The 72,089-nt window shown below is 34.6% G+C and overlaps 1 protein-coding gene across 1 annotated transcript; it reads right to left on the reverse strand.

The window, feature by feature from the left end:
- Window positions 1-14,359: 14,359 nt before the first annotated feature.
- Window positions 14,360-43,626, reverse strand: LOC131064952 (disease resistance protein RUN1-like). The gene is made up of 7 exons (XM_059221966.1): window positions 42,926-43,626; window positions 42,701-42,835; window positions 42,077-42,384; window positions 41,784-41,983; window positions 15,438-16,465; window positions 15,077-15,343; window positions 14,360-14,971 (listed from the first exon to the last, which is right to left on the reverse strand). The coding sequence occupies exons 1-7, from the start codon at window positions 43,250-43,252 to the stop codon at window positions 14,360-14,362; spliced, it is 2,877 nt and encodes a 958-aa protein (XP_059077949.1). The 5' UTR covers window positions 43,253-43,626.
- Between the last annotated feature and the right edge of the window lie 28,463 nt (window positions 43,627-72,089).

The following is a 72,089-nucleotide window of genomic DNA, read 5'->3' on the forward strand; positions in this document are numbered from 1 at the left end:
TCATTAACCGTGTTCTTGTTCTTGTTCCAAAATTTTGGTTTGTCCTTTCCTTTGAAGTCTTCTTTGTTTTCTTTGAATAGCTTGATAACTCCTTGTTCAATTAAGACCTTTTCTGTTGCTAAGCCCTTTTCAATGACATCCTTGAATGTAGACAAACAAGCTTTCCTGAGATCATAGCCAATAGCTTTATTAACGTTTTGTGTAAACATATCCACCATTTGTTTCTGCGGGATTTCACAAGAGCATCTGCTAGCTAGGTTTCTCCATCTCTGTAAAAATGTTGCGAAAGATTCTCCTTCCTTTTGTTTCGTATTGCACAAGGTAGTAACTGAGACATCTGTTTCAATGTTGTAAGAGAAATGTTGAATGAATGCCTCTGCCAAGTCGCCCCATGACTTAATACCGGGAGGTAATTGAGAAAACCATTCCATAGCTTGATCTCCTAAGCTCTGTGGGAACAACCTCATTAAGTATGTTTCTTCTGCCGCCACCTTAATGCAAGCTGTGAAGAATTGTCTTATGTGTGCCTTGGGGTCTCCTCTCCCTCTATATTTGTCGAATTTTGGTGTCACAAAATGTGGAGGAAATGGAGGCATTGGAATGCTCTTATCGAAGGGATAAGGGCATATATCTCTCATAGTGTATGTAGGTTTTGATGTACTCATGTCCTCCACTTTCTTTTGTAGATCTCTAATTTGTTGCTCCAAATTATTCTTGGGAGGAGATGGATTTCTTGTAGCATACCCCATGTTTGAAACACCATTTGAGGAGGGACTTGTTGCATATATGGATGATACTGATCGTAGACATGTCCATATGGAGGTCTATATTGTTGCGACATATATGGAGCACTTGGCATAACTTCTTGTTGAGGGACCCCATATCTGTTTTGTGCATATAAACCATATTCAATAGGCCTTTCATTTTCCATTGTGTTGCCCCCAATTTTGACATGAGGTCTCCTTGTGTCAAAATTTTGAGGATGTCCTTGAGTATCCACTTGTCTTGATGTATCCATATCTTGAGCATGTGTTTGAGCATAAGGCCTCCATGATGGTCTTTGAGTGTAAGTATCATATGTTTGAGCTTGTGTATGTGGGATTGCTGGTTTCTGAAGCAAAGCTGATGGTGACTCCGGCATCATATTATTTTGTCCTCTATTTCCTCCACTATTTGGTCTCCTTTGATCCATGTTAGGTTGAGTTTGTTGTGAGGGTCGACTTTCCATAAGTTGAGATAAGTCAAAATCATGCGGTATTTTGGCTCCACTTTGTGCCATCATGTTTAAAAAGTATTGACGATCTCTCCTCATTATCTCTTCAACCAATCTATTGAATTGAGGATCCATTATGGATTCTTGTATGTCTGCTGATAGTATTGAAGAATTGTCCACGGTGTCATTGTGTGTAGCATTGTTTATAGTGTTTGCGCTTTCCACCTCTGGATTGTGTCTATAAACATTCATGTCTGGCAATGTAGTGTGCTCAGGATTGTAGAATAGATCATTGTCATACCCATAAGAACTCATGTTTACAGATTCTTGAGCTTCTTTAGCTATTCTCCTAGATTTTTGAAGGCGGGTTTCAACCATGAACTAGGTGTTTAACAATATGTGAGAGACTAGACGAAAATGACAAGAGTATGGAAGACCAAGAGTTGTATGGATTGTAAATGAATCTTGAGGTGTACTTGCAATGTCCAAAGTGTAAGACCAAGTATGTAAGTAGTAGAGTAGGTGTGACTTCCAAAGAGAGGATAGTTTCTCTTGATGAGGTAAGCTGACCTTGACTCTAAGTAAGACCAAATGAGACCCAAAGGTAAGAAACCTTGATGAGGGACCACTTAGAAAAGTGTAGTAGTATGTAGTGTGTTGACAAAGTATGATGAGGACAAGCAAGTGACCTTTTTGACTCAAGTTTAGACAATTGTGAATGTAAAATGAGGTATGAAGCAATGATGGACTATATGAAACCTTAGAACAGGTTGAATGCTAGATGAAACCTGAAGAGACAACCTAGGAAGCTCAAGTATGCCGAAACTGATTTTCTTTGTTTGGTTGACTGTTAAAGTTTTTAAATCCTGACACAGACGCCTCTGTATACTTCACAAACGCAGTTCCAAGACACAGACGCTTCTCTGTTTGACGCAGACGCTGACAAAAACACAGACGCTATTCTGTACTTCACAGACGCGCTTATCCGACACAGACACGGTTTGAACAGACACAGACGCATTTCTGTAACCTTAGTGCAATTTTTCCTATCTGTGAAGTTGTTTTGTTGTGACCAAATCTGATTGTTCGACTGTTTTTCGTGACAAGAGGACACAATGTTGATGACTCAATGTTTGCAGACTGTTTAGACTCCAAAAGTGTGTTGTTTGATGTAAAAAGTTTTTGCATACACTTGAAGACACAAAAGACACAATGTTTTGCTGTTTTGTTTTGAATGTTTGAGTGTTTAGCATAAGACAAGCACAAATCTTAGGGCTGGCCAAGACAATAGTTGTTGATCCCACATAGGGTTTTACCCCCGAGGCTACGCTATTCAGAGCGGATACTTAGATGCTTGACCTCACTGGCTCCACCCTCGGCACTCACTTCTCGGGTCAGCCAAGCATCAGTCCCCATGAAAACTCCCCATGGCAAACTTTGTATCTCTACTAAGAACCGTATGTGTGTGGGCCACTACCAGAGGTCCGACCTCCTGCCTCAACAACTAGAAGGATTTGGGCATTTAAAACAAAGAGGTGCTAGTAAGGGCATCCGCTCGTGTGGCCATACATGCGGCACTTTCAGCTCTGTAAATACAGAAGGCTCCCAGCCGGTAGGGGTTACGCCCTACAAATGATCAAATAAATTTGATCAAACGGGTTTATGGGGAGACATAGTGTCGGTATGAACTAATCAGCACACGTTATTCATAGTTTTCACCATGAATACATTTGATTATAGTGGTTTGGATGAGGTGGGTTTTCCTCGCTACCACTTGGGTCGTTCTCTTCTCACTAGTAGTCCTAATGACCACACGGGAAGACAGACCCTCTAAAAATTAAACAAAAAGAGCCTATTGCTCAAGACACAAAAGACAATGATTCAATTTTAGTGCACCAATTGAAGTGTTTGCTAAGCTATGAAAACAAGGCACACAACAAAATTACAAAACCCTAGCTAAGGTCCTGCAACAAAATTGTTAGTAGTTTGGGTTGTTTCAAATGATAACCCCTTCCTGCAAGCACACAAGTTAGGTAAATTTTAGAAAACCCAAAAAGACTTTGTGAAAAGGGGCCTTCAACAAAAACATTTTTGCCTCCAAAGCAAGCTGCACAAAACCAGGTTAGCTAGATCTGCAATAGTTAGCCGAAGATAAACCAGATCTGAAACCTTAAGTACAAAATCCGAAAACCCGAATCAAAGAAAATTGAAAAATTTACAAAACAGAATGCACAGACGCCTCTATACCAGACACAGACGCGTCTGTACGACACAGACGCGGTTCTGTAGTTCACAGACGCGATCAGAGGTCACAGACGCGACTTTCGAATGCAGACGCGATAATATCAGGCACAGATGCGGTTCGGAATCACAGACGTGCCTTTCAGAAACCTGCAAAAATAAAGATTGACAGAAACACAGACGCGATTCCCGATATCGCAGACGCTTCTGAAACATAAAAACGCGATCCGAACACTTGCAGACGCGGAAAAACCTAAAATGTTGTCTAAAACTGTCCGATCTGCAACTTCAAAAATGCAAAATCTGCAACAAAAATGTTAAATGCAAAGGGACAAGTGTCCCACCGGGCGTGCCAAAATGTTTATGGTGAAAATGGATAACAATAACAACAATATTGAAAGGCTAAAATGAATCCAACCACTAAACCCTAGCCTAACAATGAACAAAGATCCACCATAACATATGAAGATTACCTAAGACAATGCAAATAACTCAAATTCACAAAGATTATACCATCACATGTCCAATAGGGTTTTGATCTCCATTCTTCCTATCTCCATTGATCTTGCTTGATATATTTGCTCTCAGATTTTTATATGCACAAGAGCTCAATAAAGAACGGAATGTGGTTGCAAGTAGGATCTTAGTGTAGCCAAGTACTCCAAAATCAGTCATTAGGATGTGTCATTAGGGTTTGACAATGAAGAAAGCATCTCCTTAAATAGAAGACAAAATAGGAAATGGAGGGTTAAGATTGAGAGGTGTAAAAAGAGAGGTCGGCTAGGATTAGAGGGTAGGTAAAAGAAATAGCAAAATAATGAAAGAGGTAGGTAGTGTATGAATTAAGAGATGAATGACATGTGTCATGTGTAGAAAAAGATAATGAATTAATTAAATAAATAAAGATTTATTTAATTAATAGAAGAAATAGGACAATTAAATAAATAAAATATTTATTTAATTTAGGAAAGGGATAATTTAAATAAATAAATGTATTTATTTAAATGAGAAATAAGGCTAGAAGAGGATAAATGAATTAATTAAATAAATAAAAATTTATTTAATTAATAGAAGAATTAGGCTTAGATAATTAAATAAATAAAATATTTATGTAATTAGACATGACAATTTTGAGTGTCTACAGATATATTAGACAAGTAATGATTAGCAAAGAAAATGATATCTCTATTTTTGTTTTAAAAGAAAGATTGTATTCTCAATGAAATTTGTGTTTGAGGGAACCAAGCTAGGGTTAAGCTTGAGTTAGAAAATTACCTTTTGGGATGGGTGCCGAATGTGGATGATTTTAGCGAGAATAGTTGCTTTTTCCAACTATTATTTTGATGTGCATGGCATATACTTGGTCAAGTTATTGTTTGAATTATCCATAGAAAATGATGGAAATTCCTTATTTATGCTCTCTACCACATCCTAGTATGATAGCGAATGCTTGTTTCTTAGAATGAAGTAGAAAAATGAAAATGCATATATTATCTAGGCATGCACCAGATTCCCTCTTGCTTTCGAATTCTTTGGTTAAACCAATTCGTGCAGGGTTGGGTATTCTTGATTGACCAAGAATTCCAGGGAAGCGTAAGCTTCAAGGTTGGGCGGAAAAAGTGCCTGATTCTTGTTCTCATCTGCGTTCAAAGGATAGAAGGAAGCAACTCAGACTAAAGATCGACGGATGCATCTTCTTGTATATTCTTAAGGCAATTTGGAAGCCTAAGTAGGAAATAATAACTTCTAAGTATGAAATTGTATTAGTCATTCGCATTATAATGATATATCTATGAATTTTTTTATATCCATATTCAATGTTTGCTTATATCTTGTATAAAATATGCTTAGAGATTGAAATTTAAGTTTATTTATGAATAAAGAGTAGTTTAGGTTTAGATCCTAGATTGACGTCTTTACATTAGAGGAGGTCTACATGTGTCTTTGAATGATAATCCACATCAATTTCTAGGAGATCTTGGATTGTCATCCTCAATAGTGTGGCTGAGAATGCCTAATTGGAGTTGACAACTTTTAGCATCAACATGGACACACTTGAACATACTTCAAAGACATCACATTTCATCCATCTTTCCTCATCCTTCTATATGGAATGGGAATATGTCTTGCATCCTATCTTGGTTTTGTTTCTTTCTAAGGGTAGGAATATTTTTCAGTACCATTGGATCATCGTCAACATTTAGTGTCGAGCATCTACCCTCATTGCAAGAGACTCTACAATGGGGTTGATAGTGAGGGGTTGATGTATGACCTCTTTTCTTATTCTCTATTATTGGGGGACACTTTGCTCACATAAGGTTTTGTCCATCTCATTCTTCTTTGACAACATTTTATTTTCATCTCACTTTTAGGGAGGAGTTTTGTCCCATTAGGTATTCTACTTTTTTCCATTTATGTCAGATTGCATTATTTGTACATGGGTACCTAACATGGCCTAGTAGCCAAGACCCATTTAGCATCTTGCACTATTTATATTGTGTATATTCTCCCTAAGTTGTGCTTACGAGGGGTGTTAGTGTGAAAGGGGTATATTATACCTAGTGTTGCACCTAGAAAGTTCGACACCTAGAACCTAATCACACATGTTACTTGAGTATACGTAGGGAACACATAGAAAACTTCCCACTTTTGCTAGATACTAGTCACTTTTCCACCTTAAATGGATGATAACTTATCACTTGATGCTTCAAGTCATAATATGTCATAATTTTATGCCATCCTAACTTCACCATAGCCTAAATAACCAAGGGGCCCCCTTTGTAACATAATTCCATAGCAATTTATCATTTGCGTCCTTGATAGAATAACATTATCTTTCATTGTTGATCTCTCCTGTGCTTTCTTGGAGTGCCTAGATCTTGGGTAGATATAATAATCATTCAATATTGCATTGTGTAGTGTATTCTATACCAACTCTAACAACTATTACTACCATTAGATCCATAGTTCTTTCTACTTCAAATTTTTACTATTTGTCTTCTTTTTTTCAAATTTGTCAATGAAAGCTTTTCCTTTCATAGACTTTGGAGTGTTAACCTTCCTACTCACCTCTTTTTTATTGATATGTTGTATTAATGTCTTTATAAAATTAATAAAAAATAAAGTAATTTATAAAATAATAAGTTAAAGTTTTCAAACGATACTTATTTTGTCATTAAGTCAAAGTAGGTGGTTCAAAATGTAGTTATAATTTGAGGTCATTAATTGACAAATAGTTGTTTTAAATATGGATAATACAACTTGTAGATGTTATGCCAATTTTTACTATTTCTATAAGAATACAACATCCCTCATTACAAACTTAGGACAGTGATATAAATCTATTTGTGTGATAAGAATTCCAAGAAGGAATGGCTTTTACTTATATTCTTTATTTTAGTTCACAATAGTTGAGCATGGTATTAAATAAAGAATACAATGAGAAAAAGTATTAATGTTTTTTGAGTTTCATACAAAAGAATAGAGCTCCATACTAGATGGGTTTTTGTTGAACTTGTGAAAATCTATTAATATCATCCTTTCTAATGGTTGAACATAATATTTCGCGACCTACACATGTAAAAGTTTGTGAAATAATAGTGTTGGTAGATAAGACATTAGATTATTGACAATGACCATGAAAGACTTGTGTTATTATAAGTCCTAATAAAATTAGAGAAATCTAAAAGATAATTGAAATCCAAAAAAAATTGTGAAACTATAAATAAATAAATAATAGTTTGAACATAAATGAATCAAAGAGGATAAATATCCTTGAAGGAGTGTACATCAAAATCATTAAGTGATTTTTTTAAATGTGCATAGTTGAAGAGGAAAAATGTATATTAAATGTAGAATAAAAATGTATAGTTTCACTAGCACCCTTGCATATGTCACAAGTAATTTTTATTCAATTACGTATAACGTATCAAAGAATGCATATTATATTAAAAAAATGCCTGTCACTTTGGTGTAGGAGCATATGGTGCAGGAGCATATCATTGGTTTTCTTTCCAAAGTTTTAGTTTGTTTTGGTTTTTGTTTGGCAGTTGTGTCTAGTCTATGTTTGCCTAGGGAGAGAGAGTTGAGAGAGGCCCTAAATGTAAAAAATTGTTATGGTTTTGGTCTTGTGTCATTATCATCTGAATTTGTTAGTGGAGAGTTTTTGCATATTTATTGGTTTTGTGTTTGAGTTTGTAAGTTGCAGCAGATGGATGTTTTCCTGTCTTGCATCAGCATACCTAGGGAGGATTAAATAATTATATAGGTTATAACACCAAAAGGCGTTAACTACTTTATCCACCCCTAAATGATACAAAGGGCCCTACCTATATAGGCTTCTTTACTTACAAGTCTCATGGAACATAAATTGAAATGAGTTATATAATGAATACAAATACATAGATTCAATTATTGGAATGTGAAATCCAAATTGGATTTCCATCTTGCAGTGGTTTGAGTCATCTTGGATTCCCTTCTTGTAGTGGTTGAGACATCATGGCCTTCTTAGCTAGTAAGTTTCTGAGACTTACTATAAATAAAAAGTCTTGTTAGGAAACATACTATAAATAGTAATTTCAACATGTGTTTTACATGTAGTTGTGCGAGTCATATTTATTATATTTAGTAAGTTGTCTTCAAGTAGGACTCTGCAACTCGGTTGTTTTAGGCTACTTGAAGTCATGTTTTGATGTACAATTTTTGAAGATTGTAGTAACTCTATAATTCTTGAGAATCAATACGAAAGATAATTTTCCTGTGGTTTTTTACTGGTATATTTTTACCAGATTTTTCCACATATATCTATGTGTTATGCGCTATTGTTCTTCTCTGCAATTTTTTGCACTTGTTATTTTTCTCACAACTAAGCATAGGTAATTTGTGTAGAATTTGTTTATTTTGAGAAGTGAGCAATGGATGGAAATAGTATTACCAGATTTGAGGTGCATACGTTTGATGGTTCGAATTTTGCTCTATAGAAACTTAAGATTCAAGCTTTGCTAACGAAGGATGGATGTGATAGAGCTCTTAAAGTAGCATCAAAACCTAAAAATATGAGCACGTAAGATTAGAATACCATGGATACCGTGGACAGAGCAACAATCCAGTTATCTCTATCAAATTTAGTTCTGTTCAATGTAGCAAAGAAGAAATCTTCTCATGACTTGTGGAATAAGCTTACAAAGTTGTATGAGACAAAGTCATTGGCGAACAAAATTCTACCATGAAGATAGTTGTATAATTTGAGGATGTGTGCAATTTATCTGTCACAAATCATCTCAACGATTTCAACACACTGACAAGCAAGTTGGCTTTAGTGGGTGTGAAAATTGATGAAGAAGGTAAGGCAACAATATTACTATGCTCCTTGCCAAATAGTTAAGATCAATTGGTTATGTCCCTCAGTACTTTTGCACTGAGTGGGAACCTAGTCTTTGAAGATGTGGCGGTTTCTTTAATCTCTAAAGATTCAAGGTGAAAGACATCTCAACGATCTTCTTCCAATGAAGCCCTTGTTGCAAGAGGCAAAACTTGGGAAAGAGAAAATACTAAGCATGGACAAACTAGGTTCAAATCCAAGGGGTATAAAAGGGTGAAATGATAGAACTGTGGCAAGAATAAACATGCCAAGAAGGATTGCAGGTTGCCAAAAACAACCAAGGAGAATCCTAGTACACATGCATATGAGGCTAACACTATAGAAGTACAAACACCGTTGGAAGATGGAGAGGTATTAACTGCAAATCTGAGGGGCTCTCTACTTCATGTTTGGATTCTTGATTTTGATTCTTCCTTTCATATGATACCACACAAAAACTGATTTGATACTTATTGGTCTTGTGATTGAGGTATGGTTTACATGGGAAATGACAACCCATCTGAGGTTGTTGGTTAAGGAGAGGTAAGAATCATGATGTTTGATGGAGTAATTAGAACTATTCAGCATGTTAGGCATGTATCCAGTTTAAAGAAAATTTTACTTTCACTTGGAGTGTTTGATGAAGAAGGTTATCAATTCAGTGGTGAAAATAGTTTTCGCAAGGTAACAAAGGGAGTTTTGGTTGTACTAGAGGGAGAAAAAGTTGGCAATCTCTATAGGTTGGCTGGACAAGCTAATATTGGAGAGGCTAATATGGTATCTGATGCAGAGACAGACTCACTGTCAACCTAACATCAAAGGTTAGGCCAAATGAGTGAACAAGTTCTGAAGGTACTACTAGATAGAAATCTTCTTCCAAGTCCAAAATCTAAAGATTTGAGTTTTTGTGAACATAGATTTTTTGGGAAAAAAAATAGATTGATTTTTTCTAGAAGTAATAACAAAAGCAAATATGCATTAGATTTAGTTCATTCAAATACTTGAGAAGCTCCTGTAACATCTATTGGAGGTTCATCATATTTTGTTTCATTTATAGATGATTATTCCCATAAGGTGTGGATTTATCTTCTCAAAAAGAAATCCGAAATGTTTTCTTGTTTTAAGAGGTTTAGGGATCTAATAAAAAATTAGAAAGGTACTTGACAATAAAATGTCTAAGAACTAAAAACAGAGTTGAGTTTTGTTCAGTAAAATTTAACCAGTTTTGTAGTGAGCATGGCATTGCAAAGCAATTGACGGTTGCGAGGACACCACAACAAAATGGTATTGTTGAACACATGAATAGTATAATTATGGAGTGATCTATATGCATGTTGAGAACGATTGGTTTGGAGCAGAAATTTTGGGGCGAGGATATAAATACAACTTGTTTCTCAATCAATAGATCTCCCACTACTACTCTTGATAATAAAATTCTTGAAGAGATATGGAAAGCTAAACTAGTGGATTATTCATTTCTCTTTGTTTTTGGTTCTGATGCTTATGTACATATTCCTAAAAAGAATATAAATAAGCTAGACAAGAAGTCCACAAAATGTATTTTTCTTGGCTATGTAGAAGGTACAAAGGGGTACAGATTGTGGGATATTGTTGCCCACAAGATTATTGTTAACTTTGAGATGTTTATTTTAATGAAAAATCAATGCAAAGATATGAAGAACAACAAGGTATGAAAGTTATTCCAATAGAGATAGAAAAACGTGATGATCATCTAGATGTGTTTGATTAAAAGCAACCAAATGAAGAGCAACTAAGTGATGATCAACTAGAAGAACAACCAGCTGAGCCACATCATGAATTATCACTTGTTTTAAGGAGATCCAATAGAGTAATCAAACCACCTGTAAGGTATTCTCTTACTTGTAATTCTACTTATGCATTACTTACTGATGTTGGTGAACCTAGTTCATATTAGGAGGCTTGTGGAGTTGAATGTGCAAGCAAATGGAGAGTTTCTATGGAAGAGGAGATGGAAGCTTTGCATAAGAACAAGATATGGGAGCTTGTGTCATTTCCTAAGAGGAGAAAATCTATTGGGAACAAGTGGGTCTTGAATTTCAAGAGGGATATAAATGATAATTTGGAGAGATATAAAGCTTGGTTAGTGGCCAAGGGGTATGCACAAAAAAATTTGGTATTTGATTTTGATGAAATTTTTTCACTTGTTTTATGGTTGAGTAAAGTTAGAGTTGTTTTAGCTTTTGTTGCTAGTCTTGAATTGGAGTTAGAATAGTTAGATGTTAAAATAGCCTTCCTACATGGTGATCTTGTTTGTAGGCTTAAAAAAATAGTATGGTTTGAAATAGGTGCCAAGATGTTGGTACAAGTGGTTTGATTCCTTCATGATGAGTTTGGGTTTTAATAGATGTGAGGTTGAGCATTATGCCTATGTTCAAAGGTATGATGATGGAAGTTCTATTATTCTACTACTATATGTTGATGATATATTGGTAGCAAGTCCTAGCATGTATAAAATCATCCATTTGAAAACTTAGCTTGCTAGGGAGTTTTATGTGAAAGACTTAGGCAGTGCAAATCAAATTCTTGGAATTAGGATACATAGAGATAGAAATAATAGGAAATTATAGTTGCACAAAAAAATTATGTGGAGAATGTTCTACAATGCTTAGATATGCAAAATGCATGACTAGTTAGTACTCCATCTCCTATTCATATTAAATTATCTATGAAACAATGCCCAAGCATAGAAGCAGAGAAGACACAGATGTCTCATGTACCATACTCATCAGCAATAGGACGTATTATGTTCACCATGGTGTGCACCAGACTAGACATTGCATAAGCAGTGGGAGTTGTCAGTAGGTACATGGTAAATCCTGGCACTAATTATTGGACAATTGTGAAGTGGATTCTCAAATATTTGAGGACTTTAGATGTTTCTATCTGTTAGTGGGAGTAGTCTTCAAATTAATGGGTATGTGGATGTAGATTTTGGTGGAGATAGAGATAAAAGAAAGTCTACAACAATTGGGTGTCAAAGTTGCAGATAGTGGTGGAATTGTATACTACTAAGGTAGCAACATAGGCTAGCAAGGAGGCAATCTAGCTTCATAGACTTTTGGGTGAATTGCAAGTGAATCAAGATAACATGGTACTGATTTGTGATAGTCAAAGTGCTTTACACTTAGCATGGAACTCAGCTTACCATTCTAGAACAAAGCATATCGATATTCAATATCACTTTGTTTGTAAAGTGGTGGAAGGAGGATAGATCTCTTTAGCCAAGATTCACACTGATGTAAATCCTACATATATTATGACAAAACCTTTAAGTAGAGAGAAGTTCATTTGGTGCAAAACTTCTCTTGGTCTGTAGATTATGTGATGATAGGCAACTCTTTTAGTAGAGGAATTATTCATGAGTTTTGAATTCGACTTCAAGTGGGAGAATGTTGGAATGTGAGGTCCAAGTTGGATTCTCATCTTGCAGCGGTTGAGTCATCTTGGATTCCCATCTTGCAGTGGTTTAGTCATCATGGATTCTCATCTAGCAGTGGTTGAATCATCATCAACAACACCCATATGTATGTCACACTAAGGTTTTAACAACAACACCTATGTGTATGTCACATTGATGTTTTATCAATCTAATATGGAAGAATATATATTATTTTCAAAAGAATGCGTATCACAAAGGATTAAATTCTTGCACAATGAGGATAATTTCCTTCTATAAATGATTTGGAGGATATATTGATAATTTTATTTGAAGTAAAATTATATTGAATATAAATGATCTACTCTTAAATCATCCTTTTGAAATTAACGTATTTAATGTTCTTTGCCAATTGATAAGGTATCAAGTTCATTAAGATCTTGATTTTAAACTCTTGTTACTAAAATAAGTGATTGATGATTGGCGGAAAGAAAATTAAATATTAGTAAAGATTTTCTAAAACTAATTAAATTATGTGGTATCATTCCTAACATCTTGATATGTATCCTTGGTATAAGATTGAGACAAGTTACTTCTTTCTCAAGAACAAACATGACCAAAATTGAGATAGACAACACTATTATTTTAATCCTTAAGTTTGAGCCATAGATCTTAAGGGTATACCCTAATCCCTAACTTAACTATTATATAAAAAAACATGTTTGTTAGATCAAGTTCATATAATTTAAACATCTCTTAACATTGATTGACAATGCTAATACTTATGTATATATTATTGATAGCTATAGTTAAAATCACAGATAATATGGACGAACAAATTATTTATTTATAATTTCCCTATTCAAGATCTAACAAATTAGTACTTTTATAATCAAAGATATGAAATTATAGTAATTGTTTATTTATCAAAATTTTAACTTAGAAATGAAAAATAATAGATTTTTTAATAAATTTATATTAATTTGAATTTTTTTTCAATATGGTGTCGTTAATGTAATAGCTCATATTTTTTTGTTTGAATTAGCTCATAATGTTATCATCCCTTAATCTTATTAGTATTGATTTTTAAATAAGACCTTATTTTAAAAATGTATCAAATATGCTATAATACAACAATGATCTATATCACCTTTGCAAAATTAAAGACCTAGCCCACATGAATTCAAATCTCATCTTAGACCCAAAATGAGTTATTGCGCAATTTTTTAAGAAACCACTAAGAAATCATTCTAGGCATTCACAAGAGAACGCAAAAAACAAATTATAATAGCATTCTACTAATGTCATCAAATTATTATATTATCTTAAGTTTATTGCATAATGTTTATTTTTCAAATGTTATAAATATCTTTTAATTCAGTTTTCATAAAAATTATATACTTACATTTAATGTATTTAATTTTGACATTTAATTTTTATAATATCCATAGTCAATTATAATTCCTCTCATATTGTAACCATATACATAAAAATCAAAACATAGTCAAACACATATTTTAAAATCTATAGCTATAAAAAATATGATAGGTATAATTTAAAATTAAAATAAAATGAACACATGCATTATTTTGTCAAAATAAAAAATAAATATCTATCTCATAAATTAAATAGTATTATTTATTTTTTAAATATATAAGTATCATTTAAAAAATATATATATTATCTAGATGAAAAACATATTAAAATATAGTATATTGATATACAATATTAAATTCACTTTTTTAAAAATAAAAGTAAAATTACATATAAATTGAAATAATTCTTCAAATAAAAATAAATTAAATTTTTTAATTGGAAAATGAACATTTGTTTTTCTATATATAAAATAAATAAAATAATTTTAAAATAAAGTGAAATATATAGTTAGATACTTTTTCATTATAATTATTATAATTTAATAATTATAAATACATATTTTTCATATAATCTAAAACAAATTTGATGTAAAATATTTTTTTCTTTAAGATAAATTAAAAAATCATCTTTTATCTTAAACTGTCTTTATATCAAATTGAAAAATACTAATCAAAAAATTAGTTTAGATATATTTTCTATATTTTTGTTAAAAATATTGCTTAAGAATAGCATCAAACATTTTACATTCATATTATAATAACTTCAATTTTTTGTGTTCATGACAATTGTCACAGTTATGCTCACTTTTCTTTACTATTTTGATGTTGTCATCTTTCTGACAAATATCTGATTCTAAATTATCACAATTCAATAAAAGTAGATATTCAAGAGATTTGAGATTGCTAAAAGTGAAAGGCAATTCTTTCAAACTTCCACACCATCTTAACTCCAATCTTCTTAGAGTTGTAAGCTGGCCAAATGATTCTGGCAGATACTCCAATTCATCACAGTCCTCAATTCTGAGTGTAGTCAACAGCGGTAACCTACACACTTGCTCTGGAAACTCACATAAAAACCCGCAATTTATCAAACACAAATGCTTCAACTTATTTAGACTCTTATTATGAAGAAATTTGTTAAATGCATTTATGCTCTTATTATGCTTTTCATTGAAGGACTCTCGTTCTTTATTAGAGGAATCTATTTCTTCATCACAGGACTCTCCTCCTGAACTTGGCATTAACTCCTGCGTTTCACCTCTCTTGAAATGTAGACATAGTTCTTCCAAGGAGGAATTTGGCACTATTTTTGATAAGTGCTGCGCTTCAATCTCGGCATATATGAACATCAAATTTTCAGGTAACTGCAGAGTTACTATTTCGTTGTCAGAACTTGAACTGAGTAAAACAATTGAAAACATAAGTTAAAATAGAATAGAAAAATGTATGTTATTGTATTGAGGACTTGCCTTCAGATGATCCCCCTCTTTAATGGAAAGCTCGAAAAGTCCCAAAAAACGCAATTTTTTAAGTGTTTCTACATTCAGCCCACAAATATCAGAATTTGCTGTAATACATCTCAACTCTGGCAATGCCACTGCGTCTGTCGCGTGAACATCTATACTACCCTTCCACATCAGAATTCTTAATGTATCCTTCATCGAACGAAGGTGTCTCTTCTCAAGCCTGCAATCTTTATTTTCAACCCAGATTCCTTTAATTCCTTTCATCTTGGCCTGCGAGACTCTAGTGTCAGCAAGTATTATTTAATTATTTAGCAAGTATCAGTTAATTTATCCATCTAATAACACAACAAGATGTGAAATATACCTCATCCTTTTCAGCTTCAAACCACGAATCGTCATCCGTAATTCTACTCGACTTTGACATAGTGCACCCTATTGATCGAATAATATCGTGAATAGACAACTTCTCCTCCACCATGTACTCATCCATCACTGTGGTGATCAATGCTGCATCGACAAGGAATGCGACTTCCTCAGCCCCCACTATGTACTCTACCCATCGACGAGGCCAATCATCGCGAAAGAAACAGCAGATGTCTAAGAATGCCTCTTGAGTAGACTCCTCCAACTTGCTATATACAAAGTCAAACAAACAGTTGCTGAGGTCCTTTTCTTTGATTTTTTGTCCTGTATGTAAAGCTTCAAGTATCTGTGTACAACGATCTGCTTTATATTCCTGCTTGCGCAAATGTGCACCAACAATTTTCAGAACCAACGGAATCCCGTTGCAGAGCTTGACAATCCTTTCTAGATCATCTTCCATACCATCACGGATTGCAGTGTCATTGCACAGAATTGTGAGCGCATGATCGTGAGAGAGAGTTTTGACAGGATAGTCTTTGCGTTGAAGACCACGTTCCTGAAGCACATCTGTTTCCTTGAGGATTCTGGTCGTAACAAGAATTCTGCTATTCTGGGGAAGACCTCGCAAGTTTTCCGGCAGAATTTTCTCCAAGTGTTCTATGTGCAGAGCATTATCAATATATAAAAACACAGGCTTTTCTGCTCCACTTTTAAAAGCCTGAGTTAAGTGCTCTCTACCATCTTCATCATCTCTCAAATCTATTTTGCTTCCCTCCTCATAGCTTGGAAAGGCATCCTTCAAAATTTGTTGCTGCATTTCTTTATAGTTATTTTTTCCAGAATCCAAATCTAATTCAATTCTGGCATAATTGTAACGGTTTCTGTCTACAGTGGAGACAACAGCTTTCGCAAGTGTTGTCTTTCCAATGCCACCCAAACCCCAAATAACAACAGCAATTGATGAGCAATCTTCCATATTTTCCATGTCGAGGAGCTCATTTACTGCTTTCACTTGACCTTCGATTCCAACTGTAAACAAGTAAAAGAAAAAAAGTAAACAATCATATCAATCGAAAGCAGGCTAAGCTTTTGTTTTATAACTGTTTGGAAGTTCTCAAATAAACAGGAATCTATCAAATACATATCAATCGAAAGTACGCTAAGTTATTGTTTTATAGCTGTTTGGAAGATTTCAAATAAACAGGAATCTATAAAATAGATAATTTAAAAAATAAATGGTATAAAATCAGAAATTAGTTCTTTAAATGTTAGTATAGAAAGTGCCGATGATTATATGGTAAACCAAATAGTCACTTCTAACTGCATTCCAATGTATTCATGAATCGGTAATTATTATGTTTAAGAGAGAATTTAACTTCGACTCCAGAGAAAGTTTCTTAAAGAGTATAACTGTACGATTACATTTGTGAATTTAAAAATTGTGGGAAAAAGAGTATGTTAAACATAGATATTTAATGAAATATATTTAATTCTAAGTATATTATATTTCAATTACTTAGTTTTAAATTTAAGTCAACTGTGAATGTAGTTTTAGTACGATTTCGAAAGATATTTATAGAAATAGAGAGGATGTTTTTTAGTGTGTTCAATTTTTTTCATATTATATTTCTTTTTCTTTTTTTATTGGTAAATTTGGTGAAGGGGTCAATCTTATAAATTTTTATATAAATAACATGATTTGGATTGCTCCATAATAAAAGGCCATTGAAAGATAAGTGGACCAACCAATAAAAACGAGGATGTATAAGGATCCTAAATTTCACTATCACTAAATAATCTGACCTAATTTGGAGATGTTACCACTATTTTTAGAGTGTCAATGCACGTGCATATTATGGAAAGCATTAATGCCGTTGTTGGAAATTGTGTTTTTTCTTTTTTACAACTCTCTATGCATCATTGCAATCTTCTTCAATTTAATGGGTAAGCATAGATGTTATAAGGATTGTAGACAATTCATTGTGCTTCTCATGAAAAGCCAATGCTCATTTTGAATTACAAATGTTGCCATTTCTTTGGATTTTTTCTTGCCTTGAGATAAAACTTGTAGATCCAAACTATTGTCCAAGACAAGTTGAGACCCCTATAAACTCTCTTGTTCTCCCATTGAGCCTGCAACCAAGTAAAGATGAGAAGCAACATCCACTTTGATAGATTTTTTTTGTCATGATTTAATTTCTATTGTTTATAATTTTCTCCCAAATCTCAGGCCCAAGGAAAGTATCTGAAGCATCCAATGGGCTCTCAACAATATAGTGGTGAGGGGCATTGTCTTTCCACCATAGTGCTAAATTATTTTCTTTGGACTTGGAGTTATGGCAATAAGCAACAAGGTGGCTTGTGTTCTAGCATCTTTGACAACAAAAATAGTAATCCTTTTGCAATCCACTTTAAGGATTATTTTTGTCGAGAGATCTTTTTAAGCACCTAAATCTACCAAAATGTGTGCATAGGTCATGTGCATGAAATTTGAAGATTTCTTGTCTATAGCCTAATGGTTTCCCAATGCATCACCAATCACTTTGAAATAGGAGTCACTCCAATAATAACAATGAAAAATTAGAGAGATGAACCCAAATAGACTTGACACTAAAGAATTTTGGGAAGGGTTGAAAGTGGAGTACCACGATTCGATAAAAAAAGATGTTTTCAAGCCCATAAATTACAAAAGACGATATTTTGATCCTCCACACAATGAAATATTGTTAGTGGTGGATAGAGACTAATAGATTCAAACAAATTCAAATATATACACAATCACACATAACCACAAACAAATACCTTAAATGCTACAACACATCCTCTATTTATTGACCAATCCGATTACAAATCATTACAGCTTAAATGCTACAATTCATATTTTCTTGATCACTGGATCAGCTACACACTCAAATAATAAAATCATGACAGTTGCCTCTTTAAATAGAGGGGATGGGAGAAATTCCACATCCTAACAAATATCATAACAAAGTAACCACCAGAACTAGATAAATTTTGAGCCTTTCTTTTTGCAATCCATTGATGTAATTTATGGAGACAAGACCCTAAACAACTAAACCTACAAGTTAACCTGTGTTTTGTAAAGAAATTTCTACTTTCAGCTACTTCTTTCTTTACATCATCAAGGGAGCCCCTCAAGGTTTACATGTGACAAAACTTGTTCATTACATAGCATAAATACACATTATTAAGAAGATATTTCTTTGAAGAAACAAATATTGAACCAAGTGGAACTCCATCAAGTTGTCTTGTGACCCTCAAAAAGGTGTAGCTCTGAGCTAAGTTCTTGAGTTCTGAAACTACCCTTTTGTTGAACTCTCAAATCATAAATTCTTAAATTACTGGATGAGAATCAATATTGAGTTGTACTCATAAAGATCCATCAAATTGTCTCACAACCCCTAAAAGGGTGTAAATATCAATCACATAGTCATGAACTCATAGGTCATTAGTCTATATTGTTTCCACCAATTTCTCACCTATCTTCAAAAAAAGATTCACATTATATGCATCTTTAAAATATATCAGCATAAAAAGGAAACAAAGAATGCTTCTCATTCAAAACACCGTCTCAAAATAAGAAGATGGCTTGAGATGATGGAAATCACTCCATCCTCTAGTGTCACTAGCTTTCAATTACCTTGTTACACTTTATCCATTCAATGTCACATTGATCTCTTTGATACTGTAAGCATGTGATTCTTGGAATGCCTCGACATGTATAACAAAGATGACCTTAAAAATACAAGAAATGTTTGACATATGTGTGTCATGTTCAAGTGTTAAAAATAGTTATGTCAATTTCAATCAATGATGGATCCATTTACACTAGTTATCTTTATACTTCAAATATAAAATCATCAAAAATAATTATTAAAGGCGCAATCATGTTTTGAATTCCTTCACTTAAACATCCATCAATTTCAGCAACTCACCAATGCATTATGTTTGGATATTCTCCACAAATATTATTATTAAATTACTGCAAAAATAAATAACCCTATACACAATAAAAGCTATACATTACCAAAGTCATTTTACTCCTTTTCACATTCAATTGACCTTTCCTTCTAGGGAAAACTTTTCAACACCTTTCAATGAATGTAGTAGGCCATTTTGAATGGAAATGATGACATTATATTAAATTTTGTTATGGATTGACAATAAGGGAACTGAATCCTTCAAAAAATATTCCACTTTCTCCTCTATATACCCATGCTAAAATAAACATATACCTTCAAATACAAATAGTAAATATGTATCCAACCACAACCCGTATAACAATATAGTGATCTTAAAAATAAATGTAGTCATGTCTTCCTTCATGATCATGAAACCTTTATACACTCAATCTCAAAAATACCTATATATTTATATGACTTTATACAACAAGGGAACTTTTGGTCATATGCATGAAAATCATAGAAAATTATATCTATTGCATGGAGTAATGCCTTTCATGGGTGCTTGTATTAGTTCCTTCATCCTTTAACACCTCCCAAATACCTTCTATAAGATTGGATGGATGCCTATCCAATGATAAGCTCTCAAAAAAATGGAAGATTTGATGTCCAGAACACTGTGTTGGTCATTAAAAAAATGTTGGATGCATTCCTCATGAGAATGAAATATATTATAGATTGAATAAAAACATAATATCCTAATTATTCTTGCATCTATACTAAGGGCAAGAATAGCCTTCAAATACTTATCCTTTATTAGGATCCACTTTCCCTTTGTTGAGTTATATCTCTTATAACGATTTTATTTTCTTGCATAGAATTTTTTGTTCTTCATAAGGATCTTATCCTTTCTTGGAGGTGTGTTCCCTTTATTAAAAGCTCTTCCTTTCTTCAAAGCATATAATTTTTAAATGATCTCTTCTTGGTGTTGAAAGTGTGTAATCCTTCATCAAGAATCTCCTCTCCTAGCAATTGTGAAGGTATGAATTCTTGATCTCGTTCTCCTTTTAGTGTCGAAGATGCCATCTTTGTTTAAAGATCTCCTTTCTATATGGAGGTAGACATATTTAGACAAAGATCTCTTCCTCCTCTTTGATAGTCGTGTATTCTTAATTAGGATCCCTTTACGCTTGTTGAAAAATATCTCCTTTACAAATATCTCTTCCTTCTCAAAAAATTGCATCCTTTATAAAAATATTCCTCCTAACTTAGAACACATGCATTTTTGTTGAGGATATCTCCTTGGTGTTAAAGGTGTTTTATCCTTATTGTGGATCTCTATCTTCCTTAAGGTATCAACAAGACAATATTTTGACATATTAAGTGGAGGCATATGAGGCCTCCTCATAGCTTGTAGTCATTCATTGGTGTGCTCTCATAGCGGCGACATTCTGTTACATAACCCCCTATAAGGCACGATTATCAATATATTTGTAGCAACTTGCATAGCATTTAACCTTTGTTTTGGTCATCTAGCATAATGCGGCTTACTACATTGATCCCTTGAAAACCATATTATATGCTTTCTTATATATTTCTAAACTAGAATAGCATGGCACACTAGTTTGAATGTTGTTATCACTTTTTTCTCCTTGAGAATTAGCTAACTAAAATAACATAAAGTGTTAGCATGATCATTGCCATTGTTTACACTTGAATCAACATTTTGCACCAAATCTTCACTTTATAACACTTATAACAACTAAACCATTAAGAATTTGAAGATGAAGTAATCTACTAATTTGTGAGAATTTTATTGCAAGTTTTAAATATATTTAAAAAAAATAGAAATGAATTGTGCATGTCTTATGTAACTATTATTAACTTAATTTTTACAATAATCAACATTTCTTAGATTTGACATTTATTTTGTAATGCATAACATTTTTCTAGAAAGAATAAAATTATAATTTTTAAATCATAGATTCGTCATATCAATATCTCTAGTGTATGCATATTTTTTTGTAATATTTTGTTGCATATATTCTTTTTAGTTAATTTTTTAAGTCAAAGTAATTGTAATTTGGAGGGAGGTCTATTTATTAATGCATATTTTTTTTGTGTACATTTAACTTCTTTTTGTGTTGAAATGAGGATATTGATAGGTGCAAAGGAGACTGCACTGTAGATGTGGTTTAAGAGTAGAGAGGTTCTACCAAACAGAGTTTGATCTAAGAGGATTTGATCTAACCCTCTTCAATTAGTTCCTTCAAATGGGACCTCTCAAGGATTAAATCGTTATATTTTCTAAAGAATGTGTGATTTTAGCAAAAAACAAGATGTACCAAAATGTGTAACCTAGCATTGACTACCTAGTATACATGGAACCTTTTTTTCTCTTAAAATTACTAAAGTCTTATTCTTTGTATGTGTATATTTTAATATTTTGTGTGGATTTATAGGATCCTAATCTTGGGGACTTTATCATTTCTCATCTTAGCGTCATCCTATCCCTAGCTTGTCTTGCTCTTAGCTGCTCTATTTCTACATCTCTACATTATTGTGAGTGTGAGTGTCATTTGATACTCCCACTAAAGTGGGGATAAACTTATTCTCATAAATTGTAACCCCTATACAATTTGACACTCCTTTTGGGTACTTTATTTAGGGATCCTCCTCATCAATCATTTCAAATTTTTTTAGGCATTATGCTATCATACTATTGTCATATGTCAATATTAAGACCAATTTTTATGTCTTGGGTCTTGGTAGTCTACCACTATTGGAAACATAAGTTATGATGAGTTGTGTGGTCATTGATATCAAACTTGTCTGGTGTTTGTCATTAATGTCTTAAAGAATGTTGAAAATCTGACTTATGATCAGTTGTGTTGTCATTGATGTCAAACTTGTCTAGTGTTTGTTAGTAGTGTCTCAGTTATCTATATGTAGATGTGGAGAGGTTGTAGCAGATTTTCAGTAGTGTATATGGTCTAGTAATGAGTGTTCAGGTGTTCATATGGTGTCTGGTGATTTTGTATAGCATCTATGAAGTGTTTCCAAAATGTTGATATAGTGGAAGTTTCAATATGCAGCAAAAAGTATTTAATGTCCCAGGAGAAGAATGCTTTGCATTCCTCTGATATGTCAATATTATGGAGTATGGTTCTAGATATAATGTTTATGATCTATGTATGTTTTATTATCAATTTTACAAGCTCTTTTTTATTTCAGATGGTAGATATGGTTGTTGTTATTATAACAATATGGTTGTCTATTGGAACTAGTTCGAAGAATGATTGGTGATTCTCTGATTTATGTGGAGTCATGTGTTGTAGCTTGGATGAAATGTTCATTTGGTTTATGTAGTGAAACTGGCAACTAAAGTTATGGTGATCAGAGTTTTGTGTTGTCAACTGGGTTGGTTTTTGGTTGACTAAGGTGGTGTATCCTATCTAGATAATGCCTTTTTGGTCTGGATATACTTTAGTGATTGTTTTTAGATGTTGATATGGGTAGAACCATAATGTGTAGATTTGCATTGATTTTTGTACATTGGAAGATGTTTTTGGGCTGAATGGTTGGTATGCTACATTTTTCATCTACATATTTCATTTGATGATGACATTGGACTGAATGGGTGTGCTACCTTGGAAATGAGCTATCATGGGCCTTACTCTTGCATATCTCTCAGGTTTAGTGAGATCTTTGGTCTTGAGCCTAAAAAAATTAATCAATTATTTATATTAAGTCATGATTCTCATTGTGTTTTCTCCCTGTTTAGGGTTTGCAAAGTAAATTTGGTGTTCATGTGCATGTGCATGTTCTTTGTACTTTCATGCTTTTTAATTATAATAATAAGTTAAATGTGGTTTCAAGTTTAATAGATCAGAAGTATAGTGTTTTGATGTCCAAACCGATCCACCCCCCTCTTAGTCCCATGTGTTCAAAAATTGGTATAGATCTTGGTTCCTCTTAGAGAAGCTAAACTACTTAAGGAAGAGTTGATATGGTGCAAGAAGTAAATTACAAAGCACTAAAGTTTGATTGCACAAGTTACTCTTATTGGAAGGAAAGAAGGGAATCTCATTTGGAATCTCTACTGACTGGAATATGTTAAATTATTCAAACTAGATATACTACTCTCGCAAATGGTCCTCATACTCCAAATGAGTTTAAGGCACATGAGAATAGTGTGAAGGCTAAGATTGCGTTTATCAACTATTTAGGTGATTTGATATTTGCTAAAGTTGTTGGGTTGAAGTCTGTTAAAGCAATTTGAGAGAAGTTGAGTAGTATTTATGAAGGTGATTTTAAGACAAAGAAAGCTAATTTGACAAATCTAAATCAAAAGTTTGAAAATATGAGGATGTGTGATGATGAGAATATTAAGATATATCGACATTGAGTGAACGAGAGTGTGAGTGCACTAAGAGGTATTGGTGAAATGTTAGAATAAAGTGATATTGTAAGAAAATTTAAGTCAACACTACCTAAATGCTACAAACCTAAGAAGAATGCTATTGAAAAGAAAGTCATGATATGGACACTTACACTTTAGATCAGGTGTATGGCTCACTCTCTGACTTTGATATTGTTGAGCTAGATGATATAAAAAAATGAAGAAAAAAGAATCATTCAAAGTTACTGAGAAGATTGAAGATGAACTAGAAGCAAGCAATGTTATGGATGAGAAAGAATAAAACTTTATGAAAAAACTAAAGAAGGATTTGGAAAATACAGAGGTATGTTACCCTTTAAATGTTTCAATTGTGGAAGGATTGGCCATTATGATTCTAGATGTGGCTTATAGATAAGATTATAATAAGAAATATGATGATGACAACAAGGAAAAGAGTAGTTATAAAAGGAATGATAGAAATAAGAGAATAGATGACAAATAAATGTCTGAGAAGAATTTTTGTTCAATGGAAACTTATTCATGTGAATATGAAGTTGGTGATGACTCAAATGAAGATTCATTATTTTTAGCTATAGAGAAGAAGAAGAATAAAAAAGGATCTGACAATCTGAAATGTGAAATAGTTAAAAACCAATGAGTGTGAAGACTGCATTGCATGCAAAAGTAGAGCATAATGTGTGGATAATTGACTCTGAATGCTCAAATCATATGACTGGTGATATATGCAAGTTCATTGACCTCGAGAAGCATGATGGTAAATCAACTAAGTTTGGAGGTGAGGAAGTTGCACTTATTTGTGGTAAATTAAGTATTTCTATTGGTGGTAAGCATAAAACTGGTGATGTTTATTATGTTAAAGGTCTAAGACAAAATCTTTTGAGTGTAAGTAAGATGTGTGAATAATGAAATTAGATTGAGGTTGTACCTAAGACTAAGGTTTCCCCTATTGATATAGAAGAGAAGGATGCTCTAGAAGATAAAATTCGAGAAAATATTGTGGAAGAGGAGCTGAATTAGACAAAGGAAAGTTGGACATTGGACCCAATACTTAGTTCGATAGACAAGAGTGTGGTAGAAGACAAGTGGGTATTCATGAACAAGATAAATGAAGATGGTAAAGGAAAATAAAAGGTCAAGGATGCAGTAAAGATCTCTAATCAAAATTATTTCCCTTAGGTCCAAAATAAGAAGCCTTTCAGGAGGTCTCCTGCTCCTCCTGCTCAAATTAGGTATTTTCGATTTTTCAATGGTAATTGCCTTTCATAAATTAAATTTGGACATAGAGAAAGTGAGTGTATAAGTAAAAATAGATCTCAATTATTTATTAGACAACTTTATGCTTTCAATAAGGTTGTTCATAAGGCCAATGAGTGTAGGAGTAGAATGGTGTGGAATATGAGTGGTAGGAATGTTTTGTCTTTCGATGGATATTGTTATACTTGTAATGACTTTGGGCATAAGATTATTGAGTGCAGAAGTATTATCAAAAGGAACAAAAGTGTGAGAAGAAATAGAAATGGTCCAAACAAGGTCCAACATGCTATAATTTCAATAAATTTGGACATATTGCCAAGTTCTTGAAAGTGAAGGATGTGAAGACTTTGATTTGGTAAAAAAATTGACGTCAATGAAGAAAAGGAGAAGATGTATAAGATTTGGGTAAGGAAATCAGATGAGAAAGATGAAATTGATTTTGTGGATGAGACCACACCCTCTGACTCTATTGATTCCTCTTTCAGTAACTAGACAAAAGACTTTGCCTAACGGGGATAATTAATGGAGACTTTTTTCAGAGAATTTTGAATGTTCATGGTGATCTATAGCGTTTTTGTGAATTTTGGTAAAATAATATAGCAACTTTGGCTTAAAGCTTATATAGTTTGTGAAAGATGTATTCTAGATAAAAAGGATATAGATAGTTTGTTCCCTCAATATAGGTTCTAGATCTAAGGAAAGATTCAACCTCATCATAGGTGAGGATATAAAAGCCTATGAAAAATTGATTAAGCAATAGATGAAGTGGTGCAGGAGCACCTGAGCACCTGAATGCTCAAATCCTAGCAGGTATAACATTTTATTGCAAATTAAGCATGTGTGTTTATTTTATGCTTCTAGTAGGTTTAATAGGTTTGTTTTGTGGTGTAATAAGGTTTGGAACTCATTTTGTGAGTTTCCAAGATTTTTTTGGTTTTTTGCTCGGTAGGCTAAAAATTGTCAATTTTGGGTCCAAATGAGCATTTTTGAATTTTTTGATGTTGTAAAGCCTTGAAAGGAATTGGAGCGTGTTTATTTAGTGTTTCTAAATGATGTTGAGTCATTGGTTTGAGTGCCAAGTCACCGGAAGTCAAAATGCAATTTTTGAGCAACAAAAAGTTGTCAAAAGTTGTCAAAAGTTGTCAAAAAAGTGGTTTTTGGTGGTTTTGGTTAGTTCCAGCCTATACCTGCCCATACAAGGGCTTCAATAAGTTGTCACATGTATAAAAACCATGTTCCAATCATTGTATGGGTTGTTCATTTTGGAAAATTAAGAAAAATACTTGTTTTGCTCTTGTTTTTTGTGAGTTTTAACTAGTTTTCTGCACTTTTTAGAGTACAGTCCGTACCATGGCTCCATGAGTCCGTACTGAACCTGTTTTTGATTGATGTGATCTCCTTTGATGTTTGAGTAGTGATCTCTGATCGTTTCTTGGGGTTTGGAACAAGTTTTGTTTGAAGTGCTCTTGAGAAAGGAATTGTTTTGTGGTTCCAGTGGAAGACCATTCATGGTCCAACTAATTTCTTCAAAGTCTCTTCATTCATGGCTTTGAGGGAATTTGTTGGATCTGTACATACTGTACCATACATCCATTTTCCTTTTCTAGCAATGAACAAGTGTTTGTAAACCCATGGCAAGTATGTGAAGTGATCAACTTGGCTTGGGTATTCTTAATGTTGTGTGAATGGTACTTTGCTATTCATAGCACTGTACTTTGAAATTTTGAAGTAGACTTAAGTTGGCAAGAGTTATTATTGCACTTTACCATCCTTTTCTCTCTCATGACTTGGTTGGATGCAAGAAAAAAAGGTGTAAACAGACTGAAAGACAGTGTCACTGTTCCACTGTTAAAACCTCAGTGCCAACCTCCCTCAAGGACAACATGGAATTATGGATTCTTTTGTTTATGCATCATGGAATGTATTTGTAAATGTCTTCAATGTTAAGAAGGCAAGATACACACTTTGGTTGTAAAGGACCTAAATAAGGATCCTAGAAAGGTGTATTTTCTGTCATAGTCTCATAATGCTGCCATGCCTTGGGGCATCTTTTAAGTGTCCAAATTTACAAGATTTTTGAAGAGGATAAATGCATTATTCTATCATTCTTTTAACCCCTTTTTTGCAGACCAGGGACAGAGTGAGGAAGTGAATTAAACAAGAAAGAAGGTTGCAATCAGTTTTAAGACTGTCAAAAAGCAGTAAAGGCGGGTGTATGAGCAAACAGTCATAAGAAAACCTTTCCTAATTGTATTGCAGGGTGTTACAACTTCTAACAAGCCATTGTTGCTTCTATATTTGTTAAACCTTCATTGTATTTGCTTAACCAATGTTGGAAATGCATGTAAAACCTTGAAAAGTTGTTGTCCCAGTCATCTAGACTGTTATTTCTGTGTAAGGGCAGTAGTATGACGCTTGTTTGATATAATGACAATAGTCTAAGATAAGTTTTGAATCTTTGGAAGTGTTTGGCATATGTTAAAGCAAGGTGTGAACATTTAACTTGGGTCTAGCTTCAAGGAGGAAACCTTTAATTTGCAAACCCTCACCAAAACTCTTAAAAACCCTTGAAAAGTGCCTATTTTGTGGGGCAGCCCTCAAACAGTCTGTACAGTACTTGCCATAGCAAAAATCCTTGAGTCTCCATCATCAATAGACCACATCTCCAAGGGTTTGTCATGAAGTTTAAAAAATTGAGCAAGGTGAACAAATTTCATTAAAAACTAGGGCTAATTCTAGTAGCCTTTTTGGAGCAATTTTGTCAATTTCATGAAATCGGTAAGGAAGGAGAAGTAAATGATTGTTTCAAACCATCAAAATTGGTGAGTTGAGACCTAAGACACCCTACTACATGCTCCACAGCATTGCACTAAGTCATTTGTTCAAGATGACCCTTTGAACCTAGAAGTTGCCTTGAGTATTTCAACGCTCCTTGTATCCAACTTGGGAATTTTCATTCTTGGAAAGTGAAGGAAAGTCATCATACCTTGCAGACCTGACCAGATGCTCAATCAACACTTTAATATGATTGAATTCCTTAAAGGTGCAAACAAGATTTGGTAAACCATGGTTCTCCAACAGTTGCCCATTCCTGGAAGAGAGGAGATTCAGCCAGTTGGACAACCAAACTTGTTCATTTTTGGTGACACTCAAGAGGACCTCATTTCGGACTTGAATGCCTTAGCTTGGAAGGTAAGGAGGAGTGATGTCCAATACAATAGGGTGCAAGCAGTGTTGAACAGAGAGGAGGAGATAGGAGAAAGGTTTAGAAGAATCCCATTTGTGCCTAGGGATTGATTTGGGAAGTACATTGAGAGCAAAAGCCCACTAACCTCAAAAGAAGACCAACTTCCCTCTATACCTCCTCATCATGAAGAAGCAATCAAAATCGCAGAAGAGGTGACCAAGATATGGGCGTTCCCAAAAATAGTTGTGCTAGACCAAGTAAAAAAGTAAATATTGATTGTGCACCTGAGTCAAAAGAAGAAGAGTAATGAGGATATTGGTTGAGATTGTGGTTCAAAACCTATTCAGATATGGAATCCAATAAGGGTAAGAAGAAAGTTACTAAAGACTAAGTTGAAAAAGAGACTCTAGGAAGATTCAAGAAGAAATAATAGATAGGAGAAGAAAGAGATGCAGATGACAAAAGAAGTGCAAGTAGTGGTGCATCTATCCAGGGTTTTTTTTAGAGATCCTCTCTTGCTTCTTGGATTGATGCAGTCGTTGCTTTGAGGGAGAGCAGTTAAGGTTGAGGTTTTTTAATTGAAAGAAAGTGGTTATAGAAGAATGATATACCTATGAAGGGGAGTATTGTAGCTATTTGTGTTATCCCCGAAAGGGAAAGAGAGAATAAAAGGTTATCGTCTATAGTGGTGTATAGATTTTTCAAGTTTGTATTCGTTGTCCTTGATTTCAAAGGGAGAGATAAGTTATTGTTTTTATTAGTGTTCCCTTTGTCCTCGATGTCAAAGGGGAGAAATTTCAATAGTGGTAGAAATTTTAATTCAAGGAATTAAGAATTTTTAACAACAAAATAATAGACATTCAAACTAGTAGAGTTAAAATCTATGCATCATCCCAAGACATGACTAGTCCTAACAACCATAGGGATTGATTAGAAAAAATAATGAGGGAAGTAACAACCACAATACCTCTAATCAAAAGGTAATAATTAGCATGTCATCCTTCCTTCTCTTGTGAGACCATTCAAACATGCCAACCTTCATTCTCCAACAAAATCCTTCCTACTTCAGTTCAACCAACATTAGAGTCATGTCAACCTTACTTTTCTTATGAGACTATACCATCCTATCCATCACATCAACCCAATATTCAAACCCCTTTGAACCAAAATAAAAACCCATTCAACCAAACCCAAAATCAAAACCCAACCATGTCAAAGCCTCAAAACAATTCATATGATCATCCAAAGAAGAATACAATAGTAAATATTCTTACAGGAACTTCCCAAGTCACGTTTTCCAAGAAAGATCATAATCATATACTAGTGTCTAGCAAGGGCTTGTTCTTTTATGAAGAAGGTGACCCTCAAGTAGCCTCCATATCTTCCACCATTTCATCATTCCTTGAAGTCACACAACAGCAACCCACACCATCTCTATTCAATAACACAATCTCCCAAGGGCTCTCCATAGTACAAATCCAATCTAATCCAATTCATCATGGTAGTCCCTTCCATGCTTCAAAAATTCAAGATCCAATGCCACCATATGTTCCATTTCCAAGAAAACCTACTTGAGAGAGTTTCATTCAAAATCCTTTCTCATCAGCCAAAGTGTTGAAACCTTCCAAGAATCTCCCATGCATATCCAAACTCCTTCTCCATGTCAAGAGGATATTCCAAAGTCAGAAGAAACGATTCCTTAAATAAATCAAGATCAAGAACAAACCCTTCCATCCTACCCGATTTTTTATCAAGATCCCACCTATCAGGAATCTTATGATGATCCCCTCATTCTTTTCTATTCCATTTATAATGATACCCTTTTATCTCAAGAGCAAAGTGTCCTTTCAAGTCCCATCCAACATCCACCTCCTAAGAAAGATCATGATATCCCTTCCATCTCCTCCAATGATACAATTCAAAATCAAGAGCGAAGCACAAACTTCGATGATCATGTTCCAAGTCAAGATCAAAGTATCCCTTCTTCTAAATCCAAGCACACACATTTGCTATCCTCCAAATCCATTCTGGGTCCTTTTATTCCAAAATATAAGTCTTCCTCCCTTCCATCCATATTAGGACCCTATGTCCCTTCATCCATTATTCATATTATCCCTAGCTCACAATTCAATTATCTTATCATTAATCAAGATCAACAAAGGAACATATTTTTGAGTAGCTTCCAACCATCTACCTACACCAACCCATCCAAAAGACCTCCAAATCATTCTTAATCAACCATGAATCCCATTCCCTTTAGAACAAATTTGGATGTCAAGAATGAAATCTATAAGTCCAAAAATCCACATGCATCCAGAAATAAACATGTCCAATCTAAAAGACATGTCAAACTAAAGAAAAATTTAATCCAAAAGAATAAAGTGATATCCAAAAGGCCATAGAGGCCCATCAAGCAAAAAGAAAAATCAAAAAGTATGTGGGTTCCTAAGTCAATCATAGAAGTAATGTGTTCCAAAGAATCCGAAAGAAACGAAAAATTAAAATCAATGTGGATTCCCATAAAAGAATGGCATCCCAAAGAAAAATCAAAATTAGCATCCAAGCTTTTTATTCCAAAATATTCCCTCAATCATCCATCTACGCATCTCCCACTTTCCAAATCTATTTTTCCATCATTTCCTTCATCCATTTTGGGTCCTTATGTCCCAAAAATCAATTTTCCTCCATCACTTCACCACCTCTCAAGTTGTGTACCAACATTCATCTTGAAGACATTTCCATCTTTCCTTGAACAAATATTCAAACATTCTATCTATTATCCAACATCTCTTTTCCATCATTCCATTCCTCTTGTTCAATCAATTGCATAAATCCTTCATCTTTAAAATAAGCATTTGTGTCATTTTGTCACATGATCACTCGTCTATGCTCAATCTTATGTTCAGTCCATTTCCTAGATATCTATTCATGAAACACTTCAGAATCTAAGGTTGTTCCTCTTTAATATTATCTTTTGGTTGGGATGCATACTCGATCTGTAAATAGAATCACTTATTGTATCTTGATATCAACATCTTCTTATTACCATATCTCACATACTTAATCAATTGCCCTAAGTCATTGTGTTTTCTTAGGTGAAGATGTGGCTAGTGAAAAATCTAAAATCCTAATTCAATGCCATTGTAATTATCTAACCAATGTGATGTTCATTGATTATGAGCCAATGCACAAAATAATAAATGACAAGAACAAAAGCAATATCAAAAGATCAAAACAAAAGCATGAGCAAGAAAAGAAATATCAAGAAAAGCAATTTAATGCAATGTCAAAATGCTTGGCTATGGGAACATGTGAGTAACTCCATCAGGGCTATGGAATCCTGGCTGGAAATGGAGAAATATTTGTGAGATTACAATGATAACCTCATAGAAGCTGTAAACGCTTACTGGCAGTGAGGCTCTATTCAAGATACTTTTGAAGTCAGGATAACTCACGCAGCTAGTCACGTTGGAATCTAAAGATTACACTGATCATGTGAGTTGCAATCAACCTAGTTGCACATACATGGGTAATCAAAGACTAAGTACCTTGATCCAGTTTGGGATTCTTCTTCCCTTTTGAGTATGATTCCTAGTCACTAGATACGTTCGGTTGAATTTTCCAGAGGTTCTAAGTGTGGGTTTGGTCTCTATCTTTGAAATGTTCAAGAACACTTATTTAGGTGGTGCTATATGTTCTAATGATTTCACACATCACCATTTTTTAAATGGAGACCTCTACACTTGAGGGAAAGTTTCATCCACTCCATCATTCCTATCACATCTCCCATTACCCTTCTTCCAATGTCCATTACCCTATCTACATCCATCTTGTTTTTCTATCTTTGATCTTGAAATAAGATAGGGATATTCATAAGAATTAGGCATCCTCTCTACTTCACCTTATCAATATCCTCTAGTCCATATCCCTTATCCTATCTATTCCTTGCTTCTATCATCCATCACTGTCTATGATCTTGCTTCACCTTATCCATACCCTCTAGTCCATATCCCTTATCATATCCATTAATTTCATCATCCATCATTGTTTATGATCTTGCTTCTCCTATCCATATCCTATCTTCATACATATCCCCTTTTTTAAAAAAAAAATAAAAATCTTTCAACAAAATCAACAAACAAAAAACCTAAAAATCAGATAAAGTCTTGAAAAAATCCTAAAAATTAGATAAAGTCCTAAAAAAATCCCTAAAAAATAGAAAATGTCATGAATAAATACCAAAAGAATCAAATACGATTCTAAATAAATCAATTAAAAAACATCGAAAAAATACCAAAAGCAATAAAAAACATTTGAATATGATATTGAAAAACCCCAAAAACATCGAAAAAGCTCTTGGAAAAGAACTAAAAATCCAAAAACAATCTGAAAAACTTGCAATAAAAGGTGTCGCAAGAATCAAACACCCTAGAAAATATCAAGCAAACACTTCACACGAAGTTCACAAAGGATAAAACTATCTTATCGAAATATGCAATCAAGCTGATCAAATTGTCTTATCAGTCATATCAAGTGATCATTATCTTGTTTTAAACAGAAGAAGAATACACTCGAAACCAGACATGTTAGTCTTAAACGGGGTCCACATTTTCTGAGATCAATCATTATCAACCATCACATCAAACAATTAAAGAAAAGGCACAAATTAGTGTGGTTGCTGAATTTGGTCCTAATTAGTCTGTATCTTTTATCATTTGGTGATAGTCATGTTTCTATGCTACTCAAGGATGTCCACAAGTGACTAGAGAGTTGGGATGGGCATGATCATTTTCTTTGTTTGTTGTTTGTGGTGTGGACCAATGAAGTTCTGGGATAATGGTGCCATGAGCGTTTGTGATTGGTACATTCATTTGGCAAGTATCCCGTGATGGATAACTATGCTTGTGACTACTGCACATACCTCAACCCCTAGCATTATACCCAGAATAGAGGGTTCATTCCTTGTCTACAATGTGTTTGTTTCTGCAATGAGATATGTTTACATCTTGGTTCCTTATACCATAGTGTGCTAAACTCCATTATTACATAATAAGGCTCAATGATGAATATATATTGCACTATGAATAAAGGCACACAAGTTCGTGTATCTATCATCATCAATCATTTTCATTTTCATTTCATTTTTCTTAGTTTTGGTGATTCTTTCTCTTAATCAATCTCTCATCTAACATATCCTCACATCTATTCTCTCTAATCTTTCATGTCTTCTTTCATCTAACATTCTTCTTCTTGAGAGAGAGAGAGATCATTCATGTCTTTAATGCACAAACAATCTCTTGAGGGAGCATTATACCCTAAGCGTTGTCAGGGCATATTGAAGCGGGAAATTTTTTAATTTTCTTTGAAACAATGTTGTCTCGACATTGTTTCAAAGAGGGGAAAATGTAGACACCTAAAAAATGTCTCACTAATATCATACTAATTATTCAACTTATTAATTAAATAATTATTTAATTATTTAATTAAACTAATAATATTCTTCTAAATTAATTTTAATCATCATCATCCATCTTCTAATTTTTTCAATTTCCATCTCTTCATTAATTAATCTTTCAACCCTTTCTCAATTATTAATTAAATATCAATCATTTAATTAATTACGATTTAAATTCCTTAATTGAATAATCTTTATGATTTAATTAAATTTCATTTCTAATGATTAAATAATTTTGTTTAAATTATTTAATTAATTCATTCATTCTCCAAATCCCGAAATTTGGATTTCAATTAATTTCATCTAATTTCATCTTTCCAAATTCACGTTACACCAAATTTCAATTTCATCACATTTCAAGTTAATGTGCATTTGAATTTCATCATTTGAAAATCAAAATTTCAATTCAAAAGTCATACATCACATGTTGAAAATCATGACTGATTGGTCAAATCAGTTAACTAACCAGTTAATTTAGTTAACTCTCCAATCTCCACTTTTAACTCTCAATTACCTTTTTCTAACGTCAATCAATTCAGTCTTCTCCCTAGTCAATTCAGTTAACTAGCTAATATATCTAGTTATCAATATAATCAATTGAGTTATCTCTCCAATCTATCCACTTAACAGATCAATCAAAGGAGTTAACATAACAATCAAATCAGTTTAACTGTCAATTAGCACTTGAGTTCCATTTCTCACCCAATTTGTCCCAAAAATCTATAAAAGAAACATCATTTCTCCATTTCAATCAATCAAGATCTTTGAATTAATTGTGTCTAATATATGCAGAAATCCGAGTGCAATATCTGAGAGCCACCTACAACACAATATTGGAGAAGAACAATGGAAGACATGATTCAAAATAGGGAGTTTTTTAATTATTCATTTTGCATCTATTTTATTTATTTATGTTTAGGATTTACTTAATTAGTTAAGGAATTAGTGATTTCCCTTTTACTCTAATAAGATTTGATTTACCTAATGATTTTAAGCATGAAAACAAAAACCATACCAAAATCACATGCAAAAATAGGTTTGCACAGATTGGATGCAAACAAATACCCTCAAATCATGGTCTTTGTTAGCTGAACTGCAAACTATGAGGTGAATTGACTACTGGTATGCAAATCATAGATTTAAAAGTAGATCATAGTTTTAATTACTCCTAAGATCTCAAACATGCATAAAGATAGAGATTACAAGTTTAAATAAAAATATCATCACATGCAAGTCTAAGCCTTGCAACCTATAAGAAATTTTTATGGCCTCACATGCATATAAATGACTTTACATGCCAGATGAAAAATTGAAACCCTTTACATAGTGTATTCAATCAAAAAATTCATTATATGGATATAATGATCCAAAACCCCCTAAATGTGCTTTTAATCTGCTTAGCTCTCTACTACACATTATTTTGCAAAGATCAAACATAGAAAGACAAAACAGATAAATCTTGGTCTTGTGTAAACAAAATACATCTTTTCATATAAACTACATGCAATTTTACTATACCAATATTTCAAGCCATAACATCACTTTGAAACCATGTAAGAATTTAGATCTTTTTGAAGAATGACAATGCTTGGTCAAGCCACAAAATATGAACAATCAAATTCGCCTTCAATAGTTAGAAAATGAAAGTATGCAATACATAGAAGAAAATATGAAGGCAATGGTCAAATAAATTAATCTTATAATAAGTTGTATATTTTATGTAGAAAAGAAGAGCAACTGTCACCTAGAATAGTGGTATGCAATCTCAAGAAGTCACACCTAAACAAGCTTATCTCCTAGCAGGATCTTCTACTATAAATTTTATCTTCTATTAAAATTATCTTCAAATAGGAGTAATCCATGCAAAGTATGAATACTCTAGAAGAAGTAATATCCTAAGAATGTGCTACACTAACAATTAGGGGTTTTCTCTTGTTCATACTATTACTATTATTCTTTTCCTTGATACATGTATCCTTTTGGTCTTTAATATTTTAGTTCCCAACACAATCATGATGTTTTGATAACTTTAACGTGCCCATATAGATTAATTTATCCTAATCTCTAGTGAATGCCTTGGCAAAGTCATCGGAATAAAGAATTGTGAATCTTTATTTTATGACAAACATAGTAACATAATGTATAGAAATAAATATTGAATAATCAAATTTAAATTTTTGAAATTACACTTAAAATTAATTGATATTACTTCTTCCAAATGTTGCAAGCTTTTATTTATATTCTTACATACTTCAATTTTGTGATAAGTCCTAAATGTTTTGATTAGATAAAAGATGGGATAGGCCTATTATTGGTACATAACAGCCATACAGGTGCACAAGGGGAATTCACAAGCAATGAGATCATCGAAAACGCAAAAAACAAAAAAGTCAGCTCATTTTTGAAAAGGATACTTTTGACTGGAGCATCAACTAGTAGGAGAGAGATCCCTATCAATAAAAACTACCTAATCACAACAGAGGTATTTAGGAGAACCTTGAACCATCTACCAATGGAAACCCCTTACACTAGAACAATGCGATCAATGGAGAGGACAACAAACATCAAGTTTTGAAAGGCATCCTAAAACTTTTCACCTAAAGAGCCATTACGAACAACATTGTTCATAGTAACAATATCATAGGGTTTTGATAGGTATCCCTAAACTTTTGACTGAAAGAAAAACTTGCAAACAACCCATAGAAGGCCACCTCAATAGGTTAGTTATTAATAGAAATACAAGAGAAGAATCCCAACAAGAACAAAAATAGAGACAAATGAATCCCAACTCTAGCACTGAATAGGAGGCCTCAAGGGGAACAAACCCAAGGGAAAAATCACTTGACAAGGGGAGCGGGGTTCAACGATAGAGAACCTAAAAAATAATAGGATCCCCCAACAACAGAAGGAATCTAGCATAAAAGAAAATTCATAAGAAATAGGGTGCTCTTTGGTTAAACACCCACAGGGTAACTAGCCCTCAACACCTTTCCACAATCCATGCACCACAACCCAAAGAAAACTTCTATAGAAAAAAATGTCATAATTCTCGAGAGTGAAACCACTCAACCCCCATAAACCTCTATTAGAAAAATGGTCAATGAAGATCCAAGAACCTTCATGGCCCACCTCCATAGGGACTCTAGAACAAGTGAAGAAAGCATCCCTCCCAGAACCCTTTCCAGATAAGTAAGGAATGCCAAAAGAAAGTCTCACGAAAGAAGAGACAAAGCTACCCCACTCCAGAGACCAACAACACCAAAGAAAGTCACTTGAATCAACACAAAATCCCACCTCGATAGGACCAGTACTAAACAAAGGAGCCCAAAGAAGCACACAAGCCACTTTCAGGAGCCAAACCCAAGTGATGCTACTCCACTAGAGAGTGAGAGAAGAGAAGGAATGGAGCCCCAAAGCACCAAAGGGCACAAGAAACAACAAGCCTAATATGTTCTCAAGTAAAATTAACTAGACTTAGGAGATAAAGTCCTAAATGTTTTATTATTATATAAGCACGGGGATGACCCTGAACCGAGAACAACATAAAATTACATAGTTATATCACCAAGCAAAGAACAGCCACCCAGAAACCAAAAATCAGAGCCCACCCTTCAAAGAATAGTCCTAAGTGTTATTAACATTACTTTGACTTAATTAATTACCTAGCATTACTTAGTTGACATACTTAGCGCACAAGCTGAATAATCACATATTAAAAATTCCTCTATCGTTTTCCACAAGTTCCTTGCTACTGTGAAACCCTATGACATCTAAAGAAATACACAATTCTCTAAGCCATGGGTGCACCAATACTAGGAGTATAAAGATATACTCGCTAGGCTGGATTGAAGCTGATCCTATAAGGAAAAAGCTATTCTATAAGAAAATGGGTACATCGACACAGAGTGGCGGGGACAAATTACATGTAAAACCAAACACAAATCTCTAAGATTAATAAGAATGCCTCTGGATATGGACTCTAGAAATCTCATTCCACATGTTTATTTTTCTGTAAGAGTAAAGTAACATATCTTTGCTGGCTGAGAGTGATATAGATTTAGAAATGAGAGAAGAAAACCTCTTTCCTTGAAATGCGTGAATTAACACAAGAATAATGGTAAAGAATAATCCATTGGTCAAGAAGGTGGGGTATGTATCTCATTTCAATTACTTTTCATCGTGGATTCCACTAACCGACCAATCAATTCAAACGTTTTTCCCACATCCAAGTTGTTTTTATTATTATTTTATTTTGTATAGGGAAAGGGTATCACTAGCCGTATAGTTAACTTGGCATAACCTAAGCTTTGATTTTGCCATTTTTTATTTTACATGTAATAAAAATTTTCTATTATTTTGTTTAATTGTTTAGTTTGATTATCATAAAATTTGAATTAAATTCACCTATTTTGTATATATGCCTTACACTATAAAGCCTAAGAATAAGTTGTCTCAAAACAGAAGGGGGCCTGGTTTAGGGCCTATAGCTGAGGGGATGGACACAATTATCCTCCTTGAAACACATGAATATGAGGGTTGCAAAATTCAAATTTTGAGGGTTACACAAAGATGTCAGTTTGGAATGAGTTAACTGAAAGCAACAAGGGATATGGAGTGGTAACAATTTTAGTAAGAGACTCTTGGAGAAAAATCATACAAGTAGAAAAGGAAGACTCAAATAAGTAGTATATATGGGTAAAAATAGAGGTAAAGGAGAACATAATTTATCTTGCAGCATGTTACTTTTCTCCTCATGGCTCAAAATTCTAAAAGAAGACCCATATGCAATGTTGAGAAAGGATATATCAGCATAACCACAAAGGTAAAATCAATTTTAAACTCCTTACTAACTCAAAGAAAGCAGTTCTCCTGGCATTTGACATAGCTGTTAAGGAGAATACCAAAATCAAAGCCTCTTTGGGTATCCCCATGTTCCCCATGTTCAATGTTAGTAGGATTTCCAGCTTTATTTCCTTCTCCTTTCCCTTGGTATCCCCGGTTTTTCCAATTTTAGACTTTTTCATATTCGGTGGACTAGAACCCTGTAAATTGGGGTTAGAGATATTATACTTATTGGTAGCCCATCTAGGATGTTTGTTTCTTCTATTGTTACCAGTGCCAGGTGTAATATTTTGTTAGGGGTCCTCCTCTTGAGAAGGACGGTATTCCAAATCATCTGACACATTGAGGTCCAACCAATTCATAGCCCTATCAAACTCTTATTTGTCCATCTCCATATCAGACACATAATGTACATCAGTGTTGGCCGGAGAGTTGAGGGATTTAACCGTCGGGGAGGGTTTAACCCCATGATCCTTAGCATATTCCATGATGAGGATGATTAACCGAGCCTTATGCACAATAGGGTTGTCACTATTTTCGGCATGATTCGCTAGGCTATTTTCAAGAGAAGATAACAAATAGAAAGGCAGAGAAATTCTTTTGTTGTGCCTAAAATGGTTTAATATCATAAAGTGGTAAGAGAAAATATTGGCATAGCGTCCATCAAGAGTAATGTACCTCATAATCACTTCGACCATCTCCAGCCAAAGTGATTGCAGGTCCTTCCTATTATAGTCGACGTCCTTCATCTTTCGCACCCTTTTTCTCTCGCTTTCTTTGTCAAAGAATGCCGCAATGACTTCTTCCGTTGTCTTCCTCTCTTTGTAAAACTTCTTGCCTTCCATATGCGAACCAGATATCTTCACAATGAAGGTTTCATCAATTCTAAACTCCACTCCAAAAGTCGTGAGGATGCCTTTCTCCCAACTGTTCACAAAATCCTCTGTCACTTTTGGGTCATTTCGAAGCCTCTCGAGATATGACACAAGGCCTCCATCCATAATCTCTATCCATAGCTCTCTATTTTTTTTTCCAATTCTCGTAGAAAGTAGGCTCCATTATGTTTTTGTCGCCTCCCATGAGAAAATTGCCTGTACAACAATGGATGAAGTTACCAAACCCAAACTAGGTAATGAAAAACTAGATACAAAAGAAGACTTTAGAAACCCTAGTGTTGGATTTCGAACTAAAATCCCACGAACAATTATTATTCATTTGTCAGTCTATCATCATTAATGCGCTAAGAATGGCTAATACATTCGACGTCCTTTCTCATCAGTTCACACAATTGTATCAAGAAATTTTCCTTTTTCGTCCACCACTGTATGTCCACATAATCCACACCAATGTTCGCCAGGTGGTCCGCTAGCATGTTACCTTCCGGATAAATGTGGGAGATTTTTAAATCATCCTATTTGGTAATCATAATGTGGCACTTTTGAATCAAATGCTTGATAGTCTAATTGAGATCATTTGTTTTACTCACACACCTAATGATATTTAGAGAATCACTCTCAAGCCAAACTTTTTTGAACCCTTCTCTGATAACCATGTGTAACCCAATGCAAGCATCTTTAGCCTCGACATAGTGGTTTGTTTGGGTGCCTAGTGGGAGTGCCACTGACAAAACAAGCCAAGCATTGTGGATAAAGTCCTAAATGTTATTAACATTACTTTGACTTAATTAATTGCCTAATATGTTCTAAAGTAAAATTACTTTTAATCTTACCACTTTATCTAAAAAACTTCATAATTATTTTCCATATGTGCTTGTGTTTATATAGTTCTTAAAGAGTAATATTAGATCAAGAGACTTAATTATAAGGAAACCCTGAAATTCATATTAATTATTAAACTGATTAATTTTATCAATGTCTACAATAGGCTTAACTTTCTTAGTTTTTTTTATTATGAGAGATCATTTGTCCCTAGGAAATAAAATCATCTTAGTTTTCCATATGAAAAATTTGTAGGGCCTTAAAATATGTACTCTTTATTGTTCCATTAGTCTATAATTGAAAATAATAGTTTAACATTCAATAGTCAAGGTATAGTAGAGTGGGCATGTAGGTTGATTATTGGAAAAGAATGTTCATGGCAAGTGTGTGCATTGAGGATATGGTACTTAAGTGATAAAGCCAATGGGTAAACACTAGAGGTCACAAGAATAATAATGTGTTAATGAACGACAAGAGACAAACAAAGGTGACAAATGATGAAATTGTGTCTAGGAAATAAATTAGAGCCATCATGAAGTAGGTATGTTGGTTAGAAAGTGAACCCAATTCTTAGTACTCATCCAATGTATGCTATGAAATTTGTGTAGTGGAGGGTACACCAAGTATTGGTATACCAAGGGTACCACAAATTAGTATCCTTTGAGAACCTCATAAAACTTCATACTTCTTACCTCAACAATTGTAAAACCTTAAAAATTGTGAAATTTGGTATGTTATAGAACCTAAAGCCATATACTATTGTTAAAAAAATATACCTTTGTATGCATTTTGGAAAAAGGATGAAGGCTTTAGATAGAATGTTTATATTTAAGCTAATGAATGATATTCCTAGGTTTTGAGCCCTTATATAATGACAAGGTAATGTTAAAATGAGACCAAACTATGTCATACCATGTGTTATTTACAAAAAATAAAGATCACTAAAAATACTCTTGTTCTATTAAAAAAATAACCTTAATTCTCTCAAAACGTAATATAAAAATACTAATCTAAAACATTATAACTCTAATACCATATAAGATTTTAAGGAAAAAGAAAACCAGCATGTAATGCCTAAAAATTACTGTAGAGAATATCATGACAGAATATCAAAAATAAAATATATAAATTGTTGTAATTCAATTGATAAAAGTTGCAAAACATAAAGAAGATTAAGAAAAAAAAAGCAAACTAACATATAATGCCTAAAAATTACTTTAGAAAATATCATGATACCAATACCAAAAATAAAATATACAAATTGTTATTCAATTGATAAAAGTTGCAAAACATAAAGAAGATAAGGTAAGAAACGGTGGACACGTCATCCAATAAAAAATGTAACTCTCAGTCTCGAAGAATGGAAAGAGTAACCTATTTTTTCCTCAGTAATAAAATAAAGATGTTTTGGAGTGTTTCTCAAGGTAATTTTTTCGCTCATTCACACTTTCTTGAAGAATTAATTAAAGAGAGCAAGTGTAAAAAACTAAAGATCTAACAAAATTTTGTATGTTATACAGAACGAATAACTTGTTTTTGAGTTACCTGTGCCCTCCGGAAAGACTTGTGGTAATATTTCTTTTCTAACCGTCTTCTGCCTTAATATTTCTTTTGTGACCGTCTTTTGCTGTAATGTTTCATCAAGAACCTTTGTTGTAGCCGTCAAATTCAGATCCATATAGAGCTCACTTATCTTGGTGCGAATACCGCTCAATTTCTCAGAGTTTACACTTGATTTCAAGAAGCTGCAACATTAAAAGTATTTATTAAATGGAGAAACAAAAGAAAATTAAGTAAAGAAAGCATAACATCGTAGAGGAAATGATGTGCTGACTAACCTGAAAAATTTTCCCGACTGTAGTTGGGATGCGCAACTTAGAGATCCTTCTAAAATGTATTGAAAAGCTTCTTCAAATTTCCCCTTTTCTTCTTTTATATGAATTTTTAACTTTGTAATATGAGATACAAGCTTGATCATTTGTTGCAAGAGCTCTACACATTCATTCCTGTTTTCGGATACTTTTACACATTTTGAGACTAGATAGCCTACCATGGAAAGCCCTGCAACTGCCCAATGCACCTGCCCAATTTGCTCAAGTATATCTCCTACAATTTTTGTTGCTTCTCCCAACTGAAAAGAGCTATCCTGTAATCCAAGTAAAGCACGGGTAAGAGAACAGGGAAAAATGTATCGAGAGAAATATATTTTATTAAATGCAATGTGCAAGTAACTAACTTTAGTGTGTATCAAAAATGTGATTTGAAATGTTGATATAAATAAAAACATATAATAAAAATTCAGAAATGTTGATACAAATAAAAACACATAATCTAATATCATGACGATGGATCACAAAAGGAAATGTTGATGCAAATAAAAATGTATAATTTAACATTCTGATGATGGATTATAGAATTGATGTCAAATCCAAAAACAGCACACAGGGTTGTGGACAACTGACCTTACTGTCGATTTTTATTTTCTCTGTATGATCATTAACAAATTTTAAAAAATCTCCTCCGTTCTGGATAATGGAAGCCCAGTTTGAGAGCTTGTCTGTATCAGGAGAACTTGTAGATGGAGTATCTGTTGTAGGCTGCAAACAATAACAAGAATTGAACACTATGAAAGGCCTCTCATCATTATTTTACCCTTTGAATTGAAAGAAGATCGAGCTTATACTAACCTTTTGGGCCGTCCTTAAGAAATCTTCAAAGGCTTTGATAAAATCATCTCCCTGACTTTCAATGTCGATTTTTTGGAAACTGCTGATAACTTCTTGGAGCGTGGGTAGTGGCTTTTTGGAAGTAGAAGGTGGTTGTGGTGCTGTGGATGATGGCTGTGTGGAGGAGATCACAATCTGAAGTTGATTAGGAGAATCTGCTGATGGGTTTCTGGAAGTAGTGAGTAGATCTTGTGATGAGGATGTGCAGGGATTTACAGAAGGATTTGGTGGTGCCCTTTCTGTGGGCTTTCTTTTCCAGCACCAACAACAATTACAAGAAGGACCCATGGCCAGTCAGAGAAATTTTTGGTTGAGATACTTAGCGGACAAGCTGAATAATCACATATAAAAAATTTCTCTATTGTTTTCCACAAGCTACTGTGAAACCCTAAGACATCTAAAGAAATACACAGTTCTCTAAGCCGTGGGTGCACCAATACTAGGAGAATAAAGATATACTCTCTAGGCTGGATTGAAGCTGATGTTATAAGGGAAAAACCTATACTGTAAGAAAATGGGTGGATTGACACGGAGTGGCAGAGACAAATTACAAGTAAAAGAAAACACTAGTCTCTAAGATTTAATAGGAATGCCTTTGGATTTGGACTCTGGAAATCTCACTCCATAACATGAAAACCTCTTTCCATGAAATGCGTGAACTGACACAAGAATAATGATAAAGAGTAATCCATTGGTCAAGGAGAACGGGTCCCTCTCTGGTCTCAATTACTTTTCGACGTGGATACCACTAAACCGACCAGTCAATTCAAACGTTTTTCCCGCATCCAAAGCTGCTTTTATTATTCTGTTGTGGCTTACAAAGATCATTCTATCCTAAAAAGTGAGGCTCATTTTATCTAAGTTTGTCATTACCTTGTAGCTTGGTTTTGATTATCTTTATCCTCTTAGGAATTGTGATATCTTCATATATACAATGCTCGTCCACTTAATAATATAGTCAGTCAAATCAACTCTTCTAGATTCAAATTTACATTAAAATTTGTTACCTCCATCATCGTGCCCTATTCATTCTTGAAATTGATCATAAATTTCTCCCTTCACTTAACTTATGCTTTCTCTTAATTCTTATTCTTCATCTTTTGTGTCACTTGATTCTTTTCTTTGGATAAACTACTTGTGTTTACTTTGATCTGCCACATCTAATATTGATTTGTCTTCAATTTTCATACAAATCTATTTATTTTCCTGACCATATTAATAAATTTAGGTTTACGTATGTTGGAGTTAGTGCATTGGGTGATATTGTTGATTGCAAAGAAAAAAATTGTTGTTGCAACTATGGGTTATACACACATAGCTCAAGAATTCCAAACAGAGACCAACTCTAACTCATAGTTGCAAATTAAGGTTCCAATTAAGAGCTTTTAAACCAAGAAATGATAATTCATACATACATGCATAAATAAAACATAAAATTGGATGGAAAGCTTTTAATTCATTTAGATCTAGAATTGTAAACTTCTAATGGTGTGAAGCCAAAACAATGAATCCTATCTAGTACTAGAATATCCTTCAACAAATCTCCCTCTACAATACAACCAATGTTGGATATTTATATATTAAATGTTTTGGGAGAGATACGCATCTAAGAAATCTAGAAGGTATTGGAGATTTCTAAGGTGGAATTTTCCATAAGAGAACAATATTAAAAAAAAGATGTCAATCTAGATAATACCTTTCTAGAGTTAGATAGTTGGAATTCTATATCAAACATGAAAAGCTAAATTTCACCATAATTTAAGATCTAATGGTAAATCACCTTGAAAATTAGTGTTTTAGGTAGCAAATTATGGAACTAAATTTGTTCTTTATTTTTTAACTATATTATGTATTAAACAGTTTAATGATAAAAAATAATAAGATGATTAAGATTTAAATTTCAAGGATGCACACTGTTGTAGAATCCTCATTAATTTATCTATAAAAATGTTACCTTTATTTCTTTTCTTGAGGATAAAAAAAGATTTTTGAAAAGATCCCTAATAGAACATAATGTTATTAGGGGTCCATATAAAATATTATTTGAATATAATGAATAATAAGTAATAAAATCTTGTTATTATTGTTATTACTATATTTTTATAAAGCATGTGCTATTTAATAATCAATAATATAATAAACTATTATATTACTAATTTACAATTGTTGATTTTAAATAGATGTGACAAATACACTTTCAATTATTTTGTCACACCTTTTATATTCTAAGAGCTTCTATCTCATTTGGAAGTAATTCAATTTTAGAGATTATATGAATTTTATCACCATGCACAAGATATATTATCAACTTTGTGAAAGTGAGAAGAAGTGAGTTTCCCTAAGTTTGGACTATTGATTTGTAGATACAAATGTATGTGTTTTAGATTATAATGATACTTTATAGAATTTTTAATCTAGAAATATTCTCCCATGTATCTATTGTGCAATACTTAAATGTGTACATCTTGTAATTCTCATTTCATTTATTTTATATTTTATGTGTGATGATTATTAACCAAATTCTTAATTTCTAACCTAGTATCAATGCAAGTTAAGCTATATTAATCATCTTTATAGATTATACTAGAAGATAGTGATAACTCAATAAGTACGTATTTAGAGTAAAATTCAAATATCACCATATTTATACTTGTTTGATGTGATTGAGGAAAGTGTAGAGGTAGGAGTGTATGCTCTTGTCTATTTAGACAATCAGAAATATAGACCCTCAAACCTTTTCTAGTTTGTTTTTTGCATACCCTTAGTGGGCCCGCCCTCCCGATTCCCCTGGCACACTTGCACAGGCATTGGTGAGAGGGGAACGACCCAAGTGACTACAGCCAGACCTGGGCATTCCAACTCATTATATGTAATAAATAGGCCTCTTGAGATGAAAATTTCAAAGGTTGGAGCTATTTGAGAGTTTACTCTCATATTAAGCATCTCGTAGGGCCCTTAAGGTCTAAATCACGCTTGCATGACTACTAAGGTGCTTGATAGTTTGTTGGGCTATATGTCTCAATCCCGCTTGCGCAACCTCGAAGAGTAGTCTTCTAACTGAAATCCTTACTAGAATCCTTGTGCTTACGGACCAAAAACCTTCTAGTCATTGGTGCAGGAGGTCGGACCTCCGAAGGCGCCCACATTTTTATGGCCTTTAGTAGAGACACAAAGTTCGCCATGGGGAGTTTTCATGGGAACTGATGCTTGGCTACCCCGGAGAAGTGAATGTCGTGGAGGGGAGCCAGTGGGGTCAAGCATCTAAGTGTTCGCTCTGGGTAGGTGTAGCTGGGAAACCAAGTGGGATTCGTTGACTATTGTCCTTGCTAGCCCTAAGAATGTTGTAAATGAGTATGAGTATCTTTGATTCCAAGTTCATTTGACCATTGTGTTTGCTTTTCTTGACACTTGTTTAACAAGAGTAGATCTAACACATCATCATCCCCAAGCACTTTACAAAACATTTATCCAAAACAAACATTTTTTCCAAGTCAAAGTCAAAGTCCTAGTCATCATCCTAGTCATGGTCGACAAAAATTTGGACTTTTTGTCAACAAGTCCAAATTCCCAAATGAGTCTAAACCACATCAAAACTTTGTCCGTCTCATGTATTACAAGCCCAAGTTGTATAAGCATCCTAAGAAAACCCTTGCACATCCAATTAAAAAGAAGAAGCTCACACAAGCTCAACTTGTTAGGCACCAAAAGTTTTGGTACATTAATCATAGACTCATGCTTAAGCATAGGACCTTCTTGCATAGATACCTCTATCCCTTCATACCTTTATCCCAACATACCTCTATCCCTTCATCATTTATTCATACTTCTCTTCCTTCATCATCAATACATGCTTCATTTCCTCAATCCTCCATGCCCTTCTACAATACAGCTAAATTTGTCTATGCTTCCACCACACAACCAAACACATACCGCGGATCCCAACCCATGTACTTTGATAAATTGAGCAAGAAGAATGAATGGTGATGTGGGAGAAAGTTGACAATTATTATGGTTTAAATTTCCTATAGAATCATTCCCTAAATTAATTTTTATATTCATAGAACAAACATGGAACAAAATATATTAGATTATCCACTAGCAATAAAATATTGAGCAAGCCCTTTAACCATGTGATAGTGACATTTTATTGTTCTTACATTTTTTAAGATAGAGGGTCACTAACCATCTAATATTATTGAGAATGGGGAGGAAGTGGAGATGGAAATCACTCATCCAACTAGATGTGCAAGACATTCCCAACGAAGAAAATCATTTTTCAAGTGATAACCTTGAATGGACACCTATTGTAAATGAGAATGTCCAAGATTTGGATTTATGTGTTGTTGTTCCTCTTGAGAGACTCTCTCACTTTGTCAAAGGAGAAGGTTTATTGGATAGTGCAGAGACATAATTTATACGCAAGGATCATCAAGAAATCAACTTGACAAATCATACTGGATCATGCTACCAAGATGTATTCAAGGTTTGCCTATATTTAATATAATAATCAAGTATGTCACATCTTATACTTATCATTTACAATATATATTAATAAATATATTTTGGTACATGTATAAACAGGCATCATTGTGCTTTTGGGGCTGAGGATAAAAGAAATAAATATAAAAAAGTGCAAAGGATATGAAAGTTTACTCAAAAAAAGGGTCGTCAAACCCACTTCATTGATAGGGTTATGTATGGAAAACCTAACGTTGCAATACTTACATATAATTTTACCCACCAGGATGCTAATGTTGAATTTTGTCATGGGAATAATGACCCTTCTGGTGATCCAAGGAGCATTATTGCGCCAAGACTATCAAATGAATGTAAATCATATATTGAATCCTTTTTATTGATGGGCGTGGGGATTGACACAATATGCGAACAACACTACTTAGATCGTGGTTTGACAAATTTGTTGAATAAGAGGGACACATGTTTTCTAAGGCAAGATGTATTGAATGCATGGAAAAGAGTATGCTCCCTTATATCACTAAAAAATGAAGATGATGCAAAAAGTGTAAGCTTGAGGTATGCAGAGGAGAAAGATAATTTTTCTACTAAAAAATATCGAACAATGTGGAAAATAGTTCATTTATGGTGGGCATTCAAACACCATGGATGCAAGAAATGACGATGAAGTATTCACACAACTCAATAATTGCAATGGATTCTACATTCTCAACAAATAAATATGGTGTAAGTAGAGTAATATTAAATGTATTTATAATTTTTTTTAATTATTAGTATATATTTTATCTAAAAAAAATTCCTTTATTTTATTAATATGCAGTACCAGTTATATAACTTTCTTGTATTTTATGAACAAGAGGCTGACATACCTATTGCATGGACCATATCCTCGAGAAGTAAAGTTGAGGATATAAATGAATGGTTATCAGAAGTTTATAAAGGAGGAAAACAATGTAAAGAAGATTGGCATGTCAACGCATTCATGACAGATGATGCGAGTGTTGAGATTGAAGCAATCAGGTTTTATTACCCTCCATTTATATTGTATTTACTTAACATTAAGTTTATACTACTAATGAACTTTTATAATGTAACATGTAGATTATCCTTTGGTTGTCGAGTACTTTTATGTCTATGGCATGTTCGTAGGGCATGGCTGTAGAATGTGTATAGGTAAGTTAATGTTTAATTAGAATTTATGAAAAATTACACTTTTGAACATCATAGCTTGATATTATGATTTATAATCCAAGTATGTCAGTAATAAGGATGTTGGAGCAAATATGTTCCATAGACTAGGTGCGATAATGCATGTGATGAGTGACAACGAAGACATCACTACTAACGTGATAAGAAATTTCATTAAGGAATTCGAAGACAAGAAGAAATTTATTGAGTATTTTCAAAAAAACTTGGTCTCATGATGAGAGGTGTATCGGTAAGATCATCAAAAAACTATTTATAGTATTTATGCATTTACATTATTTAAGTTGTATATTGTGTATGTTAATACATCATTATGTTTGTTTGTATACCAATGTGGGCAAAAAAATTTAGAGGCTTCTCTCATGCAAATCAAGAAACCAATGCATCCATAGAGTCATATCACTTCCAAATCAAGAGTTGCCATTTAAGTGATCGTTCTAAGATATGCACAAGGAGGATGGATTGGCTAATACATACACTTCTTCACAAGGTAGAACCATTCTATAAGAATAAAAGATATTTGTAGTTATCTGGATTTTTAAATAACTTTAAAAAGGAAAGACATTACATGACTGCTTTGGAGAGATCAAAAACAATAGCAGATGCATATTGTTGTCCATATGGTCTCCTCCCTGACACATATAAGATAAGAAGCCAAACAGATCGAACAAAATGGTACCTTGTAAGGAAATTTGGACCAAAATTTCATGTGTGTGATTTCCAGTGGACAAAAAGTGGAAACACATGCAAGCATGTGTTGAAGATTTTAGATCTTGTTAAGATAAAAGAAACAAATGAGCAAGATCAATTTGTTGGTAAGAGTCTTTTGACCTTCAAGTATTACATTTATGTATTTTAATGGTTATTATTTATTCTCTAAACTAACTAAAGTATTTTCATTAAATTGCATATGGTGTTACTCCATCGATTGATGATGATCACGAGGTTGGAGGGAGTTCTAGTCACGAGAATAATATCCTTGGTAAAGTTAGGACTTATGGTATAAAAGTTTATTGATTTTTATGGTTCTTAAACTTAATAAACTATTATTCCAATTGCATATGTTTGTAATCCATCACAAGATCAAGATGTGATCGGGGTTGCAACTAGTGAAGACCAAATAATTGGTAAATTTTAATGTCACAATTTTTTTAATATATTTTTAATAAATATTATTTTAATGAATCATTGTTATTTTTTTCATAGATGGCCGAAATTCATCAAGTTCTTTCAATGATAAATTTCAAAATTTTGTTGACTATATGAATTCAATACTCCAATATCTGCCAACTGGACAAAATGAAAAACTCATTTTATTGAATGTGTTGAGAAATTTAAAAAAGAGTTTCATGCATCTCTTGCTTCCTCTTCAAAGTTTACATCCATCCCTGGCTCAGAGAACATGCCCGTGAGATGAATACCACCATGGTTTAGCCCTAGCAAAATGTGCAAATGCCATTATCTTCATCGAAGACGCAATGACATTCATCAAGAGTTAAATGAAAGAGTAAAGGAGCATGATGAATTCCAATTCCCTTCTACAGGTGGTAGAAAACAAAAGAAAAAAGGGTCTTAAGACGTTCAGGCATAGCCATACAAGAAGAAATGGTTACTATCAGAGAACAACATAGTGAGTAGATTTACTCTAATTTATTTTAGTTTTTTCATCATAATAATTCTTCCTTTTATCTAATGTGTAAGAAATATGTGAATGTAGTTCTTGACAATCAAGAGAGTAGTCGGCGACATCGATTGCCATTCTCTATTGATCTGAACCAGTCAGCAATAGATGAAATGCAAATTATAGATGATAATTTTATAACTTTTAAATGTGTTAATTTATTAATTGTAATATTGCTAAGCATTTATTTCTAACATCTCTTTTACACTTCATGAAACAATCACTAGGTACAATTTGTGGAACTCAACCATCATCAACTATCAATGTTATCCCCAATCAGACATTTCAACAAACCATTTTAGGTAATTACATTTCAATATTATTTACATTAACTACATGTTGTACTCTTACACTCAGCAATTTATTTATGTTATTTTGCTAAATGTAAATGTCATTGCATCTTTAGATGATCAACAAAATAGTGGACAACATAGGTTACCATTTCATATTCATCTTAACCAGGCACCTGGGACAATGGATGCAATTGAAATAGAAGATGGTAAACAATTATGAAATTATTTTCTAATACTTTTTAAATTTACATTTATAAATACATTTTATAACTAATTTATGTAATGTATAGGTTTTGATGAGATTGTAATGGCCAATCATGATCAACATTATTACAAATAATAAAGTTGAGTGTACTATACTTTCAAATTTTGATAGTCTATTAGATACTTTATGCTACAATAATGTTTGGGGAATATAGAGATTCTTCAATTTGATTGTGTAATTACCTTCCATTTTGTTGAGGAGAGCTTGGAGGGGATAGCTTGAAGATTCAAGATAGATACATCATTAGTGTATTATACTTTTGACTTATTATATATGTACAAAATTGGCTCATTGTTTATAAAATCGACTCATTGACTAAATCGACTCATTGTTTATTCTATTTTATTTGTTATTGGGGTAACTTCATTAATAGAATTGTTTACTTGAATTCAATGTCTAATTTTGATTAAATAAAAGTTTGACCTAATTAGTTTTACCCTTTTTAATAAAACAAAATATTTTTTTCTCCTCAACTCTTCTAAATTAAGTGGTATAAAACACATAATTTGTAAGGCTATACATTCTAGGTGAAAGAAAGGTAATACAATATCATAGATTAAATTAAATCATCTAATGTTAGATTGAATAATCAACTTTCAATAATAATTATGTCATGTAGGTTTAACCCCTATCATCACCCCATGATATGTACACCTTAAACATAACATACTATATATATATATATATATATATATATATATATATATATATATATATATATATATATATATATATATATATATATATATATATATATATATATATATATATATATATATATATATATATATATATATATATATATAATAACTAGTCAAATAAAATTTAAAGTAAGTTTGATGCATTGTTTAAAAAATATATTGAAATATAATATTTATATAAATATTAAATAGTTCTTCAAATAAAAGTTAAAGTAAATAATTAATTTTTAACTTTCTCAAAATGTCTTTAATATAAAAATAATATCCATTTAAGAAATATAGTGAATAATTCTTATATGTAAATAATTTATTTTTTAACTTTCTAGCACCCAATACTTTATATAGTAATATAAAGAAAGTATATTAAAAAATAAAATATATTAAAAAATATTAATATTAAAAACATAATATAATATAATATTTTAAAATAATTATATATATATATATATATATTAAAACTAAAAAATAAAAAATTTATTAAATAAAATATATTAAATATTAAATAAATTTTTTTAAAAATATAAAAAAAGTTTTAAGGGGAGGGGGGAAAGCCATAGACCAGTTGTTTTCTGAGCCCAACACGCATGTTTCTTAGTACGTGCACGTTTCTCAATAAGCACGTTTTCTCTGAATTACGGGTGGCAAACTGTATATGAAAGCATAAGATTTATAGGCTCTTAAGAAAGCCATGGGGTGCGGTTTATAGGTTGCATCTATTCTGGATCCAAAATGGACCTTTTGTACAACGTATTAGCGATAGGTTAGTCAATCGCAACCGTTAATTACAAAATCGATGATGTAAAACGTGTGACTAACATACGTGTTAGTCAATCTGTACTGTCGTTTTGAAACTAGAATAGACGCATCACGATATACATGGCACCATAACCAGTGCTCTCTCTTCTATTCACTAATACATTTAAAAAAGAATAGTTTAATTTTATTGCATCCAAACTATTTTTTCCAATCTTGTGTAGATAAGACAGTCTTCAACTCTGAAAATCCGTATGCTTTATGAGGTGTGGAAATTTCATAATTTTAATCCATATCTTATTTGATAGCTGTCCTCAACTAGTTGTAAAGGACTATTAAATTGGACAAATTACGAGTAAAAGAAAAACAGTACTTTCTAGCAGTAAAGTAACATGACTATGCGGGCTGAAAGGGACATAAAGTTTAGAAAATAGACATGACATGCGTAAGCCGATAGAAGAATAATGATAAAAGTAGTCTATTGGTCAAGCAGGCCGGGGCCCCACTCTGCTTTCCACTACTTTTTAACGCGGTACCATACACTAATGAGTCAATTCAAACATTTTATTGTACTGTTTTGTAATATAAAGTCCTGAGAATAAGCTGTCTCCAACTCTCGATGTCCATGTAAAAATCCGTACATAGAACAACATGTCATGCAAGTGACAAAGTTAGCAGCAGAAGATGAGTGGCTAAATAGTGGAAGAAGAGGACATTGTGTTTAATTAGTCTAACATCTTATTTGATACCTATTTTATTAGCTAGAGGTTCAGCAATGTGCAAGGGCCTAGCATCATTTCTTGTATATTTAAATTTTCAATTATTAACTTTAAAGAAATTATAATTTTTTTAAAATTTCATTAATAAATTTCATATATATTAATAATGGTATATTTTTTAACATTTTTGGATCATAATTGACTCATTTGTGCACCTTTATTGGTACCATAGTATGCAACTATTGTGACATTTGTGCATAAGTATTGGTCATTTCAAGTGCACAGTTATTGGCACATCTTTAAGCATGTATCGGGTGCGTACTTTTTGACCCTTGGGTGCACAACGGCTCCCACAATGTGCATCATTATTACCCAAAAGCCAAAACAATAGCTATAAGTAGGGGAAGAGCACCAATAGCCGTCATAGCTAACTTTGCGCACCCAGAGATCCTAAATGGTACATTGGATTTTGATTTTTTTTTTTAGTTGTCTTCGTATGCAACTTAACTACTTATAGCTATTGGGGAGTCAACATGACAATAAGGTGACGGTTATTGGAACTATGTTATCTATTGGTACTCTTCCCTTATGTTAATGAATAATTTTTAGTTTTTTTTTCTTTTTGGATTTATTATCTTATTGTACCCATCTCTTTTATGAATAATATTATCCCCAATATTTAAATAAAAATTCTCCTAAATATATAAATCAAACAAAAGACATATAATTAAATTATAATAAAATCTTAAGATTTATAATTAAGGTTTGTTAAAAATAAAATTGTGAAATTTAAATAAATTAAATATTACATTTAATTTGATTTCTAATAAACTAGCATAACTATCTTTAAAGGAATATAGATAAAGTACGTCGAAATATATTGTATTTGTGTATTATTCCACTCAAAATTTATTATATTGTAATTGTACGCTAGGAATTCGGAAATCATCACAAATAAATCAAAATACTAATTTAGCCTAATCACGAAAGCTCAAATGCAATGATCTATCCTAAGTACACTCAATAGAGACATGAAATAAAAACATTCAATACTAAAGATTATGCAAACCAAATGTAGATTTGAATGCTCCTTCATGCGGCTCCATTGTCCTTCTTTCTTCTCCAAATAGCCTTTGTTTGTGGATCTCACCTTCAAGTGCATAAACCTAATGTGAAAGCAAGATTGACATTGGCGCAAGAGTACTCGAAGCGTGATTGATTCAATAATCTGATTAGTTCGACAAAGTGATTAGAAATTCGATAATCTGATTCATTAGATGATGTGATTCATTCGATAATGTGATTCATTTGATAATGTGATTAGTCTTGATTGAAGAAAAATCATCCAATTTATAGACAAATTGGAGAAAAGATCAAATTAGCATGAAATGGATATTAGAAGCAATTGATTTCAAAAATGGCACAATTGAGTGGAAAGAGGAAGGTTATGACACCTTCTATGTCATGAATTATGACATATTGCCAAAGAGAACTAGAACCTTATGACATCTTGCTATGTCACAAGTATGACACATGAGAAATTCATGCTTCCACCGAAGCACAAAAGTAGGGAGAAACTAGAGAGAATTTAATTAGGTGGAAATTAAAATTAGGAAATTAGAAAATAGGTGGAAATTAGGAATTAGAAATGATGAAAAATTAGAAAATTAGAAAATTAGAAAATTAGGAATGATGGAAAATTAGAAAATTAGGTAAATTAATTAATAATTTGTCATTTATTAATTAATTCACAAAAAGAGGAATAATTAGCCAATTAAATGAACATTTAATTGCGATGAGAAGACTTAGGATAAATAAATAAATTATTTAACCTAGAGGAAGAAATGACAAATAAGATTAAATGAATAAATCATAAAACCTTAGAAGATGAATTAGAAATGCAAGGACGACAATTAGGTCTTGACAAAAGATAATTAATGTCGATTTGATTTGATCATGATTTTGAATTGATAAATGATTTGATTGACAAAAACGCCAATTGACGAGGAACAATGACTATTTGATCCAGATTGACATGATTGAGAGGACGACGACGATTGATGATAAATTGATCGCAAAAGGACAAAATTTACAAGAGGACAAGGATCGATGACAAAATAGATGACAAGATTGAAAATGACCACGATTGATGACAAAATCGATCGCAAAACGACAAGATCAAAAATGACAACAATCGATGACAAATTGATCGCATTATGATAAGATTGATAAGAGGACAAAACCCTAATTAGGATTGGCGATGTCCAAAATGATGACAAATAAGCATGCACATTGATGCGACAGGATAAGTTTGACCAAAATCATGACTGAAGATTGTTGTCGACAAGACCAAATTTGAAAGCAAGACGATTGAAGAATGCAGAAGAATGAATCGATGCTCGCAAGTGATAAAGACCAAGTGTGAATCATAGGAGAAATGTTAATGCGATGCAAAAACCTAAAATGAGGCAATGCGTAAATGTTAAAGCATGACTCCGCAAGCGTTGACCATTTTTAGGTGCCTACATTTTGCCCCTCTTTGAGACAATGCAATTTTAAGCATTGTTTCAAAGAACTTAAATGAAAATGCCCCAGACAACTGACAATGACATATGCATGCCCCCTCGAGGAATTGGCTGGAAACATGCAGAAAAGAGGCCAATTGATCGATAAAAATGATAGGATCGAACGGACTGACAATCGGAGATCAAATGCATGAAGGACAAGCATTTTAAGGTGCACAAGACCGCGACCAACATAAGATGGAGAGGATGCACATCCATCTATGCACTGACAAAGATCTATAAATGAGACCAAGAGGGTGAAAAGAGCTCATTTGCACTAGCCAAAGAGGAGAATTTGTTGCTTTGGACAAGGACACTTGCAGAGAGATGGCGAACATTCCAATGGCAGATCACCTCAGAGAACATGTACGTACTTACAGATGACCAGACGATGCAGGAGCAATGCTATGTATCTCAAAAACCCATATTTTCAATTTCATGAATTTTGATCGCTTGCAGGACATTGCGGGGCCCACAGAAACTGCAAAAACTGAGTTCTGCGCTTGTGTAGGGTGAATCCTGCGCTTGTGTGATGTCTTCTGTGCTTGTGTAGGGGTACACAGGCGCAGGTTATGTGACACGGGTGCAGGAGTCTTGACACAAGCGCAATTGTGCATTGGTGACTGAATTTTGGTTCAAAATGGCATGCAAATGATCCAAAAAGGGGGGATAAGGGTAGGATACAGCAAAATAGATAAAGAACACCCTGATTTGGCCATGAAACAAAGAAATGTAGCCCATAGGAACAAACCCAAATACTGACAAAATGTGCCCCAATTGTGATGCAGAGTCGACGATATCCATTGATCACGCGGGAGAACCGACCAGACTGTTTCATGTTACGACATAGACTAAGGAGCACAGACAGAGATATCCTAGCAGGACTTGGGATATATTATATCACATTCATGTTGGAGATTAGGGCAAACACAGGATTGCTTACTGCATTGGCAGAGCGATGGCATTCGGAGACTTCCTCCTTCCATCTGGCGACTGGAGAGGCGACGATGACTCTAGAGGATGTATGGCGCATCCTCCGCATTCCGATACATGGGGAGATGATAGAGTATGACCCAGTGACAGGGAGGGATGCATTGTGCAGACTATTTGAGTGTGACGCAGATGATTTGGATATCGTTGAGAGGGAGATCGACTGGGAGAGCATGGCATCAGAGTATGATCGGCGATATGTGGTGATAGCAGTGGTGATAGCATGTCTACTAGCAGGAGACAGACGAGGACATGGATTCCCTATTGGATGGGGAAGAGTGCTAGAGCAGATGGTGATAGAGAGGATGGTGTACGCATGGGGACCATGTGTACTGGCTATGCTATATTTTCAGTTGCATCAAGTAGCATATCAAGGAGTGCAGACTTTAAGCTGTGGAGTCACATTGTTACAGGTATGGGCATTTGAGCACATAGCCATATGTCAACCGATTACAGAGAGACAGGTAGTACCACACCGACCATATGTGTATTGCTATGGGGGAGCACTGAGACAGGGTCCATTTGGATACATATTGTACTGGCGACATGAGCTAGACAGACTGAGAGAGTTCACATGGAGGCCATATCTTGATTGCCCTGGAAGGTCAAATGATCATGATGAGCTACCATATTGTAGATAGGAGAGGTACCTGATTGGGCGACCAGTGAATCGCCAGAGAGTGATTGAGATGTACCTGCCAGAGAGAGTCAGACGACAGTTTGGAGAGAGGCAAGATGTACCTAGAAGGATGGCACAGTTTGCCCGATTGCACAGAGAGACGAGTCAGTGGGGGAGTATGATTCAGCCACACATAGCATATGCTGACTTTGCACAGCTACAGCAGAGACAGTGGGATTCGAGGTCAGATGTGGTGGACGCCAGGACGACAGAGGAGTATGAGCGATGGTTTGCACGACGACAGCCAATGCCATTGACTGATCCTGATATTCCAGTACCGAGGAGACAGGAGGACTTCCCACTCATAGGAGAGGAGGGAGATGAGGATGATGAGGAGGATGAGGGTGGGGATGAGGATGACGAGGATGATGAGGATGGAGATGATGAGCCAGACTCAGCTGATCAGGAATCATTGCGAGATATACCCATAGAGCCAGAGATAGCTAGCATAGAGGAGATGGAGATGTGCAGGGCTAACATAGCGAGTCACCAGGATCACATTGTGACATTGGAGAGACAGCAGGATCAGTTCATAGTGGAGATAGCCAGACTCACAGCAGCTCGAGATACAACAATAGCTCAAGCACAGCGAGAAGAACAAAGTGTCATTGAGTTCATTGGATCGATTAGGGATGCCAGTGCACGTGAGATGGCACAGATGCTAGTAGAGATCAGAGAGGAGATACATCATTGGAGGACACTATATGAGAGTGCAATTACACCAGAGTAGAGAGCAGCTTCATATCAGGCACGATCGAGGACAGAGAGCAGGGCACGCTCGCGGAGGTCATTGAGCAGCATAGGGGTGAGTGGACCCATGAGACCACCACAGCCAAGACCAGGGGCAGGAGGGACATCATCCATGAGACATGGCAGGGATGAGGAGGACAAAGGGAGCACCCAGTGACAGAGGCACGTACTCCTTTATGACAAATAGATGACATATGTAGTTTGATATTATGTAGTCAGCCTGCGGGCCATACTTAGGACAGACAGTCCAATTTTGTACTTCGATATTATTGTGATATGATATGCATCGATATGATGGGATATAATGTGTTATGATTTGTAGTTATTTTTCTATGTATGGATGACTTATGCACTGTTTATGAACATGTATGGATATATTTTTATGTATTTTTGATGCATTTATAATATGAAATGGATAAAATGCTTGATATGATACTTGATGTAATGCAAATGTACTAACCAATGAATGCAGGATGCAGCATATGTGTGTGGAGATCGGAGCACTAGACCAGACTGACTATGTGAACTGACAGAAGAAATGTTAGTAAGAAGAAATGAGACAGAGGACAGTTAGAGACGAAGAAAAACTTGCTTTCAGTAATGCACTTTGTAGGTGAGAACCTTTATTTTTATGTAGCAAAATGGATGCATAGCATCATGGCATTGAAGGCCAGAGCTGAAATGCAACCCTTTTTGCAAAAAAAATAGACACATAGCAAACAAACAACAATCACAATCAAAAAAAGAAAGGGACCATGAGCCATCCTGGTCACTCTAAATCACTCAGTGACATCATCGAGCAACATAGGAACATGATCAAAGATAAATCAATAAATGATAAGACTCACGAATTCCAACAAGTCAAACAAACATCTTGATCTTCATTGTCAAAAGTTGAAAGTGCTGATAGGATGATCATGCTGTCTGGTTTCAGGGAATGAGGTACCCCGTCTAAGACAGGACACAATCTAGTTTCGAGTATACAACACCCTATATAAGACTTAGGATAATGTGCCAAGGACGAATGATATTGATGTTGATTGATTGATAAGACAATTTTAATCAGTTTGAACATTTGATTTGATTGAAAAAGGTCATTTGTTAATGCATGATTTCAAGAAAGCACAGTGTTGGATTGCGAATGTCGTTGGCGGAATGCTCAGTGATTTGTCTTATGCACAAAGGGGATATATTTTTTTGTTTTGCTTTTCGATTTTTTACAAATTTTTCTGTGTTCATTTTTTTAGGACTTTATTTGAATTTTTAGGGATTTTTTCAGGACATTTTTTTTAGTTTTTTTTCAGGACCTTTATTCAATTTTTTTGGATTATTTCAAGACATTTTTCAATTTTTTTTAATTTTTTTCAGGACATTTTGCAATTTTTTTCTTGATTTTTTTGATTTTTTTGTATTTTTGCAGGATCATATTTGAAGAAAAGATGATAAAAAACTATGCCCAGTACTTGCGAAGGTGCATGTTGTTTATAGGATCGGACAAAGGTTCACCTTCTAGAGTGGCAAGCTGATATGCCCCCGAGCCATAGGCTGCAGTCACTATGAAAGGTCCAACCCAATTAGGTTCAAACTTGCCTTTGATGATGTTAGTAGATTGTGAATTCTTAGGGTTGGCCTTTAAAACCAGATCTCCCACTTCGAAGTGTCACCCTTTGACCTTCTTATTGTAAGAGCGACGGAGACAGTTTTGATATGCTTGCAAATGTGTCAGAGTTGGCTGACGTTTTTCATCTAACATCTCAAGCTGATGCAACCAAGAGACTCTGTGTGTCTCATCATCAATCAGATGTTGCAAGGAAACACGCAAGGAAGGAATCTCCACTTCCAAGGGTAAAATGGCTTCCGCACCATACACCAAGGAATAAAGTGTTGCGCCAGTAGGTGTGTGGATAGAAGTGCAATAGGCCCATAGTGTTGGATTCAACTGTACATGCCAATCTCGACCAGCATCATTGACAACCTTTTTCAGGATCTTGATAATGGTTTTATTTGATGCTTCAGCTTGACCATTACCCTGTGGATAGTATGGACTGGAGAAACGGTGTTGGATATTAAACTTTTCACAGAGTTCCTTGACATCTTTATTCTTGAAAGGTCGACCATTAACTGTGACTATGGCAAGGGGTACCCCATATCTGCATATGATATAATTCAGCAAGAATTTTGAAATTTGGACACCAGTGATATAGGTCATGGGGATAGCCTCGATCCATTTTGTAAAATACTCCGTGGCTGTAATTATAAACTTGTGTCCATTTGTAGATGTCGGGTGAATCTTGCCAATAAGATCCAATCCCCATTGAGAAAAGGGCCATAGAGATATGACAAAATGAAGCTCTTGGGCTGGTGCATGAATATAATTCCCATGGATCTGGCACTTGTAGCACTTTTTAACAAAATCGTGAACATCTTTTTCCAGAGTGGGCAAATAATACCCAACACGAATCAACTTTTTAGCTAAGCTAAGACCATTGAAATGGCCCCCACATATACCATCATGAACCTCTTGTAAAGTTGTTTGTGCTTCGTTAGAATCCAAACACCTGAGGAGGGTATGGTCAAAGGAACGATGGTAAAGGGTGTCGGCAATGATGACATATTTGGCCGTCTGTTGGATGAAGGCTCGACGTTGGTTAGCGGAAAGGTTAGGTGGTAAGGTTTGGGATTTCAAATATTGATATACATCATTTTACCATGGGGAGTTAGGACCAACAAGAATGCACATCACATCTGCTGTCGAAATGTCAAAAGAAGGGACAAGTAATTGTTAGACCAAAAATTCACACTTGTCCATATTATGAGGCATATTCAACATGGAAGCAATCATAGCCATCGCATCTGCGGACTTGTTTTGCATTCTTGGCACTTGACTAAAATGGATAGCCGTGAATTTTGTCTTGAAGAAATCTACCATATGCTTATAGGGAATAAGCTTCTCATCTTTTGTTTCGTAGTCATCATTCACTTGTCGGATGACTAACTGAGAATCTGCATAGACTTGTAAATGTGTGATGTTCCAATGGACTGCTACTCGGAGTCCTGTGACCAGTGCTTCATACTCTGCAATGTTATTGGTACAATGGAAAGTTATTCTGGAGGACTTGGGAATAGCATCACCTTGAGGGGTGACAAACAATATGCCTGCTTTGGACCCAAACTTGGTATGGGACCCATCAAAGTATAACTTCCATTCATTAGAAGATGTAAGAGCAAAGACTGATTCATCTGGAAAATCTGTCAACATAGGATGATCATCATAAATAGGAGCCTCTGCAAGTTGATCAGCTATGACTTGTCCTTTTATTGCCTTTCACTCCATGTACGCAATATCAAATCCACTGAGGATCATCACCCATTTTGCCAGGCGACCAGTCAAAGCTACTCTACTAAGCAAGTATTTCAAAGGATCAATTTTTGCAACTAGCAATGTTTGGTGATTTTACGTATAGTGCCGGAGTTTCTGTGTTGCAAAGACCACTGCTAAGCATGCCCATTCAATAGTTGAATAGTTTAGCTCATAGCCTACTAATGTCCGACTGATATAATAAATAGCTCGCTCTTTACCATTCTCATCCTGTTGGGCCAAGAGAACTCCTAGTGTCATTTCTATTGCAGAAATATACAATATAAAGGGCTTTCCTTCTATAGGAGGCATTAAGATAGGCGGTGACAACAAATAGTCCTTGAGAGCTTGAAAGGCTGATTGACATTGCTCAGTCCATTTAAAAGCAACTCCTTTATGCAATAGATGCTGGAATGGATGACATTTGTCTGCTAACTGAGCTATAAAGCGGCAGATTGATTGGAGCTTTCCTTGCAGACTTCTTAATTGCCAGAGATTGGAAGGAGGAGGCATATCCATTATTGCTTTAACCTTGGCCGGGTTGACTTCGATGCCTTGGTGAGAAAAAATGTATCCTAGTAATTTGCCAGCTGTGACACCAAAGACACACTTTTTTGGATTGAGTCTGAGCTTGTAGGTCGCCATTCGGTCAAAGATTGGGCCCAGGATGGCTAAATGACTATCTCTTGTGACATATTTGCATAACAAGTCATCAACATAGTCCTCCATCAAAGTATGCATGAAATCATGAAAAATTGTCGTCATTGCTCTTTGATATGTTGCGCCTGCATTTTTAAGACCAAAGGGCATCACATTCCAGCAATAGGTACCCCAAGCACATGTGAATTCCATCTTATGTTGATCTTCAAGAGCAATGCGAATTTGGTTATAGCCGAAGAAACCATCCATCAACGAGAGCATCTCATATCCAGCAGTCATGTCAACTATGATGTCTATGTTTGGCAGTGGAAAATCATCTTTAGGGCACGCTTTATTGAGATCCCTAAAATCTATACAGATTCTGATGCCCCCAGTTACCTTGCTAACTGGTACTAAATTTGAAATCCAGTCTGCATAATCAATGGGTCTGATAAAGCCCACATCCAGTAATTTTTTTAGTTCCACCTTGACAAAAAGAGCCACCTAGGGATGCATATTTCTAAGTTTCTATTTAACGTGCTTGGCATCTACTTTTAGTGGCAAGTGATGAAGGACTAACTCTGGATCAAGGCCAAGCATATCTGCATAGGACCATGCAAAGCTGATCTTCTTCTCAAGAAAAAAATTGGCAAAATCTATCTTTTCCTGTTTTGATAGAGAAGCAGCAAAATGAATGACCTTAGGGTTGTCAGGTGTACCCAAATTGATTTCCTCGGTCATTTCCACAAGCAATGTTGACTTGTCCTGACTTGATAGGGGTATGTCCACTCTTCCACCTTTGAGCGCCTCAGAGAGGTTTTCACCCGCAGGTACGTCTTTTATTTTTACTTTTGTATGATCAGAGAGTGCCTTACGGTTTTCACTCAAAGACCTATTCTTTTGATTTTTTTCTTTTTCTTTTCTTTTTTCATTTTGATGACTGAAAGATGGAGTTGACTCCCCAAAATATGTTGTGGAATCCAAATCAATAGCAAATCCTACCTTATGATCACCTTGTGGTATGCCTTCCCGTAGTCCAAGGAATTCTGCAATTGCTTCGTCATTTTGAAAACAATCCAATGTGAGTGGTTCTTATTGGTCATATTGGATAAGCTAGGGATAGATGAGGGGCATGTCATCATCGGTTTTTAGGAGAGAGAGGGCTGAGATGGTAAAGATGTAAACATATGTGGTATCACTGTTTGAACTGCTAGTATCCGATTCAGAGCTTGGGTCCCAGAATGACTCTATCCAAGCATTAGGACATGTTTTAGGAAGGGGAGTTATTTCATGTTTGTCTTCCATAGGCAAATTATCAGGGTCGAGGAAAATATTGTCAAGGGCATAGGAGCTAGAAGAAAAAGAACTCCACTCCCATTCATTGGAATCAGTTTCGGGTTGGGTATCCTCAGGTGTTATTTCATCATCAGAGTTACGCCCTTTTCCACCCGTGGTCACTTTGGTAGATGAGGATCCAATTCGCAATGGCACAAAACCTAACCCTAAAGTTGGAGGTCGCATCTTGGGTATAATAGGTTCTAGCCTTCCCTTCTTGTCCGGGCCTAAGCCACTGCAGCCATCATATCCTTTCTTTTGCAGCATAGTAAATCCTTTGCCATATCGTTCCATTGGCAACTTGACAGGTGGGGTCTCAGTTGGATCCTTATAAATCCAGTCTATGACATCATCATCTAAAGTTTCTTTGTCAAGTTCACCCCATCTTGTAAATGTAGTGGAAGGCTGATATTGAATAACCACCTTAGGTTCCTTTTGCAACAAATGTGGTTTGCCATATGATTTTGGAGATATTGTTAAATTCTCGATGAGGAATGTTTGATCCATTGAATATTCTCCGCATCCTTGGTCCTGTATCTTCAATTTTCCTTTGACAGCATCTAAAAATTCACTAGGATCCACATAACTATCTGATTTGGCTTCTCTATTGATTGGGACTTGCTATTGCGGAGAATCCTTTAGGGCAGCACAAAATTAAAATGGATTAGGATCTCCTAGAATTGTTATCTCAGTTCCATTGTAAGGATATTTTAAACAGTGATGATAGGTAGATGGAACTGCTTTCATTGCATGGATCCATGGACGAGCAAGAATCATATTGTAAGGGAGATCAACGTCTAAGACTTGCAAGAAAGTGTTTTTTGTCACTGGACTGACTCTGATAGGCAATGTAATTATCCCTTTAGATGGGCGCTCAACATCATCATATGCTTTGATTGTTATTCTTCTAGAAGCATCAATGTCATTTTCTGTATAACCAAGACCAATGACAACTCTCAAGGTACAAATATTAAGACCCGCTCCGCCATCTATCAAGACTCATCGGATTTTGCAATTATGGACAAAGACTTCAAGGTGTAAAGGATCATTATGAGGGAGCTTATCAGGTGAGATATCATTATCGGAAAATGCGACATTTTGGGAAACAGCTAGATGTCCAATTTGGGCCTGAAACTGGTCAACATCAATGTCTGTCGGGACAGTGGACTCAATTAAAGCTTTATCTAGGACTGCACAATGCATGGGAGACATTTTCAACAACTCGAGGATGGATATTTGTGTAGGTGTCTTTCCTAGATGATCCAAGAGATTATACTGACTTGCATGAGTTGGCTTGGGAGGAGCTGCGGGAGCTCCTTTCAAGACTATTTTGGATCGATGAGTGGTGACCGCGCAAGAAGGATCTTGTTCCTTTATTCGTATGGTGGAAACATACTCATTTGATGCTCGAAAACAATTGATGACATTGTTTTAACCAGTGTTTGCATAATTTGTTGTTTGGGTAGGGTTTGAAGAAGATGCTTTACCCTTGTCATGATCAAGCAAAGGAGTTTTGAAAATCGTATGATTAGTGTTAGAGGTCACGTTGGGTGGATCGATCTCAATTACTCCTTGTTCTAACAAGTCTTGAATCATATGTTTCAATTGAAAACATGATGCAGTTTTATGTCCTTTTGATCGATGGTATTCACAATATGCATTATCATTCCACCAATGGGGCTTTACCGCTGGTTCTGCCTTGATATCTGGTAGCTTGATAAATTTTGCTTGTATTAATTGTTTCATCACCGATTCAATAGGCTCTCCCAATGGCGTAAATTGTCGAGGAGGTCCATCTCTTGATCGGAAAGGTTTGCATTGCTGGTTTTGTTGCTGACCTTGTTGTTGATTGTATTGTTGAGTGTATTGTTGAGCATGTTGTTGGTATTGCGGCAGTTGAGTAACATTGCTCATTGGTGTTTGATTTTGTTCCACAGTTGACATATTAGGAGCACTCAATTTCTTGATTGTGAACGGGGGTTGATTTGCATTCACCGCTCTTGCATCAACAACTCCATCATTAGTGACATTTTTGTTTTTATACCAAAATCTATTTCGGTCCCCTGAATTATTTGTGTTGTCACTATCTTTATTGAGCTTAATAATTCCCTTAGCTATAAGAGCAGTTTCAATGTTCATCCCTTTTTTTATGAGCTTCTCAATAGTACTAGGAATTTTCAACTTTAGCTCATACATCATTTCTGGGACCAAATTTTGGATAAACAGATTCACTTGTTGTTCTTCAGGTATATCTAGGGAAGAACGACTATACAAGCTTTGCCATCATTGCAAGAAAGTCACTAATGGTTCACCTTGCTTTTGCTTGGTGTTGCATAAATCTGACATGGTCACATCACTGTCGATGTTGAACGCAAAGTGAGATATAAACTTTTGCGCCAGTTCTGACCAAGTCTTTATGTTTCCTGGTAGATTCGGATACCAATCCATGGCTTGTCCCATGAGACTTCGTGCAAATAAGCGCATTAAATATGTTTCCTCATAACTCACTTCAGTACATGCCGCGAAAAATGCTCGAATGTGATCTTTTGGATTACCATTCCCTTTATATTTCTCAAAATTGGGCACCTCAAAATGCTTAGGGAATGGAGGCATGTATAAACTCTTGTCAAATGGATTAGGACATAAATCTTGATCTGTATACAGCTTCTTTGTTCCTTTGGTTTCCAATGCATCAACTTGTCTTTGCAACTTCTCAAGTTGTTGTGCAATTGTATCAGATTTTGGAGGTTCATCATTAATAATCCTGGTGGGTACTCTTTGTCGATACATCGTGTTTCCGATCGGTTGTTGATACTCTGAAATTTCTGTCTTTGGTGTCTCTAGCATTTAATGTTCTTGGTACACCTCTTGTTGTTGTGGTTGTGCCATGCCTTGATATTGACCGTGTTGCTGTGCTTCTTGTAGCCTAGGTTGATATTGCAATTGAGGATGTTGTTGATATTGCACAGGCGGTTGTGAAGTATGATAACTTGTTTGTCTTGGCACATATTGAGGCACATGTTGTTGTTGATGCTGACAAATCAGAATTTGCTGACCTTGTGCCAATTGTTGTCGTCGCGGTGTAAATCCCATCATTTGCAAAAAACTTTGTTTGGGTGGTTTTTGTTGTTTCTCCCTAAGATGGGGTATGGCACTTGCATTAACTTGGTATGTTGTTTGTCCAATCCATTGTGGTGGTTGCAAGTTTGTATTAACTTGTAATGAAGCAGAAGGCGCTGCAATTTGTTGTCGAATGCGATATGGTTGCTGTTGTGCATTGTTTGTTTGCACATTTGATTGTATCTTTTGTGTATTACTCAATTGTTGCAACATTTGTTGTTGGTGCAAACCACTATCCATAGCTCTTTGTGTCGCCATTATCGAAGGATCTATCACCATAGTGTTTGGCAAATATATTGAGCTTAACGGGACATAAGAACTTTGTTGCATTGTGCAATTGTTTTGAATGTTGGTGATATCAGGCATTCCAGTCGTGAAGCCTTCTTGCATCTTAGACTTTGATCCAATTTTATGCATGTGAGGAACCACTTCTTGTTGAGGAACCATTGTCAATATTTGTGTGCTCTTCATTTGATCTTGTGTTATAGGTGTTGTGTTGAATAACGGATTATTTATTGTTTCAAATGGTGACTTTTGAGGAATAGTCACTGTCAATGCCTGTGAAACACGTTTACTCAGCAAGGTAGGTTGAACTTCCTGTTGCACATTTTCTTCATTTAGATGTGAAGAGAAACTTAACAGCTCATTGCCTTGTTGTGTTTGCACATTAATTTGCTCATTTGAGGAAGCCACATTACTCATCATGTTGAGATATTTTTGTGAGAACATCTTAAAGACCTTGTTCAAGAATTTATCCATCTTTTTTGTCAACTTTGGATCTTGAAGGAACATATCAACATCATCAGAAGTATCAGAATCTGATGAAGAATCTAGTTGGACATTTGGATTTGTTTCTTGTTGAATGCCTTGATCTGAACCAAATCCTTGTGAAAGAGTTTGTTCCTCATGTAATGTTTGAGTTTGAATGTCATGTTGCAGGTTTGGTTGATTCCAATTGAAAGGTGCATTTCCTTTTGGTGTTGGTGGAACACTCCCATGTCCTGGTTTCATGGGTACAAATACTGGTTCATATAACGGAGGTGGTCCAAGTTGAACCACTCCATATGGTGGTAATGATGTGTTTGATGAACCTTCAACTTGCACTGTTTGACTAGTTTGAAACTGCGAATTTGCTATGTTGTCCATGGGTTGATACGTTGGTTCGCCCATCTTCTTAGATTTTGACCTTGTCTCAATAGGCATGTCACTTATGCAAATGCAATATTTTTGGAATTTTCAAGGATAATATATGATATGCAACTAAATGCAAACTAAATAGATGAAAATGCAATCTATGTTTTTGGTTGTTTTTGAAGATTCTGACAAACTTTTGAATGCAAATCTAAAAGAGAGACCCTTAGGGAATTGGAATGATGTCTAGACCTCAAAGGACGAAAAGGACCAAGTGACAAAAGGACAAGATGATAATGTCTCCCCTATATGCTTGGATACTAAGCTAGGTTTGACGAAATGACAAAAGATAAAAGTTTGATAAGGTCAAGACTTCTTAACAATGACTTAGGGTTTATTAAAGATTTGGATTACTCAAGTATGACAAAACCGAGCTTTGACACTATATGCAAAAGGACAATTACTATGCAAGTGGTCCTAATATGATATGATAATGACCTAAGCCTAGGGTATTGCAAATATGAATGTATGACAATGGTATTACTCTAATGCAAGAGGACACATGCAAATGGATGACCCTTATTGATATGCAAAGGAGTATGACTTAGGTGAAACCTAACCTTGGTAGTTAACAATGACTTTGCAAAATGCAAACCTAAGATGGACCTAAATCTAAGTGACATGAATGTTGAGACAAGATTTTGAAAAGTGTTTGACAACTATGTTTGAAGATGTTTTGAACTTCGTTGGATGAAATGTTCTTGTGTTTAACCTTGTTTTGAATCAATTTGTCTTGTTCTTGAAATGAGATACAATTTCAACTTTTGACAAACAAAGAAGACAAGATATTTCAACTTAGACTCAAGACAATCATGCTCATTCACACATTTCTTATGGTAGGCAAGGACATTAGGTACTTGAGAGGTAGACTCATTATGGGATTCAAGGAGAATACATAGATGCTTGACCCCACGGGCTCCCCTCCATGGCACTCACTTCTCAGGGCAGCCAAGCATCAGTCCCCATGGAAATCTCCCCATGGCGAACTTAGTATCTCTTCCAAGTATCCGAACTTGTCCTTCTCAAGCAACTAGAAGGGTTTTTGGCCTCTAAATACAAGGTGCTTAGTAAGGATTTCTGTTAAGTGTTACTCCTTGATGTCATGCAAGCGTGATTGAGACATTAAGCCCATCAAGATACCAAACAAATGTAGTCGCGCAAGCACGATTGAGACTGTGAGGTCCTACTTAGATGTTGATATGAGAAAGAGTTCAAGGGTCATCACTTCCCAAGTAACTACAATTCCCACGTAACCCTTCCTTCAAAGCTTTCGCTCATCAGGTATTTGTTTATAGTGAGTTAGAATGCCAAGGTATTCTATCCGTACTCACTTTGGGTCATTCCCTTCTCACGATTATCACTTGCTTACAAAAGCAAATGGTCGGGAAGGCAGGCCCTCTAAAGGTGACACACAATCAAAACAATAAGCATGGTATCAAAGATCTGGATTTCTGATCACCCTAAGAAGGATGAGAGCATACTCTCCTACTCCAATGTCAAACTCAACAAACAAAGAAAACATACATTCATTCCAACCTATTTAGAAATCATACTAGGTGCCTAGATATTAATTGCAAACACAAAGTTTAGTTGTATGTCCAAGGCAACCTGCAAAAACCCAAGTCAGAAGTTTGATATGTTTAGTCTTTGACTATCGAACCTGCATAAAACATGTTAGTAGTCTCATTTGTAGTCTTTGTCATGCGTAATGTGAAGGTGCTGCACAGATAATCAGTACCAAAAACCAAAAAACCAGAAATAGAATGGAAAACAAACCAATTTTTAAGCAAAACACTACCTTTTTACCTCTGTTTCTGGACTTTACACAGGCACAGAACTCATGACACAAGCGCAGGTTGTCCTTAACACAAGCACAAAATGCATGGCACAGGTGCAGGTTGTCTTACACAGGCGCAGGAGTTCCCAGAATACCCTGCATTACCCTGTTTCTTGGGTTTTTAGGTGTCTACATTTGAGGGGCAAAATGTAGACACCTAAAAATGGTTAACACTTGCAGAGTCATACTTCAACATTGGCGCATTGCCTTATTTTAGGTTTTTACATCGCATTAACATTTCTTCTATGTTGCGTACTTGGTCTTTATCATTTGCGAGCATCGAGTCCTTCTTTTGCATTCCTCATTTTTATCGCTTTTGAAATAGGGTTTTGTCCTCTTATCAATCTTGTCATTTTGTGATCGATTTGTCATCGATCCCCATCCTTGTCAATCTCATCAATTTTGTGATCGATTTGTCATCGATCCTTGTCCTCTTCAATCATGTCAATTGGCGCATATCAATTTGGTCTCTTTATCAATATTGGTAAATTTGTCAACCAATTTCAATTGTTTATCAATCAAATCATTTATCAAGTCAGAATCATGATTAAATCGACCCTACATCAATTATCTTTTGTTAGGACCTAATTGTCATCCTTGCATTTCTAATTCATCTTCCAAGGTTTTATGATTTATTCATTTAATCTTGTTTGTCATTTTCCCTTTAGGTTAAATAATTTATTTATTTATCCTAAGTCTTCTTGTCACAATTAAATGTCTATTTAATTGGCTAATTAATCTCCTCTCTTTGTGTGAATGAATTGATAAATGAAAATTGTTAATTAATTCACCTAATTCCTAATTTCCACATCATTTCTAATTCCTAATTTCCACCTATTTTCTAATTTCCTAATTTCAATTTCCACCTAATTAATTTCTCTCTAGTTTCTCCCTATTTTTGTGCTTCAGTGGAAGCATGAATTTCTCATGCGTCATACGTTTGGCATAGCAAGATGTCATAAGATTCTAGTTCTCTAACCTTTGCATTGGCAATATGTCATAATTCATGACATAGAAGGTGTCATAACCTTCTTCTTTCCACTCAATTGTGCCATTTTCAAAATCAATTGCCTCTAATATCAATGTGATGCTAATCTGGTCTTTTCTCCAATTTATCTATAAATTGGATGATTTTCTTCAATCAAAGTCCCTGGTCGAATCAATCACGCTTCTAGTACCCTTATGTTGTCACGCTATCATCTTGTCTACTTGCTTTCACATCATGCTTATGCACTAGTAGGTGAGATCCACAAACAAAGCCATTTGAAGGAGAAAGAAGGACAATGGAGTCACATGAAGGAGACATTCAAGTTTGCAATGGTTTGTGATGCCCTCCTAAATGGCACAAGATTAGTTCTTGATCAAACAACACAAAACACACAAAATGTTAGAGTTAATCAATCTAAAAACCAAACACAATGAAGGCATTCCAAAGGAGACACTAAAAACATGCTAAATATATCTAACTAAATAAGTAAAGACAAATGAGATATCTCCAACTATCTCTTAGCATGAGATTAGCTCCTTCTCCCTTGTTCCTCTCCTCTCCAAGTTCCAAAATAGTGTAGCTCTCAGCAGCTTTTTGCACTATGGATGCTTATGGAGGATTGAGATTTGTATAATAGCTCCAAATATGAAATGAAAAGCTAATAGTAATGCTAAAATGATGTATTTTAACTAAAAAGACAAGATTTAGTTATGCTATGCTAAAATGCTCTCTAAAATGGCTATAGTCTAAATGCATACAAGTTTTCAGGATGTGGATTATGAAGGAATGGACTCTATTTATAGGAAAAATGGAGCAATGGATGGCCAGGATTGAATGGTTTAATCAAGGGTCAAGCTTGAAAGTTGGGAATCCATGTGCACAATTGGCACCAATAAAATAGTGACAAGTGTCAACACAGGATTGGGTTGAAAGAAGAGGTTGGAGGCATTAAAGGCCTGAGAAGACCTCATGGTTATCCAAAGGCTAAGGGTCAAGCCTAAATTAGGATTACCCACTGGATTAGGAGTTAATCCAAGGATAAATCTTTGTGCAAATGATTAAGGGATAATCATGGTCAAAGCATTAATGACCTGATGAGACCCTTGGGTTGGGTAGAGGTTGAGTCAAAACAAATGTTTTAACCATGTGGGAGAGTTGAATTAACCATTAATGGTTATTGGAGACTTTGGGGATTAAGTGGTTGAAAGTTGGAAGCCTTTAATGGTTTTCAAAGACTTTGGGGTTTTTGGTGGTTGAAGGTTGAAAACCTTCAATGGTTATCAAAGACTTTGGGGTCTTTGAGAAGTGACTCCATTTTGCTTAGGAATGTGACAATATTTAGGGGATGGATTAGGCTAATTAGGAAGGGGTTAGAAGAATCTAGAAGGTGATTAGATTTTGCAAGTGGATTTGGTGGGTGAAGGAAAATAGGATTTTATTAAAATAAAAATTCATTTATTTCAATAAATGTGTGCAAGTTGCATTTGTAGGAAAATGCAAGTGGGGGGGGTTTTAAAATGATTTAAATAAATGTTTTTATTTAATTTATTTAAAAGAGGAATAGGGGGATTTAATTAAAT

The sequence above is a fragment of the Cryptomeria japonica genome, chromosome 6, assembly GCF_030272615.1.
Source record: "Cryptomeria japonica chromosome 6, Sugi_1.0, whole genome shotgun sequence".
In the NCBI taxonomy this organism is placed as follows: domain Eukaryota; kingdom Viridiplantae; phylum Streptophyta; class Pinopsida; order Cupressales; family Cupressaceae; genus Cryptomeria; species Cryptomeria japonica.

Coding starts and splice junctions, on each gene's coding strand:
- LOC131064952 (XM_059221966.1), bottom strand. CDS start 43,252: ATGGGTCCTTCTTGTAATTGTTGTTGGTGCTGGAAAAGAAAGCCCACA. Junction 15,344..15,437: donor TTGAAGCTGAAAAGGATGAG/GTATATTTCACA, acceptor AGAGTCTCGCAG/GCCAAGATGAAAGGAATTAA. Junction 14,972..15,076: donor AAGAGGGGGATCATCTGAAG/GCAAGTCCTCAA, acceptor GTAACTCTGCAG/TTACCTGAAAATTTGATGTT.